This window comes from Pristis pectinata, chromosome 3, assembly GCF_009764475.1.
Source record: "Pristis pectinata isolate sPriPec2 chromosome 3, sPriPec2.1.pri, whole genome shotgun sequence".
Classification (NCBI taxonomy): domain Eukaryota; kingdom Metazoa; phylum Chordata; class Chondrichthyes; order Rhinopristiformes; family Pristidae; genus Pristis; species Pristis pectinata.
Window position 1 is genome coordinate 45,038,842 of NC_067407.1, and position 53,970 is coordinate 45,092,811.

At 40.1% G+C, this 53,970-nt stretch overlaps 1 protein-coding gene across 1 annotated transcript; it reads left to right on the top strand.

The window, feature by feature from the left end:
- Positions 1-929: 929 nt before the first annotated feature.
- Positions 930-53,655, top strand: LOC127567743 (testicular spindle-associated protein SHCBP1L-like). Its single transcript, XM_052010728.1, has 10 exons — positions 930-1,217; positions 15,408-15,557; positions 25,400-25,614; positions 25,700-25,786; positions 27,533-27,751; positions 31,627-31,732; positions 32,847-33,000; positions 38,663-38,913; positions 43,070-43,192; positions 53,410-53,655. Exons 1-10 carry the CDS (start codon positions 930-932, stop codon positions 53,653-53,655), a joined length of 1,839 nt encoding a protein of 612 aa, XP_051866688.1.
- The last annotated feature ends 315 nt before the right edge of the window (positions 53,656-53,970 follow it).

The window sequence follows — 53,970 nt, forward strand, 5'->3', positions numbered from 1 at the left end:
CAACCACTCCCCATCTTATGGTACTTTTCCAAGTAACCACAGGAGATGCAACATCTGCTATTTCAGCTCTTCCCTTCCCACCAACCAGGAACCCAAACAATCCTTGCAGGTGATACAGCGATTCACTTGCACTTCGTAAAACTGGATAGTGCAGTGAAAGTACAGTTTTACATTCGTCCTCTACCACAAAATAGGTTCCGAATCATTAAATGGCACTTAAGAAACGTTTTACTTATTTATAAAACAAAAGAATGGAACCGGACATGCAATCTGGTCGAGAAACTATACCAAAGGAGAACTCGTTTGTTTAAAATAGCCCTCGATAGGTATTGGTTTATTACTGTCACTTGTACCGAGGTACAATGAAAAACAGTGAGGACCTTACAACTTACGTTGTCATCCCTGCCATATGGGTAATCCTGGAGTTCGAGGCGTGAACCTGGTACTGCTCCGGATTCAAGAGATCATACCCCCTCCAGCAGCTCCTGACCACCCTTATATGTGAGGTGGTGGAGTGGAAGTAGGGGTCTCGTTATTGTATCTGCAGCAAAATGAGGAAGGAAAAAAACCTAAAAGTACAGCACTTAGCAGCTGACTGCACACAGATTCCCACCTGCAGCCATCGCCATTAGGGGGTCCGCAGGCGCACGGTCCACGAGACTCCACGCCCGTTTAAATCAGGGGCTGCCACGTGCGAGCCTCGCGCCTGCTCTTCACCAACCGCCGTGGTGCGGGTGCGCTGTCTCGAGCCGGCGTGCCGTTAGGCGTCAATTGTCTCGTGTTTGCTCCACCCGCGGGCACGGTTGAGCTCCCGCGCCGACTGTGACCCATTCTCGCCCTCGAGCCTCCCGCTCCCCTCCCGTCTCGAGCGCGCGCCTCGCGCTCCCGTGGGCGGTTGGACGGTCGCAGAGCAGCGGGTGAACTCGGTCATGGCGTCTTACTCTTCCGAGGGGGACATTGCCTGTGAGCCCCAAATAAGCCAGGCGACAGAAATTGAACTAGATGATAAAAGCGCAGGAGAAAGTAGCGTTGTCCGCCCGTTGACTTCGTCTCCTCGGCCACTGAAAGCAGCACAGCGGGAGACGAAGCGCGGGCCGATGGAGTCGGAGGAGGTTGAAGAAGCGCATGATCTGCCGCCTGTTTACGTGTCGGCTGTCAAATTCACCCCAGAGAGTAGGATGAACCTGTACTGCGATCAGATTTTAGCTTCTTGTAAGGTAGTAACACTTAAAGCAGCACGGAAGGGAAAGGGGGTTCATGTATCTGGGTGGCATTCAATTCCTTTCACCATTCTACGGCAAAGGAAGCGGCCCATGCCTGCTGAATGCAGTAAGACCTGGACGATATTCAGGCATAGGCTAATAAGTGGCGAGTAATTTTCACGGCCCAAAAATGCCAGGCAATGACTATCTCCAACAAGAGAGAATAGCTCACTGCCTGGCATCTCAAGATCTTCCTACCATATACAAGATATTATCAGCATCCACCTGCTCAATCCCCCTCAGAAGCTTAAATGTTTAAATAAGATCACCCATCATTCTGCATACCAATGAATAAAGCCCCACTTGTTTAACATACATTAACCCCTTCATCCTTGAAATCAACCTAACCTATATACACTGACCACCAAGGTTCAGGGGTAACAGTAATTTGGCTAAGATCTGAGTTATCCATAAATGAAGCCAATAAAAGGAGAAGCGGTGAAAGGGAGAAAATAAGCAAAAATAAACTTTTTCCTGCTTATTCATCAGATTCTGTTTTTTTTAAACAAATAAACCTTGGAGAAGGCAGGGTGGATACTGGGGCTTGGTTGGTGATCTGTGCTAGAAGGCCAGATAGAAGTTCTGAACTTCAATCACAGCTTGTGCTTCCAGTTTTTAAAGTTAAAATCTGCATTTTACTCTACATTTGGTCATGCAAGTGGCATGATACCTAGAAATATGTTTGCCTATCTCTGGTTACAGGCCATATCTCCATTTCAAGGATACCCTGAAAGAAGTATCACTCTTGGATTTTTTTTAATGGTATATAAATAAGGTTTGGAATATAAAAAAAACAAAGAAAACACTTTGGCGTGTTGTTTTAACAGCTCTTTAACTTCATTTACTTAGTATATTTTTATATTCCTTCCTTTCAAATACATATCAAATTTTCTTTTAAAAATCAGTAACCTCATTTCCTTTTTAATGGGCTTTTCTGTCTCAATAGGAACTCTTGTTATTATACATCATATGAAAAAAAACTGTTAATTTAACCCTTTCTTCCAGCTAATGCAGTTGAGACTTTTTCCTAGTCAACGTTTGCCATCTTGAACATCTTTTCAATAAATCTTCCCTGTTTTTCCTGTGAATTAATATCTTCTATACTGTATGTAAAAAGCCAACTGTTACAGAACCAGTGACATATATATTTAACTTTGCATTACATAGAATGACTTAAGATATATGATGTAGAAGTAGGCCACTCAGTCCAACCAGTCCATGCCAGCATATATGTTCCACATAAACCTAATCTCTTCTTTCCTTACTTAAATCTATTATTCCTTTTTCCCCTCATATGTTGGTCCAGCAACCCTTCTCCCCACTTTAATTGCACCTATTCACTACAAACACCCTCTGGTGGTGAGTTCCACATTCTCACCACTCTTTATGTAAAGAAGATTCTTCTGAATTCACTACTGGGTTTCTTAGGGATGTTCTCACATGAAGATCTCCAGTTCTGCTGTAACACATGAATAAAAACATTTTCTCTGCACGATATTAAACCATTTCATCATTTTAAAGGATCAGCCTTCTTAAGTGAAAATGGACCCTGTCTGTTTATCCTTTCCTAGCACTTCTGGTGTCATCCTTGTAAACATTTTGTGCACCCCCTCGAGTGCTTCAGTATTTATTTTATAATATGATGATCAAAACTTTACACACTGCTCTTAAATTTAACCAAGATTTGACACAGGTTTAGAATAATTTCAAATCTATCCCTCCAGAAATAAACCTTCGTTTGCTATTTTTATGGCTTAACAACTTTGATGCAAATATTAGTATTTGGTGTGTTTGTCATCTATGGTCCCTTTGATCTGCTTCCCCACACAGATTCACACTTTCCATGTGTATGTGATCTTTCTGTACTGCTTTATAATCAGTTATTTGTCAATTTTGCAAATTTGCTAATATCCCCATGTAAATTGTTGCAGTCCTCCTCAGAATTGACTATCCTCATTCCCATTTTGGTGTCATCCACCAATTTAGAATTTGATTTTGATTCCAAGGTCTAAACTATAAATGTAAGTTCCTATGGGAGAGGTGTCCAAAACTAAAGGGCATAGATTTAGGGTGAGGGGAAGGAGGTTTAAAGGGGATCTGAGTGTTGCTATCTGGAATGAGTTGCCAGAGGAGGTGCTGGGGGCAGGAACAGTAACAACATTTAAGAAGCATCTAGGCAGGTACTTAAGTGGGCAAGGCATAGAGTGATATGGGATTTATGCTGGTAAGTGGGATTAGTATAGATAGACATAATGGTCGCCATTGATGCGGTGGGCTGAAAGGCCTGTGTCTATGCTGTACAACTCTATGACTTTAAATTGTGAATAACAGTGGTCCAGTTCTGATCCTTGTGGAACATTACTAGTCACTTACTTCTGCTGCAAATAGCTATCCTTCACTCCCACTGTTTTCTGTCCTTGAAGTCAATTGGTTTTTGCTACCCTTGACACCACATTCTATGATCTCATTCATTGGTCTATACCTTGCATAGGCTTTTTGAAAATCTAGGTAAATTATTTCCACTAGATAACCATTGTTTATTCTTTCTATTACCACCTCAAAACATTAATAAGGTGGATCAAGCAATTTTTTTCTTTTGAAATCTGCACTTTTCGTTTCTCTTCTTCTATACAGGTTCTCCCCAGGTTACAGCAGGGTTCCATTCCTGTGAACCATTCGTAACGCGGACAGTTCACAAGTCGGAAATGCAGCTGTGAACTGAGTTCCCAGGCAGCAAAGATGTCTGCAACCCTGCAGCAGCCACCAAATCTATCCTTCAAGTTTTTCAAACACTTGTTCGTATGTACGGGCTCGACATAAGTCAGGTGTTTGTAACCTGGGGAGGACCTGTACTCTTAGTCAGGATTCCATTATTTTTCCTACCATCAATGTTAAACTGATTGGGTTGTTATTCAAATGATGTGTTCTCTCCCCTTTCCTAAATATATTAGCTGTTTGCTAGTCCTCTGACACCAAACCTTTCTCTGACAAATTAGTATGTTTAGCAATACCTTTGTGATCTCGTCCTTAGCTTATTTCAGAAACACATGGATGTAATGAATCTGGACCAGGGGTTTTATCTTCCTTTTTTGATTAGCATATTTAATATATCCTCTTTAAAGTGCACTCATTTCTTCTCTCTGAAATAAAATAATAATTCAATATTTATGTCAACTCACTATTATTATCTGTGGTATTGTCCTGTCCATTCCTTAATGGCCTTATTCCCATTCTAATCTTTTATTAATGTGCGTGTAAAATATATTACCATATGCTCTTTGATAATTTAATTACATAGTTCCTCTTTGTCTTCCTAATTGTTTTTTTACATTTTTTTCCGCATCCCTTTGTATTCTGTCTTACCTGTATACTTAATGTATGACTCCTTCTTTACCCTCAGTTGTTCCTTTATGTCTTTATTCATCAGAGTCTCACACGTTTGGTTTATTCTTTAAGAAGAATTATCTGCACTCTGTTGAACATTGTTTTAAATGTTTTGGATTGTTTAACAAAGTTATTTCTCAAAACCCTTGCAAAATCATCTTTTCTCCAACCTATTAATCTGGTTCTCAGCATAATTATGACCTATTTTGCATATTGCCCAGCAGCTTTTCTCACCTTTAATGTATCTATTCATTTCAACAAATATGTGGAAGTGAATTCCACATTCTCACCACTCTTGTGGTGAAGAAGATTCTTCTGAATTCCCTACTAGATTTTTTGGGGGGACTGTGTTGCAATGAGGACCTCCAGTTATGCTCTAACCCTCTCAATATTTATTATAATGGACACCATTGACAGGATATTACTCTGCTTTTCTGTTTTATCTGCTCTTATTCATTTCCCATTACTAATAGATCGGGTAGCAAATTCTCCTTTACTGGGATTTTAATATGTTAGTTTTAATGACATATAATGTAGGAGCTGCACTTCCTTCCCTTACCTCTTCAGTTCAATTAATATTTTGTAGTTGAAATCTCTCATGATTATTATTCTAATTTTATTTTCAATTCACTAATTTCCATACTCCTTTCTCCTAGTCATCCATTATGAAACAACACATATGTATGTGACTGTTCTTTTATTATATTTTATCTTGATCTATATGGATTCTGTTTCTGTCTTCATAACAGCTGTCTTTTTTTCTATTGCTTTGATTTTATTCCTAACAAGTACCATTATCCTGTCTTCCCTGTTACCCAGTGTAACTTTTCTAAATGTAATATTTGCAATACTTAATTTGCAATCCTGATTATTCTATAGCCATGTTTCAGTAATCTTTACTATATCTAATTTCTCCCTATGCCTGACTGTCTCCGCTCCCCTCTTATGAATTTTGTCGACAGATAGTTTAACTCATTCTTAACAGGATATCCTCTCATTTTATATTTGATTATCCTATTGGACAACTGCTCTTAATTCTATTTGTTCTCTTGCAGTCATTATCCTCCCTTGTATCCTTTCCTTTGCTCTCCTTTTCTGTTTTGTTTAAACTTAGGCTACTTATGTTTCTCACAGATCACCCTTGCCATGTTAGTAGTTTGAAGCCTTTTCATCCTCCTTATTTACCTTGATTACAGCAGTTTAGAAATCCTTCCACTAGTCATGTTTATTGGAATATCTTCCACTCACACTCTAGCTCATTGACTCTGAGTCAAAGGGATTCAAATTGAAGACTTTTCCTGACGACATGTTGATCAGGATAATCTCACCATCCACAAGCTCCCACAAATGCTGCAGTGCAAACAGACAGCCTGTTCTCCATTATCTTAGACTAGCCTTTTTCAATTAGTTGCAGTTTTATTCAATGACTGTTTATGGTTATAATTAAGTAGCCTAAGTAGTTAAGCTATAAATGTATTACATTATTTTATAGTTTCCCATTCCAGTGTAAACAACTGTCTTAGTTTAAAGAAGTGAGCTAAGGATGCCTCTCTCTCCCATGGTGCTTTTAAACTCATGGAACTACTCTCTCCAAGGCTGTTTTTGAATACTTGGAGTCTTCCTTTCCCTCTGTTTATATGCTCATACAGTCTCTGTCCCAGGCATTTTTTAAACCCAGAGCCTCTTTCGCCAGAATTTTTAAAAATATTTGCTTGAAACCTCTATTTCCCATGCAATTTTTGAACATGTGAGGCCTCTCTCTTTCCTCACTCAAATCGTCTCTCTTTCCTGTTCTTGAACCTATAAAGCTCCTCTCACCTTTGTTGTTTTTAAACATTTGGAGCCTCCCACGCTCATTCTGGTTTTGAACTCACTGGCATCTCTATTCTGTGGTGTTTTTAAATGCAGGGAGCCTCTCTCTCCTGCTCTGTTTTTGATTTTATAATCAATATCTCTGTGTATAGTACCCAGAATCTGATGTGCCTTTTTAAAATTTTTGCAAATTTATCTTCAGCTTCAGAACTTCTGCCTTCCACATTGTGAAGAAGTTTACTATTTAATAATGTTTATCATTGTTCTTTTCCCCAATATGCAAAACTTGTCCAATCTCTGCATTGAACTGCATCTTCCAGAATCCTGCATTATAAATTTCATCTATCAAGCTGCTTTGACCCCTCTGGCATAACTCTTCTTGCAGTCTGTGCTTTCGCACTCTATCATCCAGTCTAAAATCTCCTGCAATATTCCTCTAAGTTTGCAATATCTCATTCTTTCTCATCATTATCAGCATTCAATATAATTCTTCTTGTTCCTATGTCCTAATTAAATAAACAGGAAGCAAAGGAGGTCCTAACACTTCAGGGGACATTAAAAAAAATGTAAATGAACTTGCTCTTTGCTACCATTTCTCTTCATTGAAATTCATGATTTACTCTTCCTGCACCAAGTCTAGCCTGGTACAGATGTAACAAGGTAGATTTCCCAGCATAGTTGCTGGGGTATTGTTGCTAGCCTGGACTTGGCTGTTGGTCTCCATGAGGAGTATTGGTATTGGTTTATTATTGTCACTTGTACCGAGGTACAGTGAAAAACTTGTCTTGCATACCGATCGTACAGGTCAATTCATTACACAGTGCAGTTACATTGAGTTAGTACAGAGTACATTGATGTAGTACAGGTAAAAACAATAACAGTACAGAGTAAATTGTCACAGCTGCAGAGAAAGTGCAGTGCAATAAGGTGCAAAGTCACAACAAGGTAGGTCGTGAAGTCATAGTCCATCTCATTGTATAAGGGAACCGTTCAATAGTCTTATCACAGTGGGGTAGAAGCTGTCCTTAAGTCTGGTGGTACATGCCCTCAGGCTCCTGTATCTCCTACCCGATGGAAGAGGAGAGAAGAGAGAATGTCCCGGATGGGTGGGGTCTTTGATTATGCTGGCTGCTTCGCCAAGACAACGAGAGGTAAAGACAGAGTCCAAGGAGGGGAGGCTGGTTTCCGTGTTGTACTGGGCTGTGTCCACAACTCTCTGCAGTTTCTTGCAGTCCTGGCAGAGCAGTTGCCGTACCAAGCCGTGATGCATCCAGATAGGATGCTTTCTATGGTGCATCGGTAAAAGTTGGTGAGAGTCAAAGGGGACAAACCAAATTTCTTTAGCCTCCTGAGGAAGTAGAGGCTTTCTTGGCCATGGCATCTATGTGATTTGACCAGGACAGGCTGTTGGTGATGTTCACTCCCAGGAACGTGAAGCTCTCAACCCTCTCAACCTCAACCTCAGCACCATTGATGTAGACAGGTGCATGTACACCGCCCCCTTTCCTGAAGTCAATGACGAGCTCTTTGTTTTGTTGACACTGAGGGTAAGGTTGTTGTCATGACGCCATTCCACTAAGCTCTCTATCTCCTTCCTGTACTCCGCCTCATTGCTGTTTGAGATATGGCCTACAACGGTAGTATCATCTGCAAACTTGTAGATGGAGTTAGAGCAGAATCTGGCTACACAGTCATGAGTGTATAGGGAGTAGAGTAGAGGGCTGAGGATGCAGCCTTGTGGGGCACCAGTGTTGAGAATAATCGTGTCGGAGGTATTGCTGCCTATCCTCACTGATTGTGGTCTGTTTGTTAGAAAGTCAAGGATCCAGTTACAGAGGGATGTGTTGAGTCCTAGGTCTCGGAGTTTAGTGATAAGCTTGCTTGGGATTATTGTATTGAAGGCAGAGCTGTAGTGAATAAACAAAAGTCTGAAGTAAGTGTCTTTACTGTCCAGATGTTCCAGAGCTGACTGTAGGGCCAAGGAGATGGCATCTGCTGTAGACCTGTTTTGGCGGTAGGCGAATTGCAGTGGGTCCAGGTTGCCTGGGCAGCTGGAGTTGATGCGTGCCATGACCAACCTCTCAAAGCACTTCATGATGGTGGATGTCAGAGCCACTGGTCGGTAGTCATTGAGGCATGTTACCTTGCTTTTCTTCAGTACCAGGATGATTGTGGTCTTCTTAAAACACAAATGGGAAATTTCCAGTGAAGAGGACCAGCAAGTTTGTGACTGGGTTGTGACTTCCCCAATTATTTAACCCGCAAATGATAAGTTGATTGATATATAATAGAGTTCCCTTAGAGGAGAACACTGCAGTGCTTAAAAAAAATGTGACAGTTTTGATTGAATTGCAGGACTGGGACTGCCATAGTGCAAAGGGGTTAGATGGGCAGCAATTGCTAAGTGTGTCCAGGAAAGTTTTCTGAAGCAACAGGTAGATGGCCCTACCAGAGAACATTTGATCTCGTAAGAAATGAGGTTGGGCAAGTGGTGGATGTGTTAGTGGGGGAACACTTTGGGACCAGTAACCATAATTTTATTTGTTTTTAAATAGTTGTGAAAGAACTTAGAACTGGTCCAAAAGTTAAAGTCCTAAATTGGGGGAAGGCTAATTTTGATGGCATTTGACAGGAACTTGTAAAGATTGACTGGGAGAGGCTGTTAGCAAGAAAAGGGACATCTGGCATGTAGGAGGCTTTTAAAAGTGAGATAGGGAGAATTCAGGGCCAGCATGTTCCTGTTAGAGTGAAGGGCAAGGCTGGCAAGATTAGGGAACCCTGGCTGATGAGGGATTTTGTGTTCTGTTTAGTATAAAGGAGGCATATAGAGTCATACAGCACAGAAACAGGTCCTTTAGCCCAACTGATCCATACAGACCAAGATGCCCATTCTAACTAGTCCCATTTGCCTGCGTTTGGTCCATATACTTCTAAATCTTTCCTATCCATGTACCTGTCCAATTGTCTTTTAAAGGTTGTTATTGTACCTGCCTCAACCACTTCCTCTGGCAGCTCATCCTAAATATGTACCGCCCTCTATGTAAAAAAAAAGTTGTCCCTCAAGTTCCTTCTAAATCTTTTCCTTTTCATTTTAAAGCAATGCCCTCTAGTTCTTGATTCCCCAACCCTATCTATGCCCCTCATGATTTTATTCATCTCTATGAGATCACCTCTGAGTCTCCTACGCCCCAAGGAGAAAAGTCCTTTTTTTTATTTTTGCTTCCCTACCCAACCCCCCCCTCCCCTGACGCCACCCGCGCACGTACATGAAAAGTCCTAGCTTGCCCAACTGCTCCCTATAACTCAGTCCATTGAGTCCTGACAACATCCTCGTAAATCTTTTCGGCATTCCTTCCAGTTTAATAACATTTTCCTATAGCTGGGTGACCAAAACTGAACAAATACTCCTAGTGCGGCCTCACCAGTGTCTTGTCCATTTGTCAGGTATAGGCAGCTAGGATCAAGTGAATTCCTTGAGTTAAAGTGATATAGTGGTACACTTAAGAAGAAAATTAGGAGGGCAAAAAGAGGACATGAGGTATCCATGGCAGATAAGGTAAAGGAGAATCCTAAGTGATTCTATAAGTATTTTAAGAGCTAAATGTAACTAGGGGACAGTAGGTCCCCTTAAGGATTAATGTGGTTGTCTCTGGAGCCCTGGGAGATGGGCGAGGTCTAAAATGAATACTTCTCTTTCTGTATTTACAGTGCAGAAGGACATGGAAACTAGTGATTTCAGAGAAGAGAACTGTGATGTCCTGAAACATATAAATATTATGAAAGAGGAAGTGCATAAACGTGGATAAATCCCCAGGGCCTGACCAGGTGTATCCTACAACTTTGTAGAACGTAAGGGAAGAAATTGCTGTGGTCTTGACAGAGATTTTTGTATCTTTGTTAGCCACACATGGGGTACCAAAAGACAGGAGGGTGGCGAATGTTGTGACTTTATTTAAGAAGGGCTGCATGGACAAGCAAGAGAACCACAGGCCAGTGTGCCTAACATCAGTGGTAGGAAAGTTACTGGAGGGGATTCTGACAGACAGGATCTATCTGTATTTGGAATGGCAATACTGATTTGAAATAGCATGGCTTTGTGGATGAGAAATTATGTCTCTCAAATTTGATTGAGTTTTTTGAAGAGATGACCAAGAGGATTGGTGTATAGGAGTGGTGTATAAATGAAAGGCCGCCACTAGCAGAGCATTTTTGGAATGGCTGTTGTTAAGGTCCAAGTGCTGCGATTGAGGGTAAATGCTGAGGCTTTGGTTCAAGGGGCTTTGGCAAGGAGACTGAGCAGAAGGTGAAGGGAAGATAAGGTAAAGTATTTTTAACTTTCCTCTAGTCTTTGTGCAGTTGATATGGCAGTTAGGACTATGGTATGCTCCTCCTGCAGGATGTGGGAGATCAGGAAATCTCCTAGTGTCCCTGAGGATTACACCTGTGGGAAGTGTGTCCAGCTGCACTTATTGACCGACTGCACAGAGGGACCGGAGCTGAAGCTGGACGGACTGCCTACTCTACCTTTCCTTGAGGATCATGCAGGATGCTGAGAGCATCATAGATTGGAGTTTTAGTGAGGTGATCACACCTAAGGTGCAAACAGAAAGTAGCTGGGTGACCACCAGGAAAGGTAAAATGAGGAGGCAGAGAGTGCAGGAGTCCCCTGTGGCCATTCCTGGTACCACGGTCGAGGATGTCTCTGAGCAGTTTAGAATATTCTCAAGGAGGAGGGTGAGCAGCCAGAAGTCATTGTCCACATTGGTACAAATGACTTGGATAGAAAAAGGGACAAGATTCTACAGAGTGAATATAGGGAATAAGGCAAAAGATTAAAAAGCAGATCCTTGAGGGTAGTGAGGATGAGGAGGACCAATATCCTGGCAAGCAGATTTGCTAGTGTCACCAGGAAAGGTTTAAACTAGATAACAAGATCACAAGACAAGGGAGCAGAAGCAGGCCATTCGACCCATCGAGTCTGCTCCAAGGAAAGGGAAATAGAAATGAGAAATGGGGAATGGGGGAAGAAGAAAAAAAAACTATTCTAATCCCAGTTACCAGCCTTATCCCCATATCCCTTGATATCCTGACTATTTAGATATCTATCTATCTCCTCCTTGAACGCCCCCACAGGGGGTGGGATCCAAAAGCAGTAATGAGGCAGATGAAAGGTTCAAAGTTGATACAGAATTCAATGACACCAAGTTCAGTAGACAAGGCAGGCAGGAGCACGGCAGGGAGCGAGGAAAGACTGTTGGATTAAATTGCATTCATTTCAATGCAAGAGACCTGACAGGTAAGGCAGATGAATGCAGGGCATGATTAGATACGTGGGACTGGGATACTATAGCCATTACAAAAAATGTGGCTAAGAGACGGACGGGACTGACAGCTAAATGTTCCAGAGTACAAGAGCTACAGGAGGGATAGAGGTGGAGGAAAGAGGGGAGGGGGAGTTGCACTTTTGATTAAGGAGAACATCACTGCAGCAGTCCAAAATGAAATTACTGAGGGGTCATCCAGTGGAGCTTATGGATGGTGCTGAGAAATAAGAAGGGGATGATTACCTTTTTGGGATTGTACTATATACCCCCAAATAGTCAATGGGACTTAGAGGAACAAATATGTAGGGAGATTGCAGAGAGTTGCAAGAATGATAGGGTTGTTGTTGTAGGGGATTTTAATTTTCCTAATATAGACTGGAACTGCCATAGTGCTGAGGGCTTGGATGGGGTGAAATTTGTCAAGTGTGTTCAGGCAAGTTTCCTCAGTAGGTCAAGTTTTGCCCTATTAGGGAGAGGGCAAAGCTTGACCTACTCTTGGGAAATAGGGCAGGGCAAGTGACTGAGGTGTAGGTGGGGAGCACTTTGGATCAGTGACCATAGTTGTATTAGTGTATAAATGGTTATGGTTCTAAATTGGAGCAAGGCAAATTTTGATAGTATTATATAGGATCTTGCAAAAGTTGATTGGAGTAGGTTGTTTGTGGGCAAAGGGACGTCTGGCAAGTGGGAAGCTTTGAAAAGTTAGATATTGAGAGTTCAAGGTCTACATGTTCCTGTTGGAGTGAAGGGCAAGGCTGGCAGGTGTAGGGAACCCTGGATTACAAGAGATATTGAGGCTCTGGTCAGGAAAAAGGAGAAAAAGGACATGTGTCTGGTACAGGCAGCTGGGATCAAGGGAATCCCTGCAGGGGGTGCAGAAGTATACTTAAGAAGGAAATCAGGAGGGCAAAAAGAGGCCAGCGACAGCTTTGGCTGAGAAGATTTAAGGAAAATCCAAAGAGATTTTATATATATATGAGGGAAAAAAAGTAACTAGAGAAGAATAGGGCCACTCAAAGACCAAAGTGGACATCTATGTGTGGAGCCACGGGGAGATAGGCGAGGTCCTCAATGAATATTTCTCCTCTGTTTTTACCATGGAGAAAGATATGAAGACTAGGGAACTCAGGAAAGTTAATGGGGATGTCTTGAGGATGGCTAATTTGCAACTTCAGACACATTTGAGTACAAATCTTTAAAATGTTTTTTAGAATGTGGTAGTGACAGTCAAGAAGAGTTTTCAAAAATTAAACAGGAATTTAAATTTCAACCATCATGTTCGTCATCATTAGTGACAGGTGAAGTGCTGAAAGACTGGCTAATGTTATGCCTTTGTTTAAGAAGGGCCACAAAGAAAAACCTGGGAACTATAGACCAGTAAGCCTAACGTCTGTGGTAGGTAAGTTATGGAAGGGGATTTTGAGGGATAAAATATACAGTACATGTATTTGGAAAGACAGGGGCTGATTAGATAGTCAATACGGCTTTGTGCGTGGGAGGTCATGTCTCTTGAATTTGATTAAGTTCTTTGAAGAAGTAACCAAGTAGATCAATGAGGGCAGGGTGGTTGACACAGTCTTTAGGGACTTTAGCAAGGCCTTTGATAAGATTCCGCACAGCAGGCTGCTCTGGAAGTTTGGATCACTTGGGATCCAGGGAGAGCAAGCTAACTGGATACAGAATTGGCTGAATAGTAGGAAGCACAGGGTGATGCTGGAAAGTTGTTTTTAAGATTGGAGGCCTGTGACTGGTGGTATGCCTCAGGGGTTGTTGCTGGGCATATTGTTGTTTGTCATCTATAGGAACAATTTGGATGAGAATATACGAGGCACGATTAGTAAGTATGCAGATGAAACTAAAATAGGTGCCAGGGTAGACAGTGAAGAAGGCTATCAAGAATTACAGTGGGATCTAGTACAGCTGGGTAAGTGCGCTGAGGAATGGCAAATGGAGTTTAATTCAGATAAGTGTGATGTGTTGCGTTTTGGGAAGTCAAACTAGGGTACAACTTTCACAGTGAACAGTAGGGACCTGGAGAGTGTTGTTGAACAGAGGGACCTAGGAGTTCCCTGAAAGTGGCATCACAGGTAGACAGGATGATGAAGAAGGCTTTTGGCATGCTGGTCTTCATCATTTAGGATATAGACGTTGGAATGTTATATTGCAGTTGTACTAGATGTTGGTGAGGCAGCACTTGGAGTATTGTGTTCAGTTTTGGTCACCCTGCCAAGGAAAGATACCATTAAGCTGGAAAGAGTGCAGAAAAGAGTTGCAAGGATGTTGCCAGGACTCGAGGGACTGGATTATAGGGATAGGTTGGGCAGGCTAGGATTTTATTCCTTGGAGAGTAGGAGACTGAGGGATGATCTTATAAAGATGCATAAAATCATGAGAAGCAAAGATAGGATGAACACACGCAGTCTTCTTCCCAGGGCTGAGGAAATCAAAACTAGAGGGCATAGGTTTAAGGTGAGCAGGGAAAGATTTAATAGGAACCTGAGGTGCAACTTTTTCACATAGAGGGTGGTAAATGTATGGAACAAGCTGCCAGAGGAAGTGGTATAATAATCATATAAACCACATTTCGGCAGGTACATGGATAGGAAAGGTTTAGAGGGATAATGGGTCAACATATGGGTCAAACGCGGGCAAATGGAACAAGCTTAGATGGGCCTCTTGGATGTCATGGACGAGTTGGGCCGAAGGGCCTGTTTCCCTGCAACAATGGCTCTATGACTCCATTAGTAACTTTGCAAATGACACCAGAATTGGTGATATAGTGGACGTTAAAAAAGGTTGTTTCAGATTGCACTACGATCTAGATCAACCAGGAAAGTGGGCAAAGAAATGACAGATAAAATTTACCTCAGACAATTGCAAAGTGATGCATTTTGGAAAGTTAAACCAGGGCAGGACATACACAGTAAATGGCACAGCATGGTTCCCAGAAAGTCACAACACAGGTAGACATGGTGGTAAAGAAGGCGCACAGCATGTTTGCCTTAATTGGTCGGGACACTGATTATTGGAGTTGGAATGTCATGTTACAGCTGTACAAGACGTTGGTGAGACCGCACTTGAAGTAATATGTGCAGTTCTGGTTGCAACTCTACAGGAAGGATGTGTTTAAGCTGGAGAGGGTGCAGAAAAGATTAACAAGGATGTTGCCAGGACTGGAGCGTTTGAGTTATAAGGAGAGACTGGATAGGCTGGGACTGTTTTCACTGGAAAAAAGGAGGCTGAGGGGTGACCTTAAAGAGGTTTATAAAATCATGAGGGGCATAGATTGGGTAGATAGTCACAGTCTGAAAAGAGGGGATAGGTTTAAGAGGGGATCTGAGGGTTCACGTTTTTCACACACAGTCATGTGTGTGGGTATACGGAATGAGCTGCTAGAGGTAGTGGTAGAGGCAGGTACAATGACATTATTTCAAAGACATTGAGAGGGATATGGGCCAAATGCAGGCAAATGGGATGAGCTTTGGTAGGTACCTTGGTCAGCATGGACACGTTGGGCTGAAGGACCTATTTTGGAGCTGTTTAACTATGACTCTCTGTTAAAAAGATTGCATTTATGTGGAATAAAACATTTTTTAAAATATTACATTTGTCATTTCTACCAAAGGCAGAAGAAGCAGATGAAGCTATGAACAAGTACCTCGCTGAAAAGCTACATGCAAGAAGTACATGGTTAGGAGTATGGAAAACAAATCCTGAGTTTTTCTTTGTAAAGTATGATGAAGGATCTATACCATTTGTTGGTGTTTTGGTTGAGGTAGGTTACATTATTTAAAATTTTAATTTTTATTCTCTACAAGTTGCAGTAAATTCTAAAGCTAGCTCTTTACATTTTTATTATTCCTTTGATCTGTTTGCCTGAGAATAAAAGTGGGAAGAAATACAATCATCCACTTTCAGTGGTTGTGCTCCATTTATCACTGACAATTAATAATGATTAAATGTACCATCCTCAATGTATGTTGAAATTCTAATTAATCCCAATCACTTACCTCTTCCATTCTTTCTTATTTGTAGTTGGCACTCAGACTGATGTAATGGCTCTGCAGGTTAGGCAGCACATGTGACAAGAGAAATAGACTTAATGTGTCAGGTTGACGACCTTTCATGAGAAAGGTCACTGACAATGGACCTTTCTGGCATTTTCTGTTCATGTTTTGTATTTCCAGCATCTCTAGCTTTTTATTTTTTGACTTAATTGCTGCTGTTAGCCTTTCAGTAATTCATTCCTAATGTAAGAATTGTGTGACCTTGATTTTCTTAATTTCAGAAATATTACTTTATTTTTAAAATTCACACATATGTAATACAGTATCCTCATATGTCACTATTTTTGTACGCACACACACATATATAAAAATATATAATGTACTGTATATAATATAAATATAATTTTATATTTATATATCCTCATACAAGCCATGTCGTTCCACTTACATCACATCAGCATGGCATTAATTTTCCTTCAGATACGTTCTTGAGCAAATATTCATAGAGTCATGCAGCACCGAAACAGGCCCTTCAGCCCACTGAGTCTGTGCAGACTACAATATGCCATTCACACTAATCCCTCATTAATCCTACTTTTTATTCTCCTCACATTCTCATCAACTACCCTCCACATCCCACAACTCAGCTATGCACAAGGGGTAATTTACAGTTGCTAATTAACCTACCAATCCACACATCCTTGGGATATAGAAGGAAACTGAAGCACCTGATGGAAACCTATGTGGGCAGAGGCAGAATGTGCAAACTCCAGACAAATAGTATCTGAGGTCAGGATTAAACCCTAGTTATGAGGTACTATACCCCTCCATTAGCTATGCCACCCAAAGATTTATTTTTACATGGGTTGTAGCTCCTCAGTGTGCAATTGCAAAAGGGTTTATAAGTCTGGCTTTTACACATAGAGCTTTTATGGTGGTAGCACCAGGCTTTATAACTTACCTCAGCATGTAATCTTGGATCATGGAATATGCAGTATTCAGATATGGATAGCTTCATGTCCTGGAAAACCCACAAGCTTTGAGCAGGCCACGGGTCATCTTTCACCAAGTTAATTATCTTCCAGCACATTTTGATGTTTGTCACATTATGTGTGTCACTGGGAACAACCCGTGGATCATAGTCCTGTGAAAGACAGTTGTTGGAGATGAACCTTAACAAAGGCCAGTGAATCTTTTTCCAGATTTTCTTTGCAAATAGGCATTTCAAAAGTAAGTGGATAACATTCTCTTTCCTAACTCATTCGGCTTGAGTGAAGTGTGGTGGTGTTGAGACTCTGGTTGTGCTGGAAGGATCTGACAGGGAGGAAGGACCTTTCTTAACACCAACTAAAGAATATTGTGGTACTTGATTAAAAGTTCTGTTGCTAAGGCATTCTGCCAAATGACTAGAAAGTTTGCTTGGAGAACCAACCGACATGTTATTTTCCCACAGAGTCTTGATGTTCGATGCAGAATATTGCCTGGTTAACTTGGAGTCAAACGTGTTGGTCTTCACAAAATTCTCTTTGAGGGACGGGTGATATGGCACAAACCAATTGAAGGAACATTAAGTAGCAATGCCCAGATCCATCCTCTGCAATGTCAGAGACAAACAGAACCTTATCTTGTCTTACACTAGTTGTTTGAGTACCCATGGTCTTTGCACAGCTTGGGGGACCAATATCTTGGGTGGGAGATTTATTAGTGTGAAACTAAGGTTTAAACTGGAGTGGCAGGTGGGTGGGATCCCAAGCAGTAGAGTGGCTGATAAAAAATCAGGGGATAATACGGTAGCCAATGAGAGCATTTAGTCGTAAAGATAGACAGGAGCACAGCAAAGGGAGAGGGAAGACCATTTAAACTGCATTTATTTCAATGCAAGAGACTTAACAGGTAAGGCAGATGAACTCAGGGCATGGATTGGCTCTGGGGACTGGGATATCATAGCCATAACAGAAACATGGCTGAGGGAAGGGCAGGACTGGCAGCTCAATGTTCCAGGATACAGATGCTGCAGGCATGACCGAGGTGCAGGTATGAGAGGAGGGAGAGTTGCCTTCTTGATAAAGGAAGACATCAAAATGCTCCTTAGAGAGAATAATCCTTGGGAATTGACAAGTGAGACCATATGGGCAGAACTTAGAAACAAGAAGAGGATGGTCACTCTGATGGGATTGTATTATAAGCCCCCCAGTAGTCAGCAGGAATTGGAGGAGCAGATATGTAGAGAGATTGCAGCTAGTTGTAAACATAATAGGGTAGTATTAGTGAGAGATTTTAACTGACCTAATATTGACTGAGCCAATCACAAGGGCTTGGACGGAGTGGAATTTGTGAAATGTGTTCAAGAAAGCTGCCTTTATCCATATATAGAGGAACCTACTAGATAAGGTGCAACACTGGATCTTCTGGGAAATGAGATGGGACAAGTGGCAGAAGTTTCTGTTGGCGAGCACTTTGGGTCCAGTGACTATAGCTCTATTAGTTGTAAAATAGTTATGGCGAAGGATATAACTGGTTCACAGGTTAGGGTCCTGAACTAAAGTTAGAGCCATTAGGCAGGATCTTGCAGAGGTTGATTGAGCGAGATTGTTTGCAGGGAAAGGAGCATCTGCCTTTAAAATTGTAATGTCAAGAGTTCAGGGCTTGAATGTTCCTGTTAGGATAAAGGGCAAGGCTAGCAGGTTTCACCTGGTTGACAGGAAATATTGAGGCTCTGGTTATGAAAAAGAGGGAGGTATACATTGCGCATAAGCAATTGGGAACTAATGAATCTCTTGATGACTACAAGAAGTGTACAGTAGGAATGCACAAGAGAGAAGTGAAGAGGGCAAAAAGAAGATATGAGAGGAATCTGGCAGGCAAGGTGAGGCAAAATCCTAAGAGATTCTATAGGTATATTAAGAGTAAAAGGGTAGTGAGGGTCCTCTCAAATAGGTCCTCTCAAAGATCAACATGGCTGCCTGTGTGTAGAACCAAAGGAAATGGGAGAGAGTTTAATGAATATTTCTCTTCAGTTTTTACTGTTGAGAAAACGATGGAAGCTAAGGAAGTGGGGAAAATGAGTGGTGATGTCTCAGACCACATACGAATTAGCAGGAAGGGGGTAATAAAGGCCTTAAAGTGCATTAAGATGGATAAATCCCCAGAGCATTCTCAGACTTCGTGGGAAGCTAGAGACGAAATTGTGGAGGCTCTTGCAGAGATTTTTGCTTCATTTCTGGTCACAGGTGAAGTCCTGGAGGACTGGATAGTGGCTAATGTGGTACCATTATTTAAAAAGGGTAGCACAGATAAGGCAGGAAACTACAGGCCAGTGAGTCTGACATCGGTGGTGGGTAAATTGCTGGGGGGCATTCTGAGGGGCAGGATCTACCAACATTTGGAGAGATTGTGATTTGGGACAGTCAGCATGGCTTTGTGCATGGGAAGTCATGTCTGACAAATCTTTTGGAGTTCTTCAAGGAGGTAACTAAGAAGGTAGATGAGGGTAGGGCAGTGGATGTTGTCTGTATGTACTTTAGCAAGCCTTTGACAAGGCCCTTCATGGCAGGCTAGTCTAGAAGGTTAGGCATGGGATCCAGGGGGAGATGACCGATTGGATTCATGATTGGTTCAGTGGTAGGAAGGAGAGGGTGATGGTCAAGGGTTGTTTCTCAGACTGGAGTCTTGTGTCTAGTGGTGTGCCACAAGGTTGGTGCTGGGACATTTGTTGTTTGTAATTTATATAAATGATTTGGATGTGAATGTACAAGGCATGGCTAGTAAGTTTGTGGATGATACCAAAATAGGTGGTGTTGTAGACAATGTAGAAAGTTATGAAAAATTACAGGAGGATCTTGATCAGCTAGGTATTTTGCTGAGGATTAGCAAATGGCTTTCAATCCAGATAAAAGTGAGGTATTGCATTTTGGGAGATCAAATCAGGGTAGGACCTGTTCAGTGAATGGTAGGGCCCTGTGGAGTGTTATGGAACAGAGGGACCTAGGAACGCAAGTGCTGAAAGTGCTTCACAGGTAGATAGGGTGGTTAAGGTGGTGTTTGGCACTCTGGCCTATCGGTCAGGGCATAAAGTATAGGAGTTGGGAAGTTATGTTACAGTCACATAAGATGTTGGTGAGGCCGCACTTGGAGTATCATGTACAGTTTTGTTCACCTTATTATAGGAAAGATGTTATTAAACTAGAAAGAGTGCAGAAAAGATTTACCAGGATGTTGTTTGGACTTTGGGGCCTGAGTTACAAAGAAAGGTAGCACAGACTAGGACTTTACTCCCTGGAACGTAGGAGATTGAGGGGTGACCTGATAGAGGTATATAAGATCATGAGGGGCATAAACAGTGTGAAACAGTTTGTATATTGCTTTTTGCCTCCACGGTCCAATTTCACTCTCCAGATAAACTTGAAATTTGTACATCGATTCTTACCAACATGGTCCATTTTCAATCTTCAGATAAACCGGAAAATGGCTTGGGTAGCTGCTATAGCACTGAATGTGGCCTGCATAAAGCAACACCAAGAGAACCTCACAACTAGATCAGCAGGAGGGAGAAAGAGACAGAGGGGGAGCAAGTTACCTGAAATTGGAGAATTCAACGTTCATGCCATTGGGTTGTAGACTACCCAGGCAGAATATAAGGTGCTGTTCTTCCAGTTTGCGTTCGGCCTCACCCTGGCAGTGGAGGAGGCTGAGGATGGACAGGTCGGTGTGGGAATGGGGAGGAGAATTAAAATGGCTTGCAACTGGGAACTCCAGGTGGCCATGGTGGACAAACTACGGGTGATCTGCAAAGCGATTGCCCAGTCTGCATTTGGTCTCACCGGTAAGACCTATGATGGTCTTGGAATAACAAGAAGATTAAATCAGGGAACTATGTGACATGGTAAGAGGGCAGTCACATTAAGGATTGTTGTGGTCTCACTGGAGGCTATGTGGACAAAAATATTCTGGAAAATATCTTATTGATTTTGTTTCCCAACTTCTGAGGTACAAGAAGAAGGTGCAGAGAAATTTAGGCAGGGCAAGAAAGTTTATTTACTCAGGACAAAATATAAAAGTACTTAAAAATATAAAAGTCTCAAGTATGGTATTTATTTGACAGCATTGCTTGTCTTTATTTCTGGGGAATTCAGGGAAGGATATTTGTTTTCTTCAATGCACTTCAACAGGTGTTGCAGGAGAGACGTGTATATTGAATAATTGTATGTGAATTTCTGATTGAATGGGCCTGAAAGTCTGAATGGACTTTGTAATTCAGGATTCTCTTATGTCCTTATATTAAATGCAAGGGACTTTGAGATTTTTGTTCATAAAATAGAAAGTGAATTTCTTATTGAAATTGAATGATGGTCCAACATACCACCACAGCTTGCATTTATACGGAATCAGCTGTTCCAGAGAAAACCACTGGCTAACTGCACTGCATAGGTCAGCAAATACCTAATTTCTACAATTGCTGCATGGAAGTATGGAATGCACTGGAGATCAGATTCTGGCGCACCTGACCTCCTGCTCTGCCACTGGATTAACTACTGAGCCCAGAGTGTGGTGGGGGGAACTCAACTGTTATGAATTGAGGGGTTGGAGACGATTCGTATTTGGCCCCTCGGCTCAATGTCAGCCACGTTGTAAGACTCTATTACTATGGATCGAGATAATAAAAATGAGTGTTCTTTTTATTTAATTAATGTTAATATTCTTGATTAATTATATTCAATTAAATGTGTTTTAAATAAATGAATTATTTAAATAAATGAATTAGTTTTTAAAGACATTACTTATTTAATATTAGTGGTTAGTATGGTCACAGGGATTGTTGTAGGATTGTGGATGAGGCAACTGTGATTTGTAGGTTGGGACAAATATGATCTGACTCAAAGCGTTTCATTGGAATCTTATAAAATATTTCCACATTTGAAAAGATTAGGCTGAGAAATCAAAGAGGAATGTTTTAAGGGGCCTAAAGTTTCAGAGCTTCAATCCTTTGTAGTTGATGTTATTCCCACCCATAAAAATTCTGCTTCCTCCAGAATTGGAGGAGTGCAGATAATTCAGAGTGTTCCGAGGTTGGATGAGATTTCAAAAATAGTGATGAAGTCAGGGAAGGATTTATAATCAAGGATGAATATTCTAAAATCAAGTTTTTGCTCTTCTGGAGCCAACATAGGTCATCGTGCGTGGGATGTGCCAGTTAGATTATGAATAAGCCTTATTTGCAGAGGGTGGAAGAGGAGGGTCTGATCAGGAGTGCAAAGAATAGGCAAGCCTGGAGACAACAGAAGTGTGATTGAGGATTTCATCAGGAGGTGAGATGAAGTGGGAGTTAAGAAGGCAGAAATGCAATTGTCTTCTCTTGAAGGAAAGTTGAATGTTAAAACCCTGGCTTCAATGAGAGGATTGTGCCAAGAATTTTGAAAATCCTGTTGATGTTTAGCTTGGTTCATTGTCATTACTGTCTCCCTGAATCAGGAGTTTGCCTGAGCACCCTAATACATGGTGATTTGATATACAGTCTGCCAAATATATGGTCAAAACAATGATGTGGATGCTGTAATCTCAGATCTGAGTGCTTCTCCAGTCTTGTAATTGCTGGCCAGTGAACACTTCCAATAAATAAGGCTAGGTGCAAATTGTTAAATACTTCTGTTTTTGTCAGCAGGAGAATGTGGAGATTTGTGGTTATTGTAAATCTCACTGCATTTTGACTTACCTTCAGAAAAACCTTATTTGTAGAATTGGAGGCAAATTCCATACAGAATGTCAGCCACGTAGATAAAGAGAATCTGACTGGAATAACATACAGTATACTTACAGTCATTGGCCGGTTCTCTGAATTAGGCCACCACTATTTTAAGTAGGAGAATGTGCCCACTCATAGAGTCTTGGACACAAACAGGTCCTTTGCCTGACCAACTCCATGCCAACCATCAAGCTGTCTTTCATGCTAATCTTACAGTGGTCCCATTTTATCCTCCCCACATTTCCATCAAACCTTCCCTCAGATTCTACCATTTAGCAACTCATTATTTTTGGGATGTAGGAGAAAACCAGAGCACCTAGAAGAAACCCACACGATCTCAGGGAGAACACATAAAGTCTTTTTATTCTTACCAGATCTTACACAAAACACAATATATATCACATGCTATTTAATCACTAGTTAAAAGAAAACCCAGCCTTTCCAATGCAGACTCCATTTCTCTGTGGACCAATTAGTTCAACAATTAATTGTTGCCTTCAGACATTATCCGTGCAAGTTATTGGGCTGAACTTTAACTCACAAAAATACATGAGTTGGTATTGTGTGAGAGATTAAGGTTCAAAAAATCTGATGCAGAAAAAGAACCAATTGAGGACATAGCCATTTCTGATTTAAATGGAAATCAATCTACTTGCAAGTAGATGTTACAAATACAACAAGAAAACTGCCTGCCTTAATTTTAACACTTATGTTGTCATGTTTCCCAGTGCTTGGGAAATTTGGCAACAGAAATGAGTTGAGAAACCACCTTCACCACAGTTTTGTTTTTGCAGGAATCCTAGTTCAGAGAATATGTACAAAGTGCTTTCAACTTGAATAAAGTGACTACATTACAACAAGGTGTAGAACAAGTTTGTTTTAGTCTTGTCTATGCACAGAAAATGACACCAGTGCATGTATTGCCATCTTTTACCCAACGTCATAGTGTTCCAAACTAAGTTGCCAAAGTTACTATCTTTACAGAAGCTAGATAAATGAGACAATTTTTTTAAGGCTACTATGCAAATAATGAGGAGAGTATTTAGGATCTTTATAAAGATTTTAGTGCTATGTCCCAGCCATGGAAAACTTACAGTTGCACATTCAAATTTTGTTAAGACATTCATTAATACGTTCATAGAAATAACATTAACTTAAAGAGGCTTGATCTTAGTTGCAGAGTATGCACAAGTGGAACCCTGTGGAGCTCCAGAAAGACATAGCCATTTGATTCTAATGATTTAGAGCATAAGGTTACTTTGGAGAGCAGTAAATTACTTTTCCATTTTTCTCCGAGGAAGAGTGAAGGTTTAGGAATATTTAAAGGAAAGTTTTCCTTAGGAATTACATCAGCTGTTAGCTGCTGCATACAATGGTTATTTGCCACATAGAAGAATTAATTATTGTACAATACATCCAGGACAAACAAGGATGCATCCATTGATTACGTAATGATTAATAAAGATTGAAATACATTAGCATGTCTTTATCCTGAAAGGACATTAGATTTTTACTTGGTCATGACAAGAGCTAATGTTTTTCCATTGTATGGATTGACCCTCAAGTAAAATCATTACTGAGCACATATCGGCATGTATTTCTTTGTGTTCTTTCATGCCAAATTGGTTTATAAGCAGATGTGAAGATGATTACTTGAGATCGTCTTCAATGTAGCAACATTGATCATTTTGATGAAAAGGGATTGATCAAAACATTAACCCTGTTTCTGTTTTCACAAATACTGCTGACCAGCTAAGTTTTTCTAGCATTTTCTATTTATTTTTCAAAGTTCCAGTATCTGCAGTATTTTGTGTTTGGAAGCTTTTCACAACAAAGCTCAGAATAATAAGTGCTTACGCTCTTCCTGCAGGAAGGTTACCCAGAGCATCTCACAGGAATACAATAAGCCAAAAAGTGATACCAAGACAAAACAGGGATTAGAGCAGGTGATGCCGGAGCAAAGAGCTAAATTTTAGGTAGAGTTTTAAATGAAGAGAAACAGTTAGAAGACAGAGAGGCGTACAGAAGCTCCAGAGCCTTAAAAATAGCTGAAGATACAGCTAGTGGTGATGGGATGAAGGAAGCGACAAATGAACAAGAATCCAGAGCTGGAGGAATGTAGGGCACCTTGAGGGTTGGATGAGGTTACAGAAGAGGGAGAATCAAAACCATGGAGAAATTTCAATATGGAGATAGGAATTTTAAAATTGAGATATAAGCAGACCAGGACCCATGTAAACAGGAATAATGATTCAGCAGGACTCAATGAATTATAATATGGCAAGAGAGACTTGGATAAGTTCAGGTTTACAAAGGGTGGGAAGTCATCCAGTAAACAATTAGGATAATCTGAAAGTAATAAAAACGTGGATGAAGAATTCAGCTGCAGGGGTAAACATAAGTTCATAAACTCCCAGCTGCTTTAATACAACTTCAGTGTACTTTTTATCATGGAATTAATAAATGAACGAGGAAGAATGTTGGACTGCCTGACTTTGATATGTTCATACTTGTGCTTTGAAAGAAGTTCATTCTTCGCATGGCAGTGTCCTTACAGTCTGCTTTTTGTTCCACTTTCTTACCTTGCATAGCTTGGTCCTTAGTGTCTTACCTTTTCAAGTTCTTAAAATTACTTGCGTACTGTGGTTATAAAGTCAAAGTATGCAGTAAATGAAGGCTTTATGTACAGGCAGGGAGATTATCTGTTCGTACAGAATTAAATAACATTGAACATATAGTGCCTTAAATATTTTTCCCATGTAGTATGATGGTAATCTCTTTATATATAGAGCATGCACTTCTTAATGAATATTGAATGTCATATTAATTCGTGGCAATCTAATATGTTATGTTGCATATAATGCTTTGTAGGTTACATGCAAGCCACAACAGAGCCAATCTTCTCATCTGCGAGCTACAGTATCAGTTACAGAACCATATTCTTCTAATATTGCTAATTTACCAAGAGAACTTGTTGAGGAAGTTTTGGATGAGTTAGACCACTGTGTCCCATTGTTGGAAGTTTATCCAATAGATGATCAGGATTCTGCTGTTTGCAGCATTGCTCAAGCTCTGGAAAATGTTAGGTAAATAAAAATGTTCCACATTAGTAATTACTTCAGTTTCTTTAGGTCCTTATTCCAATTATATATTTGTCAATGATTTTTTCAGATTCTTTTATGACTTTCTGTGGAGAGATTGGGATGATGAAGAGGGCTGTGAAAATTACACCGCACTGATAGAGGAACGTATACGTTTGTAAGTCACTTCCATAAAATTGTTTCCAACAGTAACAACTAAAGGCCAATAGAAAATAAATAGATCAGTGAAATTCAACATTGTACTTACTGTCTGTGCATAAATGTGAACTAAGAAATAGAGTTGATTTTAAAATAATCTATAAGTCCCAATCTAGGACACAGGATACCTTTAGGCATGGAGAGCCCAAATACTGATGCCATTTTATCTGCTAACATTAATTCTGCCTCTGAAAATATTAATCTGTACTTCTGCAGAGGCTTGGAGGTACCTTTGAAGCACCTTCATAATTAGCTTTGATGCAAAAAACTGCTAATGCTGGAAATCTGAAACTAACAGAATGTACAGAAACAGATCAGAGCAGCTGAGTTGTTTCCAGCCTATTCTTTCGTAATAGGCATCAATTTTGAGTGATAATGAGAACCTGAACCCACAAGGAATTAGAAAATTTGTAAAGATAGGAGAGCAAGACATTGATTTCAGCCCTCAGAATAAGCTAATAAATCATTCACCTCTCCAAGCTATGAACTTCAAAGAGCTACAGAAGATGCATGAAGATGCAGTCAGTGCCAGCTATTGACCTTCATGACAAAAACACCAGGATTGTAAACATGGATTATATTCAAACTGTTGACATTAAGCCATTGGAGTAACAGAAATCCATGGAACAATTCTTTTAGCTGATTTCAACTGGTTAACCAGTAAGACTGGTTGTGCATCAATTAAGGACACTTCTTGCTCTTTTTCCTTCACTGTCAATCTGCAGGTCATCTTTCCTGCCAGTATTCTTCTACTGTACTGATAAAATTGAGCAGAGTACAGCTGATCCAAATAATTTTTTCAAGGCTCTCGAGTAGGAGCCCAATCTCCAACCGCCCTGATATTTAATAAAGGTTCCACATTTACTGTTTTCCAGATACTTTCACCTCTTATGTTGTCGAAGAAAATGAAAATTTCTATCGGAGAACCAGAATCTCTTCCCTTTTCTTCCATTTATAGCCTAATGGGCCCTACTTATCCCAAACCATTTTATAAGTATTGATCTTGCCCCCAATGCTATTTTGTGCCACTCTTTTGCTCTCCTCATTATTTTATGTGTTCTGAACTTCTTGTACTCCTGCACTTATATTTTGCGCCTCACCTGTAGGGCCTTTCCTTTTTTTATCGTTCTCATTATCTGCTGTGTTACTTTTTTATCCTTTGTCCAACCTTCGATATCCCATAACATCCAGGATTCCTTGTACTTGTTGGCCTTAATTTCACCCTTGCAGGAACACATTGGCCCTGAACTCCTCCTGCTTCATTTCTGAATTACTCCCACTGATCACGAGTAGACTTGCCTGCAAGTAGCGGCTCTCAGCTGCAATTCACCAATATGTAACTCTGAAAAGTCCTAGTTTGAAAATAGTAACCAACAATATAAAAACTCGGTGTGGTTCTTACAGGATTACAGTATATTCTGGTGCAGATTTATTTCTTTAATATATTTGCAGTTATGCTGATTTAAAAAAATCTTAACGATATCAGTTATTTCAGAAGGTCACAGCTGGTACTGGTATAAAATCTCTATTGGAACTGCATTTGACATGATTTTTTCCATAAAAATTCTGCTAGATGGGGAATAACTCTAATTGTAGGTAACCATAAGTGGATGGCAGATTTTACCAAACTACTGTTAAATTGTTGTGGTATATTAATTATTTTTGGTGCTTATCTTCACTCATTGATCTTTTTAACCATTTTTAGATTTTATGATATTCAAGATGGTACAATACCAGGCCCTGTAGGCCAACGTTTTAAAAGAACACTGGAAAAATATAGAAACAAACGTGTAGAGCTGATTGAGTACCAGAGCAATATAAGAGAAGATCCATCAGCAGCTGAAGCAGTGGAATGTTGGAAAAAATACTATGAAATCCGAATGATTTGTGGATTATTAAAAATCTGGGAAGATTTGCGTCTTAGGTAATGACATCAAAATCAAACTTCAATACTTAACAATTAATGCTAAATTATATAATGTTTGAAACTTTCTGTGTACTTTATCACTCCCATTATATACATAATTGTTCCCCTTTGAAGAGCTGTCTGCACAGTTGTTGAGGATATATAAATTACTTTAAGAAATTTGGTAACTAATTGAAAAAGAGGAGTGTCACAGGGTTTGTTAAGTGAGTGATTGAATTAGGAGACCAATGTCGAGAAGTGTACTCGCACAGACTTGAACAATTGAATGCTTGTTTCTGAGGTGTCATTTTGAACTAATTTTTCACATTTTTATGCAAGGTTATTTTTGGCCTTCTGTTCTTCCTTTCTTATCATTTCAGACCTATGCATGGTGTTGTGAAATTTGGGATCCTAAGCCCATGGTCTTGTCAACGGAGGAGCCATTTTTAGATTACATAATGGCAACTTGAAATTTTTGCTTTGATTTTTTCTGACTAACCTAGAAATCACTATTATCATCACTGATTTTTGTTACTAACTTGAGTTCCAATAACTTGATGCTCAATTTTGAAGTTTGTTTTACTTTTGTTTCTGCAAATAACTTTTCAGATTCAGATAAAGGGACAACTTTGTTCTCTTTGTTGTCCTATTAACTCTCAAAATCGAGATGTAAGCAAGCAGTAAATAAAATCCATGTATCTGCCAAACACTTACTAGCACTCTTGTAGTTGTCCTCAATTTCCAGGGATCATAGTCCCAAATACATAAAGATTCCCTTTGAAATTCATGAACCATGTAAACATATTCAAGTCAGAATCAGGTAATGAAGGAACAAACTGATGACATTTTATGACTATCATCACTTTATCACTTATTACTTAATTAATTCTTATTAATTTCTCATTTTCTGCTTAAAAACCTTGAGGTGACCATCTTGAAGATTATTTATAAGGGTGCTCAGCTGTTTTAAGGTGTTACATTTTGGTGGTTTTGGAATCATTTTCTTGCAGTTTTTGTGCTTACTGATCTGAAGTAATGTTTAAGTACTTTTGTTCTATGTTCTGATCTGCCATGGGATTTCTGATATTGCAGTTGCTTCTTGATAAGGGTTATTCTGAGAATCCCTTCTAAGGAACAAGGAAGGAACATAAAGAACTTTTCCAAGCGTGCCTCCAGTCAATATGCTCTGGAGGTATTGACCAGAGGTATGCTTGGTAAAGTCTTTAATTTTTTTAAGAGTACAGAGATCCAGGGCAACATGCATCTCTGTGTGTAGGAAGGCTTTAATTTTGTAGGAGAGCAGTGCCGTCAAGGTCATTGGAGTCTTGAACCTCTGATTCTGGATCAATTTTGTCTACCTTAGGATGAAGTCCACCTCAGTCATTCCAAAGTTCATACTTGTAATAAATGGGTGGTCAATGTTTCACTTCCAAGTATTTCCAGAAAAAGCAGGTTGCAGAATTCCCCCAATCCAAGGTATTGCTGACTGCACATAAATTACCATGCAAGCTCCTTGAAACAATTGAAAATTGAAAATCACACATTAAAAATTCACTTCATGAATTGCAAGGATTTTAAGTTGTATAGTATGCAACTGTTGTCTGATGTAAATATGCTTGCTTTTTCAGAAGCTTCCATTATGTTTCATATTGTATTAATTGTGCATATTCTCACTATTTGCAATTGAAGAGTAAGTTAAAGTGTGGCTGCTTGAATATGCAACTATATCTGGCACTCAGTTTGTAATACCTCCTTGGAATCCACGCTGGACATCAGGACTCCTGTTTGTTTCACTGGAGTCATCTGGTGCCATCAGTATGCAAAACATGTAGATGATGAGTCGTAGTTTTCCCTGACTGTAGGTTCTAGAAACTGTTGTAAACTCAAAATCAGGGAGAATTTTCTTTCTTCATTTGTGAATCTTTTCATCTCAGAGGCCCATGAATGCTTGGTTGCTGAGTATATTCAAGACTGAGAGCTCTAGATTTTTGAACCTTAAGATTATGGAAGAAACAACACTGCCTAGCATGTTAATCTAAGTAGGAAAATATTAATGGTACCAGTGTAAAAGTTAATCATGCAGAGCTCTGCAGTAAGCAAGAATAATATGAAGGAAAATGATAAATTAGCATGCTGGTGAATTTATTTTTACATTTATTTTTATACTGCAGCTTGATCCTGGCCATAGATATGCTGATTATGATCATGTGGTCACCTTTTGCTAAATACATTTTCCAACTTAGTTTGCTTATTGTGTGAAAAAAAACCACCTTTCTGTTATAAACATACCTTAACAGTATTTTTACAGTTGTATCTGTAAATCCTGAGGATTTATTGAGTCTCTTCTTCCTGAACCTTGAATACATTGCTTCACTGTTATTGGCAAAGAAAATTACACTCCCATTTAAGCTTCTACAGGCATTTAAGAACTTGCAACAATGCTCAAATTGATACCTCTTAATTAGCAAGCCACCAGTTTTGTGATGACAGCTTGCTTCAACCGTGCAAAACAACTGGACATTTCAGAAATTGAGACAGGTCGTCTTCCAACTCTTTTGAAAGTTTGGTTAATTCTCTCCATCTCTCATCAGTTTTTGTTGCAGACTAACATTGACCCCAATATCTTAGGGCTATTCTATCATCTAATTTTATTTCCTTTCTTCAGTATTATTGACCTCATTGCTGAAAACCATGCACCAGGTAAGATATCTACAGATCCACATATTATTTAAAGGATTTTTTATATAAGAATTTCTGATCAACTGATGTGTGAATAGTTCTACTGTACTGCTAATTAGAATTATCAAGGCTATAAATAAATACATGAAACAGATTTTGGAATCTGCAGTATTGTAAAGAGAACTGTGATTAAACAACCAACATCATGACTTTTAAAAAGACTTGATCCTGATTATCAAATTTCATACTAAGGTAGATTTCTTCAACAGGAGATATGCAGCATCCAATAGAAGGGAATATTGGACTGAAATCTCAATCATGCAGTGCATTGTTCATGTGCATGATAGAATACAGTCTCTATGATCGCATCAACAGCACTAATCCTCAAAGATGCCCATGGGCATTCGTGCACCCTACTGATTTTTGTCCATACATGCTTGGTCCATAGATAATTTGGATAACTCATTCAAAAGAAGACTTTCACAGAATACATAAGACCTGCTTTGTCTTTTGTTAAAATGGATCTGTTTTGAGACATCCTAGGACAAGGAACCCAATGCTGAGCACTTGTCTTAGATAAGAATTTTTAAGTTAAATATTTACCCCTTACAAAGGTTCTCCCTCGGGCATCTTAACCAACTCCTTATCACAACACCCTCCTTTATCACATCTGCTGCGCACCATTCCTCACCATTCCTTTCAATCCAATTGCAAAACTGACCCTCATAACCTCACTCTCAACCTCAACTGTGACCACTCCAAGGAGCTTATCATGAACCTCCCACTTACCTTCTCCATGTACCAACCCACTAAGAGATCCCAGTCCCCTACCAGACTCAACTTCACCTCCAAGGAAACCCATTCCCCCCCCCTCTCCTCCCTCCCCCCACACCCTGCCTGAACTTCTGTCCCCCTACCCGGAATCCACAAGCTGATCTCTTGATCTACCGTTTTTTATTCACACAAAGAAATGTTTTTCACTTGTGCAATCGCACATAAGCTCTTTAATTCATCCTTTAAGAAATTTTGCAATGGTAGGCCCTCATAAATAAACAAATCATTTGTTGACCAATTGCACACGACCAATGTAATTAGGCTTTCGTGGTGCCAAACATTTTTAAGGCCACTGTGTCTCCATTATGTAAAAATCTAAGGACATCGCTATTTAATGTTATAATGTTAAAGCAGTTGATTTTGTGTATTATCCTTTTCAGAGCACATGGACCTTTTTTCCCACGAATACTGCGACGTAGGAAAGGGCAAAGACCATCTGGAAAAATTGTGACTCATATTGTGGCAAACATGATGACAGCTGACATGGTGAGTTATTTCACTTTGTTGCAATTAGTTTGGCTGCTTAAATCTGCTAGTCCATCACCTTTGCAGATGTTGAGTATTAGCCCTGATATTGTACATCATTAATAATTTGCCATTGTTAACTTCTGGAACAAAATGTAATATCATTTATTAGAAGTTTTTTTCCAAGATCATGATCAAATGCAGGCATTTGCCATTGATTCTTCTAACCACACACTTAATGCATTTTCTATTCTCTCCATCGTAACATCTTTGTCCTCCGTAACACATGACAAATTTCCAGGTTAACATTTTGGGCACTAACTTCTAGTCCTTCCACATTGAGGGTTATTTGCACCATCGACACTGCAAGATTTAACAAATGACTGATGTCCACCATTTGCACTTTTATTAATTATATCCAGCTTATAATTTATCTTGATTTCTTAGAGGAGGTGCAATCATCAGAACTGCTGATTTTTAAGCCAGTTTAGAGGTTGCACAGAATAAATTGTGATAAATTCTGATCACACGTGGAGCACTGCAACTTCAATGAAGACAAAATGGCATGGGAGGAGGTATGAAATGCACAATATACAGAGATACTTTCTTTTGCATAAGTAAACTATAAGGAAAATGTAGAACAAGGCTAAGACATTTAGCAGAGTGCAAAAAAGGAGCTCATTGATTGTGTAGAAATTATTCAGAGATAGTCCAGACAAATTTCCCTGCAGATGTCACAATATGTGAGGCTGAACCTCAATTAAACCACAAGGAAGCCTGAAAAAAAACAGAAAATCCAATGGTAATGGAAAACAATTAAAACTGCATGTACTAGAATCTGAAACAAATACAGAAAAAGCTGAAACTCAGCCAGTCAAGCAGCCTCTGTGGAAAAAGAAACCAGTTAAATGATTCAGAAAATCCAATATTCTTTCCCTCTTTCATTTTCATTGCACGTAGGTAGCTTTAGTTTTCTCATTTGCTTTATTCATCTGTAAAATATTTGGTATATTTTTCTATGTGTTAATTTCCTCATATGATAAATAGGAATGAAGATGACAAGACACAACACATTTCACCTTTCATATTGAATACAAATATTTATTTGCGTTACTGTTCTTTATGTTTTCTGTAGGTTAAAGATTTCTCTGCTAATACGCTAATCCAACAACATGATAACTTAGACGCATCCTTGGATAATTGTTTCAGTGGTGACACAGTAGTTATTTTTCCAGGGGAGTATTATGCTTCAGGATTTGGAATGCTAACAGACGATATCATTATAAGAGGTATATGATGAAGTAATTAATGTACTCTTATTATAAAACCATTTTGATTATATCTTAATTACACCTGGAGGTTGATGAATGTTAAGTATAGTGTATTTGAGATTGTTCAACCTCTGCATGGAAGGTTCCCTTCCAACATGATCCCTAATTGTTTTCTTTCCCTGGTGTAGTTTCAGTTGATATTTGTAGATTTGATTCTTGCTACCTTCTCTAATCAAGAGGAAAACTTTGTTATGTGATAACAAGTTGTGGGAAAATCTCCACTTCTGTGGTGCATAATTTTTAATATCAAGGTGATCTCATAATTTGGATTGAGCAAACCTAAGTGTTGTAGATTTTCAATTATTTAAGTGGACAGTACCAAAATATTACTGGATTTTAGAGATGAAAATACATTCACACACATTCCTATTTTAACATAAATTCTGTTTTAGCATAGATATGCCTTCATTTATTTTAAGCTGGCTAACGTCTCTGCAAATTGATGTGCAAGTATGTGTAACTGGTGGAAAGGTTTCATAAATCAGGTGGTGAAATCAACAACTACAGATAACAATTTTCAATTTCCAGCCAGTGGTGAGTTTACTTCCTGATTCTCATTAACTTCAGTTTTATTAGAGCACTTTATATACACAGGAGTCTTCTAATGTAGAGGAGACCACGTTCTGAGCAACAAATGCAGTATTAAGTTCTGCCCGCTGCTGCTCAACGACTGAAGTCTGGGTGATCCTAGTTCTGGAGAGTAGCACCATAGGTTGAACAATTTCTCATTAGTTTGAAGGTTAGCCCAACTCCTGTAGTAATTTTTTTGGAAGTGAAGTGCTGCATTGGGATAAGAAAGATTGAAGAAAACATCAGGACAATGACTGGGCTATGTTTGATGCCACTCTTTTGAGTTTACGTGTGTTTGGAAGCTGAGCTCCAAGCCACCATCAACTCATTTACTGAAGCATACAAGAGAATGGGCCTGTTTCAGTTTCTTAAAAACAAAGGCCCTCACCAACTGCACCTACTGTGCAATCATTGCCCTCTAACAATATAGGTTCACAGCGAGACACTGGAAAATGTGAAGCATTTTACATGTCTTCAGAGCCACTTTTCAACGAAGGCAGTCATTGATGATGTGATGATGAAATTCAGTGTCTCGTTCAATGCACCAGCAATTCCTTTGGTCAACTGCAGAAGAGGGTGTTTGAAGATCAAGACCTCAGACGTGGCACAAAACCCATGGCTACCAGGCAGTAGTGATCCCTGCTCTGCTTTATGCTTCTGAAAGCAGGACTAACAACAGTAGACACCTCAGGGCACTGGAAAAATAATGCCAATGCATCTCTAAAATCTTCAAAATTCACTGGCAGGATATGCAAACCAACCTCAGTGACCTCTCCCAGACCAACACACCCAGCACTGAAGCTCTAGTTACATCCAGTTGTCTTCGATGAGCAGGCCATATTGGTTGCATGCCAAGCACCAGATTCCCGAAACACTCTGCTCAGGGTTCCATCATAGGACATTACCAGTCAGACAAAGGAAAAGATTCAAGGATGTGCTCAAAGCCTCCTTGAAAACTGCAGCATTCCGCTGACTCTGGGGAGTCTCCGGTCAAAGTGGAGAAGCAGCATTTGGGATGATATTGAGAATCTTGAGTCAATATATCAGGAGCTCACTGACCTGCTTAAAGGGTGGAAAGACTACTTCTTAAACTACCTTTCTGTCTGCTCCATCAAGCTCCACCTCTCCCATCTCTGGAGACTGTGGTTACCACATTAGCCACATCAGTTTCTTCCAAACACACATCTTCCTTGATCCCAAAGAAGTGCCTAGGAAGATGATACTAAGTTGTAAGTAATACAATTTAATTGCTGCTTCACCTGGAAAGATAGTTTAGGATCCTTGAAAGGAGAAGTTGTAAGGGCTGGTGTTCCATCTCCTGCAGTTAACCAAGAATATGTTATGAGAAGGAGAGTTCAATTTTTGATACCTTCAGTGTGATACTCTACCAAATATATTTTCACTTCTCCTCCTCTTTCCACCACCCAAAGAGTCTGTTAACCACAGAAGGCCTTTGTTCAATCTGGACATCAGTTGAAAAATCCTAAGGTCTTGAACCAAGAACTCACTGCTCTGCTCTATGGAAGTTAAAGTTACTTGTAACCCAAGGCACAGATCAAGTTCTGTTAGACACACTACTACTTAATGTTCTTTCTGTGATGTGGAAGAAGGAGCATTGACCCAAACAAAAACAGAAAATGCTGGAAACACTTCTCAGGTCAGGCAGCATCTGTACAAAGAGAAATAGAATTAATGTTTCATGTTGAAGACCCTCTGTCAGAAGTGAGAGGAAAAAAAATGATGCTAGTTAAGAGTTTGAGGGGGTGGAGGAGGAATGGATAGCACAGAGAGAATATCAGGTCAGTGAATTCTAATGAAGAAAGAAAAACAGCCAGTATCACAGATGATTGACCTACAGCAGAACTAGCCAATCGTGATACAAAGTGGGACATTGGCACCAGTATTGGGGAAGGAGGGACTGTAAATAAGGTAAATGAGCTTATAGTGCAGTTAGAGATTGGTAGATATGACGTTGTGGGCATCATAGAGTCCTGGTTGAAAGAAGATCACTGCCGGGAGCTAAGCATCCAAGGAATCACGTCCTATCGAAAAGACAGGCAGATGGGCAGAGGGGGTGGGGTGGCTCTGTTGGTAAAAAATGAAATCAAATCCTCAGCGAGAAGTGACATAAGATCAGAAGGGGTAGAATCCTTGTGGGTAGAGTTAAGAAACTGCAAGGGTAAAAAGACCCTGGTGGGAGTTATATACAGGCCTCCGAGTAGTAGCCAAGATGTGGGGTACAAATTAAAACAGTAGACAGAAAAGGCATGTAAAAAGGCCAATGTTACAGTAGTCAAGGGGAATTTCAATATGCAGGTAGATTGGGAAAATCAGCTTGTTACTAGATTCCAAGAGAAGGAATTTGTAGAATGCCTACAAGATGGCTTTTAAGAGCAGCTTATGGTCAAGCCCGGTAGGGAAAAGGCAATTCTGGATTTGGTGTTGTGCAATGAACCAGATTTGATTAGGGATCTTAACGTAAAGGAACCCTGAGGAGGCAATGATCATATGATAAAATTTACCCTGCAGTTTGAGAGAGAGAAGCTAAAATCAGATGTATCGGTATTACAGTTGAGTACAGGTAACTGCAGAGGCATGAGAAAGGAGCTGGCCAAAGTTGATCGGAAGGGGACCCTAGGAGGGATGATGGTAGAACAGCAATGGCAGGATTTTCTGGGAGTGATTCAGAAGATGCAGGATCAGTTCATCCCAAAGAAGCAGCAGCATTCTAAAGGGAGGATGAGGCAACCGTGTCTGACAAGGGAAGTCAAAGACAGCATAAAAGCAAAAGGGAGGGCATACAATATTGCAAAGATTAGTGGGAAGCTAGAGGATTGGGAAGCTTTTGAAAACCAACAGAAAAAATGAGGGTAAGCTAGCCAGTAATATAAGAGGATACCAAAAACTTTTTCAGATATATAAAGAGTAAAAGAGGCAAGAGTGGACATCGAACCACTGGGATATGATGCTGGAGAGATAGTAATGGAGAACAAAGAAATGGCAAACGAATTGAATAAGTATTTTGTGTCAGTCTTCACTGTGGAAGACACCAGCAACATGCCAGAAATTCAAGAGAGTCAGGGGGCAGAAGTGAGTGTAGTATTAGTGTAGTGTAGTGAGGCATTAGTAGTGATCTTTCAAGAATCACTAGTGTCAGGAATGATTCTGAAGGACTGGAAAATCACAAATGTCACTCCACTCTTTTTAAGAAGGGAGGGAGACAAAAGACAGGAAATCATAGGCCAGTTAGCCTGAATTCAGTGGTTGTTCATTTGTTAAGTGTCCATTGTTAAGGATGAGGTTTCGGGGTACTTGGAAGCTCATGATAAAATAGGCTAAAGTCAGCATGATTTCCTTAAGGGAGATCTTGCTTGACAGACCTGTTGGAGTTCTTTGAGTAAGTAACAGGCAGGATAGACAAAGGAGAGTCGGTGGATGTTGGTTACTTGGATTTTCACAAGGCCTTTGACAAGGTGCAGCACATGAGGCTACCAATCAAGATAGGAGCCCATGGTGTTACAGGAAAGGTATTAGCATGGATAGAAGATTGGCTGACTGGCAGAAGGCAAAGAGTGGAAATAAAGGGGGCCTTTTCTGGTTGGCTGCCAGTGACTAGTGGTGTTCTGCAGGGTTCGGTGTTGGGTCTGCTGCTTTTCACGTTATTTGTTAATGATGTGGGTGACGGAATTGATGGCTTTGTGGCCAAGTTTGCAGATGATACAAAGATAGGTGGAGGGGCAAGTACTGTGGAGGAAGCAGGGAGCCTGCAGAAGGACTTGGGACAGGTTGGGAGAATGGGCAAAGAACTGGAGGATGGAATATAGCGTAGGGAAGTGTATGATCATGCACTTTGGTAGAAGGAATAAAGGCATAGACTATTTTCTAAACGGGGAGCAAATTCAGAAATCAGAGGTGCAAAGTGACTTGGGAGTCCTGGTGCAGGATTCCCTCAAGGTTAACTTGCAGGTTGACTCAGTAGTTAGGGAAGGCAAATGCAATGCTGTATTCATTTCAAGAGGACTAGAATATAAAAGCAAGGATGTAATGCTGAGGCTTTATAAGGCATTGGTCAGACCACATTTGGAGTATTGTGAGCAGTTTTGGGCCCTATATCTAAGGAAGGATGTGCTGACATTGGAGAGGGTCCAGAGGAGGTTTACAAGAATGATCCTGGGAATGAAAGGGTTAATACACAAGCAGCGTTTGCTGCTTCTGGGCCTGTACTCGCTGGAGTTTAGAAAGATGAGGGGGGAATCTCAATGAAACCTATTGGATATTGAAAGGCCTGGATAGAGTGGATGTGGAGAGGATGTTTCCAGTTGTGGGAGAGTCCAGGACCAGAGGGCACGGCCTTAGAATAGAAGGACATTACTTTAGAACAGAGATGAGTAAGAATTTCTTCAGCCACAGGGTGGTGAATCTGTGGAATTCATTGCCACAGATGGCTGTGGAGACCAAATCATTGGGTATATTTAAAGCGGAGGTTGATAGGTTCTTGATTAGTAAGGGCGATAAAGGTTACGGGGAGAAGGCAGGAGAATGGGGTTGAGTGTGAAAAATAAATCAGCCATGATTGAATGGTGGAGCAGACTTGAAGGGCCGAATGGCCTAGTTCTGCTTATGTCTTATGGTCTGTGGTCTAAACAGAGAAAGTGAGTTACCTGAAGTTGTAGAATTAGATTTTCATGTATTGACCTAAATGTTTGCTTTACTCAAATGTTCCTATTAAACTTTGAAGTCGATTTTTCACTCATGTAGAAACAAAATAGTATTGTTTCCAAATATAACAACTGTTTTTTTGATCTCGTTGTATAATTTGAATGGCTGTACATCTGGTTTTCAAAGTATTCATTCCTGGCTCCATGATATGGTGAGCATTAAATAAGTCTTTTTCAAGTTAAATGAATTAGTCTTTTTTAGAATTTTGTATTAGTAGCAGAGTAAAATTGCTGGAAAAAAGGAATTTGAAATTTGTTCTAACCAAAGCTGATCAAAAAAATTGCATTGTTAAAACTTAAATTCAGGACAAAAATATGTTTTTCACTGACAGGAGCTGGAAGCCGTGAAGAAATCATAATCTTTTCAGACCCTACACAAGACAATTTTGTGGCATCTAAATCCCAAAACATTAGCTTAATTCACCTTACTTTAGTACAGAGGGGAACTACTGACGGCATTGTGGTAGTAGAATCAGGTCACATGACACTTGAAGATTGTCTTTTGAAATGCGAAGGCACTGGTGTTTGTGTTCTCACAGGAGCAGCATTAACCATGAAAAACTGTGAATTGACAGGAGCTCAGGTTGGTATATTCAAGTGACAATATAGAAACCTAAATACTGTACTGCCATGAAGAAATATTTGACTTGATTTAGGATTTTGCATTGCTAAAGTCAGGACAAATATGTTTGTTGCCCAAGGTTTGGTAAGTGTTCCAGATACAAATATGCATATCAGTCAGATGCCTTTTGAAGAGAAGAAATAAGGACTAGAAGCCAGATAATAGATTAAAATAAAACTTTTTGTTGATCTGGAAGCTAAAATATTGTAGCCTAGAATGGATCCATTACCACCCATTTCGCATTCACACATTATACATGAGAGCCATTTTACCTTGGGTGAATTGTTTATGTGATCATTTCCAGGTGAAATTACGCTCACTGGGAAATTGACCTAATGCTTTTCTGTGCACATTTTCTCATCACTGATCACATACCATATGTTCTCTTCCTTGCTGGCATGTTAAGCTTTTGAGGGCAACTTGTGGCCTTGGTTGAACACAAGAAAACAGGAAGCATATTGTGCTGAGATAGGCAATTAGACATCAGTTTAAGGATCTACACATGTAACATTGTTGTCACACACATTATCTGCCACTTTCAGTTTTCAGTGCACAGGATGGTGGGAACCTCATCTCTGTTTGCTCCATTAATGATTGCTGCCTTCTTATACAATTTAAAATTTTAGCTGCATGCTGCCCTCTTGGTCATACCACACTTCAGTGGCATGACGTCACTCACAGTACAGGACTCAATCAGGGCAGGTGATTGCATGGGGATTGCCCACAGCCACTGAAGATTACCATTTCGTCACCGATGAAAAACATTATGATGCTGGAGGTCCTGAAGAAAGGTCCTGACCCGAAACATTGACCACCTGCTTTTCTCCACGGATGCTGCCTGGCCTGATGAGGTCCTCCAGCGTCATAGTGATTTTCATCTAGATCCCAACATCTGCAGTCCTTTGTTTCTCTACCATTTTGTCACTCTACTCTATGGGCAGCCTTTAATGCAGTTTGTTCTGTGATTTCCTTGGGAAAAGCTCTCCTAAGGCTTATCACTCTTCCCAGTGATCAGCACCACAGTGCACAGCAGCTTTTCATGCGTCTTTCACATCAGGAGCCACCCAGGTCCCACCTCAGCACATAATTCTGTGTGCAAACTGCATTAGCATTGTTTTTAATGTATTTCTGGACAATCTCACAAAAATTTGCAATAGGTCACATTTGGTGTAAGTGCTATATGGAGCAAATGTTTGGCAGACCAAAAAAAAGTGACATCTTATTTCTCAGTAAAATATATTTTATGCTTTCTCCATACTCTACAGTTTAGATTATCTGACTACATCTTTTGAAAAAAAACATTTTAATTCCTCATCTTGGCAGAGCCTTCGGAGAATAAGGTTGTTCTCCTCCAGAGTACTTATAGAGAACTTGGGTAGTTTGTGGGCCATACAATGGCTTATGAGCCTAATCTTCTTTCGCACTCAATGATAAAATATACAGATTTCTCCAAAATGGGGTTGTAAATATCAACATATGCCATTTGAAGAAAGGCTTTCATAGCTCTGTCCATGTCTTGGGGAATAATCTAGGTCTCCTCATGACACCATATGGTCTTTATTGGGATTTTAAATTTTCAGGGATGGAGTTCACAGCAGTATTCATAGGTTGATAGAATTTAATTATGGATGCCTTTGAGCTCATGGTCTTCAGAATGTTCCTGTGATCTCAAGTCCAAAGAATCAAGGATGCTGCCATCGGACCACACCCCTAATGTTACTAGAAATGGGTAGGTGCAAAGATGTGTTAGCCAGTGAGAAAAACTTCATAAACGGATAGGTATGTTGCTCCATATGGAGATAAAAATGTGAAAGTGAAAAATAACTGTGATAAAGGCCACCATCGTCAATCATAATAGGTAATTTTCTATGAATAGATTCTGACAGCTTTCCCAACACATCTATCATATCATCACTTTATTGAAAGTGAGTTGCTAAGTTGACTAACCCAGTATTTCTTTGATTTAGTAAGTTTTCACAAAAGGAATGTCCCAAAAGGTCATGACCAATTGCAGTTGCTCCATATTGACAGGAAAAAAATAAAGTTTGTGTTTGATTAAACCTAGAAAGAAAAAATAATACAATATATTTGAAAATATACTGCACCAGCTTGATTGGCACTAAATCCCACTAAACATTCATTCCTTCCTTCCACCACTGGTCCACAATGTTTGTAGAGTATCCCATCTACAAAATCCATTGCAGTTACTTACCTAGGCTGCTAAGCCAGCACCTCTAAACCCTCAGCCTCTCCCACTAAGAAGGACAAGGGCCGCAAGTGCACAGGAATACCACCTGCAGGCTCCCCTCCAAGTCGCTTTCCATCCTGACTCGAAAATATATTGTTGGACCTTCATTGTTGCTGGGTTCAAATCCTGAAACTACCAACCTAACAGCATTTTGGCAGCACCTGCATTGGATTTAGCCTGGTCCCATAGGGAACCATACATATTTGCTTTGTGGCATTGTTGTTGGTGTAGAAAACAAACTAACATTTTTGCACATTTGTATTTAATAAATTTCACTATGTTTTGAAGGGGACACATGAATTGGTGCTGGTGTTACCTGCAACAATGTTTTAGCAAAGTGAAGAAAGGTGAAACCCACTTTCTGGCATCTATACCTTAGCCATTGTACAGGAACATTTCCGTGTCTTGGTGACCAAGCAGTACAGTGTGTCCTGATTTGGTTCATCTAAAACTATTGTTTTATCTAGTGATTTGTATTAAGCATATAACACAACAGTAGGAATTCTGTTTACAAAAAAGTAGTAAAGTATAAATCAGTTGCAATGTGTCTTTGAAAAACAGCAATTATTCTTGGTGTGATCTGACCAGGATATAACCTTCATTTAACCAACCTTCTGCTCATTCTAATTTCGACATTCTTTGAAGAATAAAAATGATGAGGTAGGTTTTCACAATGTTGGAATTTGGGCTATTTATGTAATGGGCATCTGACTCATCAAGCCAATATTTCACCCAAACTAAGTTGAAAATGTACTTTGATGTGTCTATTACTCTCATGTTTCTTTTGAAGTCTCTTTGTTAACTCGCATTAAATACATATTGAACCACATTTTTCAACTAACGCTGCGTGATTCATTAGGAAGAACCGGTTAAATGGGTACATAAGTGCACCAAACAATCTGCTGGAGGAACTCAGCAGGTTGAGCAGCATCTGTTGTGAGGAAGGAATTGTTGATGTTTCAGGTCAAGACCCTACATCAGGACTAAAGGTGAAGAGGGAAGATAGCTGGTATAAAGAGGAGAGGGGGAGGGGTTGAAACAAAGGCAAGTAGGTGAATGGTGGACCAAGGAGGGATAAAGCATGACGGGCAGATGAAGCCAGGTGGGGGATTGGGAGGGGTGGAGTTAGGAGACAGGCAAGTGGAAGTACACAAAAAAAAGGCAGAGAGAGCCAGATGGGGGTGAAGGTGGAGACAGCTAGGAGGGTGATAAGCAGGAATATAAAGGCTACCAGTGCTGAAATCTGTTAAGTAAGGTGATAATGGGAACCATTACGGGAGAGGTGAAGAGCAGATGGAACCAGATGGAGTAGTGGATCCAGTTGGTGAAATGTATTTGTAGTAGGTAGATGGAACAAGGAGGGGAAGGGGTTAAAAGTGGGGGATGGGAGTGCTGGAGGGGAGAGGTGTGAGAAAGGGACAAAAATTGAAGGACCAGAGGATGATCGGGTGGTGGGGGTGGGTGTTGAAAAACACAGGAGGTGAGGGTTACCTGAATTTGGAAAATTCAGTGTTCATACCATTAGGTTGTAGACTATCCAGGGGGAATATGAGGTGTCCCTCTAATTTGTGTTGGGCCTCACCCTAGCAGTGGACAAAGCCGAAGGTGGACAGGTCAGTATGCGAATGGGAAAGGGGGTTGAAATGATGTGCAAGTTAAGTGGGTAACTTTTTATTGATTGACTTTTCCCCTAATTTTTGAAATTTGAGTGTTTTGCTTGATAACTTAAATAACGTTTCATCTTAGTTACTCAGTTTTCCATAGAAATTGATAATTTAATAATCCAGAGGTTTAAGTAACCTAAAAAATATTACATCCAGAACTGAATACAATATATTGAAGTTGAACTTGAAAACTTTATTTTAACAGGGGCCAGGAGTTGAGCTATATCCGGGAAGTGTTGCTTTTTTGGAAGGAAATGATATACACAAATGCAGTAATATTAAAAGTTCTGATGTCCTCAAGAACATGTTAGGTGGAATTAAACTGAAGGTAAGACCAGTATAATTTTCATTCATCCCTTCTAACGCAGAAATATTTTTAAAGAGTAATTTAATTCTGGAGAAGTGATGAAATTGGAAACAATTTAGTAATGGAAACCTTAATATCATTTAATTACATTTTAACAGCAAATGTTTCATGTGCTATAAAGGGCTGTTGTTTTTGTTAAATAGTTTACTAAAAGATGACCATTATAAAATAGAGCCTTCTGCTTTAAACAGTTAAAATAGATTTTGGACCTTACTTGGTAATACAAGTAAAATACAAGGTGGAATTTTGATTTCTCACACAGTGTTCTCTTATTTACCCCACTTTCTTGAAGGTGTTGGCTGTTGCTTAATAGTCAGCATGAGCCTTTGGAAAGTATACCAATCAACTCAATCCTGGTCTCAGTTCATGACATCATAAAACATTTTAAATGCAGGTCATTAAACTGTAACAAGGACTTGGAGCCTTGCTATTTTGTTTCTAACCCTCTCAAGTTCAAAATGCCCTATTACTGGTTAAAATTATCTAACTCACTAGAAACTGGGAGTGAAACCTGGGACTATGAAGGTACTAAGGCAACCATAATCATGTGCTTGGTCATCTTTGGAGCTGAAATTTGTATATAAAATAATAACTTACTGAGTTTGTGCATCCAGTAGTAAAGTATATCAGTTTGGGTGTGTATATGGAAGAATTGTTTAAATCACACATCATAGTTTCCAGTATATCTCACTAAAGCATTAATTCATGACCAACTGGCATATACCGGTAATTGTGCCCTGAATAAACCTTGTCTAACCTTATCAGCATATTGTTTGATTCTATTCTCCCTTGTGTAGTTATTCAGAATTTCCATAAAAGCATCCATGCTATTAGCCTCAACTGCTTCTTGTGATTTGTGTTCCACATTTAACCACTTTCTGGATAAAGATATTTTTCAAATTTCCCATTGGATTTATCAGTGACTTATCTTTGATTTATGGCTCCTAGTCATGACTTAAGGTGGAAATTTCTGTTTACTTGATCAAATCCTTTAATAATGACAAAACCCTGTAGATATTTCATTCTTTTTTGAGCGAGAAGTGCCTTGAACTGATCAGTCCTTTATAAAGTTATAAACTCTCATATCATCCTCATAAACCCTTGTTTCATCTTCTCCGATGTCTCTGTATCCTCTTTCTATTATGGTGACCAGAATGATGTATCATATTCAAAGTGCAGTTTAACCAGGATTCTCTACAAGCTTAACATAACGTTTCTGCTTTTCAATTCTTTCGCACTGGAAATAAACCTCAAGTGTTTTTCTTTCCAAAGATCTTGGACGTGTTGCCTCCTCCCAAGTTGTTTCCTGCAACTTCAACATTGAATTGTTCTAAGTTTTCTCCCCCACTTCCACAGTACTGAAATTTTCCTATTCAATCTAACAAATAACATCCTATATGATGTGACAAATGATAAACTATCCCACCTCACCTTTCTTAACCTGTCTAAATTAACAACAGGGGTTGACCACATCATACAAATGTGATAGTACCAATTCAGACCAACTTGTGCTGCTTTAGACAACCTGCATCTTTTAGAGAACAGATACATTGCAACTGCAGCAGGTAGTGCAAGTCATTTTGAAGATGATTGCAGCTTCATGGAAGCAAATAAGATTCCACACTTTATGTAAATCCTGGTGGAGGTTTTCGTAGAGGGAGTGGAGAGGAGGACAGTTGTTCTGTATCTGCAGGAGCCAAGGAGGCCCCCTAGCCCAATAAAAAGGTAGCAGAAAGAGCCAGTTGTAGGGGTGAATGTGAGGAGTTGATGTTCGGGATGCAGAGCTGCAAAATGTTTAGAGATCTCAGACACATGGCCAAGCTGTTTGAATGCATCTCCATTGGGCATACTGTATGTCATCAACTCCACTATAATCATCACATATTGCTCAATACACCAGAATTCTGTTAGTCACATACCTAGGAGACACAAGAGCCTGCAGATCCTAGAATCTGGAGCGACGAGCTGGAATCTTGCCAGCCCTGATTCCATACCTTCCCTTTACCTGGCCATCTCCCCTCCATCTCTCACCCCAGATGAAGGGTCTCAACATAGAATGCGAACTGACCATTTCCTTCCACAGATAGCTGCCTGACCTGCTGAGTTCCTCCAGCATTTTTTTTTTGTGTCATATACCTGAACTGTTCCATTCAGGATTTTGACTAATATTTAGAAAGTCCACCATGCCCTCACACCCCATTCCACCACACTTCACAGCTTACACTGCCAGCTATTGAACTATAACAACACATTATCCAAAAACACTTCTGTGGAGTAACCCACTTCCACCTGGACAAGATTATGCATAATAGCACTAACACCATCAGCATCAAACAATAAGCTTAGCGCCATAACTTTACGAACATGAAGAGAGAGTATTGGTCATAATTGGAGTGGCATGTCCACGGTCAGGAATAGACCAGAGACCATTGGAAGTTATGGTATCTTTAAATTTAATTCACCTACTTGTATCACAATTTTCTTTCCCATACTCTTTTAATCTACACGCTGCAGATGGCATAAGCATATTGTTTTCCCATATACATTTACCAACTCAACTCAAATTAACTTTACATAAGGTATACCTTTGTCTTTTCAAATAGCAAAGTATTAATTACCTGGCCTAACTAATGTGGAAAACAAAAGATCCACATCTTCAAATTTTACATCTGTATCACAAACTCAGATGAAGGCACTTTGAGTAATGTAGAATTTAGCTTATCATGTTATTAGACGTACATTGTAGCTAGACCAGGTGGATGAGATAGCCACCATGCCAGCTCTACAAAGGACTCAGCTAAGGATTTCAGTGGGGCAGCCGACTGATGCATCTAATGGGTATGTACTGTGAAATTCCTGGTGCTTTGGCTGGGAAGTCTGTGTTTAATGTCAAGGAACATGGAAAAAATTCATCATTAACCTTTGTACAAAGGTTACAATTTATTCTTCCCAACATGAAAGTTATTGGCAACTTCATTAGCATGCTTGCAGGCACAAACATTCTGCAATGTCTTCTGGCCAATATTTCAAATTCCAAAGTAGAAACCCACCAATGCATTGAAGTTTAGATTTAGAAAGCACAGTTTTTTTTGGCATTTTCACAGTAGTGGTTAAAATGTATTGTTGGATTGAGAACCTACTGCCAGAAGCCATTGTTGGCACAGAATTTCTGAAGGTCATCCTTGGTCACTTGCCATCTGCACTGGTGTACTCAAAGGCATGTGGATAACAGGAAATGCACAACAGAAGTTTAAATGTTTTTTGGAATAATTTATAGCTTTGATTTGGAATATTGGCTTTTATTTTGGCAATGTGATCAATTAGATTATGTGATGGTCAATACCAGTTTGTATACTCAGTTGTGAATTGAGCATGCAAGTTGGGGAATAAATGCTTTATGATACTGCAGTTGGATCAGTTGGTCTTAACAGCCCAGCCATAAGCCCGACTCTGTAGTCTTCTGTTCCTCCTGCTCAAGTTGTTTCCTTGGAGCTGATGATGAGAACCATGTCTTTATGATTGCAACATGTGTACTATCATACCACATTAAGTCTTGAGACCCATTCTGCTAAATGGTGCAAGGCTCCTCTAGAGTGGTACAGGCAGCAGAATCATTCCTGTGTTCCAGAGAACCACATGCAGGCAGTGTCTCTGGCTACAACAGCTTGAACTCCATGTTTAGGAGCTGGAGTAGCTGCTTGAGCCATACATGAATAGCGTGTTTAGAGAAGTGGTCACACCACAGCTTAAACAGGCGCAGGCAGAGAGAGAAGGTGTGAAACACCAGATAGGCAAGGAAGAGCAGGCAAGTAGTATAGGAGTCCTCAAGTCAATGTCGCTCTGTAACCAATTATCCCCCTCATATAACGTTGGGGGTGATGGTTCCTCAGAGGATTACATTCAGATCTGGTTGCATGGCACTGTGATTGGTTCAACTGCATAGGAGGGGAAGAAGTGTGAAAGAGCAATAATGATAGAGAATTCAACAGTGGGACATAATGGTGTTTGTGGGGCCCTAAACATGATGCCTGCATCTCTGGCACCTGGGTTAAGGAAATTACTGAAGAGCATCCTCATAGGGGAGGGCGAACAGATGAAAGTTGTATTCCACATCAGTACCAATGATATAAGTTCTGCAGGCAGAGATAAGGGAGTTAGGAAAGAGATTAAAAAGCAGAACGTCAAAGATAATCTCACAATTACTCCCTGTGCTGCATGCTAATAAATACAAAAATAGGTAGATGGAGTATATGAATGCATCAATGAAAAGTGAGAGAAGCTCTAGACCTCTTAGGCAATGGAAGTATTTCTGGGACAGGTTGCACCTCTGCAGAGCTGGACCAACATCCTTGCAGGGTAGTTTAAACTAGTTTGTTATGGGGATGGGAATCTGAAAGGGAATTCAGAGTGCAGCAAAGCAAGGAAATTTAGAAAAACCGTATGCAAAATGAATAGCAATAATAAAGCAACAGAGGGGGTCATAAAATGTTAAGATGAGAAAATGAAAGATGCTGTACCTGAATGGGTGCAGCATTCGCAGAGGTAAATGAAGTACAAGTGGGAGTCAACAGGTACAGTCTAATTGCCTATTTGGAAATGTGACTACAGGATGTTCAAAGTTGGGTATTAAATACTCCAGAGTATTCAACATTTGGGAAAGATGGGTAAAAGGAGGTGGAATAGCATTATTAATAAGGGAGAAAATCAATGCAGTGGTGAGAAATGATCTTGGATGATAGATCATGATGTAGAACTGGAATCAATTTGGGTCGAGCTAAGAAAAAGCAAAGAGCTGGATACATTGGAGAAACAAGAGACTGCAGATGCTGACATCTGGAGCAACAAACAATCTGCTGCAGGAAGAGAAGGGGAGCAGTGAGACAGGAGCCCAAGGTGATTGGTGGACTGAAGAAGGGTATAATATTCTAGTGGATTGGAGGAAGCAAATGTGACTCCACTAATTAAGAAAGGAGGAATAGGGAAAGCAGGGAAGGCAGGCGTAGTGAAAATGCTAGAAACTATAATGAAGGATGTGATAACACCTTGAAAAGAATGGAGATACAAGAAACTGCAGGTGCTGGAAATCCAGAGCAATTCACAAAGGAGCTGGAGGAACTCAGCGGGTCAGGCAGCATCAATGGAGGGAAATGAGCAGTCAACATTTTGGGTCAACACCCTTCATCAGGACTGGAAAGAGGGGAGATAGCCAGTATAAAAGGGTGGGGGGGGGGTGAAAGGGGTGGAGCAAGAGCTGGCGGGTGATAGATCAAGTTGATGGAGGGGATAATAGGCAGCTGAGGGAGGGAGGCGAATGGGAGTGATGTAAGAAGCTGGGAGGTGATAGAAGAGAAAGGGCTGAAGATGGAATCTGATAGGACAGTGGATCCTGGAATGAAGGAGGTGGGGAGGGGAGCCAGTGGGAGGAATATGTGGGTGATGGGCAGATGGAGAGGGTGGGGGAGAGGAAAAAGAGGGTGATGGAGGGGCTAGTGGCACCAGGATAGAAAAAGTGGGAGGGGGGGGGGGGGTGGAGGTCGTTACCAGAAGTTAGAGAACTCTATGTTCATGCCATCAGGTTGGAGAAACCAAGGCAGAATATGAGGTGCTGTTCCTCTAATCTGCATGTAGCTTCTACTCAGCAGTGAAAGAGGCCATGGACAGACACGTCAGTGTGGGAGTGGGAAGTAGAATTGAAATGGCGAGCCACTGGGAGATCCGAGCTGGTACGGCAATTGGAGCAAAGGTGCTCAATGAAGCAGTCCCCCAGTCTGCGTCAGGTCTCACCAATGTAGAGGAGGCTGCACCGGATGTAATAACACCAATGGATTCACATGTGAAGGACTGCCTCAAATGGAAGGTTTGTCTAGGGCTCTGGATGGTGGTGAGGGAGGTGTAGGGGCAGGTGTAACACTTAGCACAGTTGCAGGGTTAAGTGCCTGGAGGGGGATTGGTGGGGAGGGTTGAGCAGACAAGGGAGTCACAGAGAGTGATCCTTGTGGAAAGCAGAGGGGAGGGGAAAAGAATAATGGGATTGAAAAGAACCAACATGGATTTATGAAATGAAAATCATGTGTGACTTATCTGCTGAAGTTCTTTTAAGGATGTGACTAATAGAAAAGTCAAGAAAGAACCAGTGGATCTTGTTTTCTCTTATATGTAGCAGGGATAATAAAGTAATTTTGGGAGATTTTAACTTATTTCTGGACTGGATGAATCTAATTTGCTGCAATAAAGTGAAGAATGAATTCATGGAATGTATGCAAGACACTTTTCTAAATTAGTACATTAAGGAACCAACTAGGGAAAAGGATGTGGTTTAGTTGGACTTTCAGAAGGCATTTGATGAGGTCAAACACAGAAGGTTGATCAACAAAGTTTGAACACATGGGATTGGGGATAATATACTAATGTGATTTGAGAATTGGTTATTAGACAGAAAGCAGAGTGAGAATAAATGGATCCTTCCCAGCTTGACAGACTGTCTAATGGGGAACTGCAAGGACTTGAGCCCCAGCCTCTAACATGAAATATCAACAATTTGGCTAAAGGGACCAAATGTTATATTTCTAGGTTTGCTGGCAATATTAAACTGGGTGGGATTCTGAGTGCAGAGGAGGATGTAAAGAGGCTTCAAGGAGACATGGACAAGCTGAATGAGTGGATGAGAACAGAGAAAATAATGTGGAAAAATGTGAGACCATTCACTTTGGTGCAGATTAACAGAAAAGTAGAGTAATTATTACACTGGTGAAGAATTAGGCAGTAGTGATACTCAAAGGTATTCTGGGTCACTGAAGACCAACAAGGAGGTGCAGTAAGTGATTTAGAAGGCAAATAGTATGTAAGCTGTTATAAAGAGAGGATTTGAATTCAGGTATGGCAAGTTTGCCATATGAGGAAAGCCGGAGTAGACTGGGACTGTATGTTCTAGAATTCAGAAAACAGAGGAGATCTCAAAACAAACAACATTCTTTAAGCATTTCACAGGCTAGAGATGCAGGAAAGATATTTTCCTTGGTCAAGGAACCTTGGACCAGGGGATAGAGTTTCAGAATAAGGGATAGGCTGTTTATAACAGATGAAGGTGGTGAACCTTCAAGTATACAGGTCACCCTGGTCATGTTGCATCTCCACTTTTTCCAATCTGTCACAAATCAGACAATATTTCTACTTTTGGAACCAAAGTTATCCAACCCACATTTATCCATGTGGTTCTATGTCTGCCGTGCATTTATCAACTCACTCAACTTTGGTAAATCACACTGGGGCCTCTTTACATCCTCCTTGCAATTTACATTTCTCCCAACACCACCCCAGTGCGCTCTGAGTGAAGTTTGCATGTTCTCCCTCTAGGTTTCCTCCCACAGACATGCTGGTTATTAAACTAATTGGCTCATGTAAATTACCCCTAGCATCGGTGGCTGTGGGAGAATCGGGAGAATAGATTACAGAGAAATAAGTGGAAAAATGGCATTGATGGGATTGCTCCAAGAGCCGACGTCGACTTGGTGCATTATTTCTATTTCATAAATTTATGCTGACTTTGTCCCATCCTATTAAAACTCTCCAAGTGTTCTGTTATAATAGATCCTAGCGTTTACCTGCTGCTGATTACTAGTTTGTAATTTCCTCCCTTTTTTAAATTGTGGCGTTTGTCACCCTCCAATTTTGCTCCAGATTCTAAAGATGGCCATCATCAATATTGCCACCATTTCCAGAGCCACTTCCTTTGGTACTCTGGGATGTAGGTCATCAGGCCCTAGAGCTTTGTCAGCCTTTAGCTCCATTAATTTTCCTCACTTCCCTCCAAAGTGAAGACAGAACAATAATATATCTGCTATTTCTTTGTACCCAATTATAATTTCCCCCCTTTGTTACTATAAAGGATCTAAATTGGTCTTCACTAACCTTTTCTCTTCACATATTTATACAAATTATGGTCAGTTTTTGTGCTCCCTGCAAATTTACTCTCCATTCTGCAGCCCCCCCCCACACACACACACACCTTTTAATCATTCTTTTGGTCTTCCTTTGCTGAATTCTAAACTGCTCCTAATCCTCAAACCTGCTGCTTTTTCTGGCAATTTTATACGTCTCCTCTGTGAATCTAATAATATCCTTAATTTCCTTCATAACCCACAATTGAACCCTCTTTCTTGACTTAATTTTGTGCATTCAGGAATGAATAACTGTTCTACTTCATATAAAACATTCTTGAAATATTACAAATTGCCTATCCACATTGATCCATTTAGTAAAGTTCTCTACCGTGTGCCTCATATCTTCGTAATTTCCTTTGTTCACATTCAGGATCCTAATTTCTGATTCCATTATTTCATACTCCATCTTAATGAAGGATTCTTGCATGCTATAATCTTTCTTCACTGAGGTACCACATACAGCAAGATTGTTAATTAGTCATTTCCTCACTGCACAATAGCCAGCCTTCACTAACATTTTTTCTTGTTTTCTATTTGGCTCCTTAATGTATTGGCCTAATCAACATGTAGATAGTCCAGAAATTCCTATTCCACAGTATCATTGCTAATTTGGTTTGACCAATATGTATGTAGATTAAAGTCACCCAAAATTGCATTGAACCCTTGCTACATACATTTCTAATTGCTTATTTCATCCCCTACATAAACATGATGAGGCTTTTAGACAACTCCCGCCCACAGTGATTCCATATCTTTCCCAGGCAACATCTTTTTCCACCATTACACTTATTTCCTCCTTCACTGAAATGCCACCCCACCTCCTATCCTCTTCTGCCCATCCTTCCTTCCTAAATAATAACAACCCTGGATATTCCATTCTTGGCACCCTGCAGCCACGTCTCCATAATAGCAACAATATCAATGCCATTTAAATATGCACTGTTAATTCCTCTATCTTGTGACTGTTTCACACATTTAGGGACAAAGCCTTTAGACTAGTCTTTTTAACAATAATAATTAACTTAGATTTGTTTTGTAAAGTGGCTCTATTTGCCTCCAGCTCTTGTATTTTCTACCTTATGTTTTTCTTTCTTTCTTTTTTCCTGTCTTTCATTTCTTTGTTTTCCCCTTCACTATCTCTCTGCTCAAATTCCTTTCCCCTAGCCGTTCAAGTTTAAACCCTCTTGGACAGCACTAGCAAACACTACTGTCCCTAACAGTACTCCCAAGGCATTGGGCCTAGTCTGGCTTGGGACCAGTTTATATCGACCCTGCCTTCCCCCCCAGATCCAGTCCTGAAATGAGGAATCAGAATCAGAATCACTCCCCCTTCCACCACATCTCAAACCACATGTCCTTGGGATTTATTTTCGTACTTCTATTCTCACGCACGTGGCACTGGGAGTAATCTTGAGATTATTACCCTTGGATAAAGCAGTAGTGAATCTACTGTCTAGCTGTAGTTACAACCATTGCATGGGGCATGTACGAGGGAGAATCTCATTACTAAATGGGAAGCAACTAATTTCCTTGTTAGACCTAGATGTAGAATTGCACCTGAAGGACCTTTTGATGGATATGGCATCTTGCTGAGTACCAAAACTACTTTCCTCCTCCAGCAGGCTGCCCAAGTCTGCATGCTCTTTTCATTCTCCTTGTTACACTGCACTCCCAAGAAGAAGGAACACCCAAAACCTGCAGACAAGTGGGTACTGCAGAAAACTTAAAATAAACAAAAATCATTGAACGTGACACATCATTTCCTGTCGGGTTGTAAACTGAAAATATTCAAAGTTTATAAATCTACAGGAATTTATTTGATTTCTATACACCAGTTATTGAATCAGCAACTAACTTTAAATCAATTGATCCTTTTAAATAGTGCAAAGATTAGGGAGTTGGTCTCTTGCTGCTGAAAGCTTGAAGCTCTCTGCTGGTTAATTATGTGGCATTGGTGACATTGTCAAGGTCCAACTTAGTGGCATCTGTGTTAAGGCAGCCTGACATCTCTGCAGATACTAAGCAACCAAATTTTGTGACCTATTTCTCACTCTTTGTTTGATGATGCATCTGTGAAGTGTCTTGAGATGTTTTACTCTGGTGGCAGATTGATATAAATGCATACTATTCATTTGTCTTGCAGGAGGGGAAAGTCACCACAAAGGTTATGAACGTGGTTGAGGGGAATCCTGAGACATGACCTGATATTTCATTGTATGAAAACTGCTTTTTTTCCAGGTTCTGCCACCACCGAAACTGAAGCTCCATAATAATTATGTTCATTCCAATAATGGCTATGGTGTTACCATAATACAGCCAGATGATAGACATTGCCATGATGCAGATGAGGATGTACTGGAATGTGCTGCAGGAGGTGATAAAAGAGACGATCTTGTGAAAGCAATGCAGAATATGAGTCTTGAAATGAACAATAATAAATTTGAAAACAACTCAATGGGAGAAATAGGTGTAATTGTTTGTTAATTATTCTGATGTGAAATACTGCAGAGTTAGAAACTCTTCAATTTGCCTTGAGTCAAAAACAGATCTATAATTATCTGTTGGCAATTTGTTTCATACTTTTATTTGTAATAAGTACATTGTTAAGAAAGCTATATAGCTCAGATATAAATTCAAAACATAAGTCAAAAATAATTTAAGTTCTGTATATGAAACTATTTAAGCTAGCTTCCCTATCAATACATTGGGGAGTTAGAGTGGCCTTCATTAATCTGTGCTTTATCTGGGCTTTAAACTTGCTTAAGTTTCCAGCTTTCTGCTACCGGCTTTTGAAAAAAT

Bases quoted from the DNA above. Each gene is read 5' to 3' on its own strand.
- LOC127567743 (XM_052010728.1), top strand. From the start codon at position 930: ATGGCGTCTTACTCTTCCGAGGGGGACATTGCCTGTGAGCCCCAAATA. The intron at 27,752-31,626 runs GTAATGACATCA...TATCCTTTTCAG, and splicing joins TGGGAAGATTTGCGTCTTAG to AGCACATGGACCTTTTTTCC. The intron at 33,001-38,662 runs GTATATGATGAA...TTTCACTGACAG, and splicing joins AGACGATATCATTATAAGAG to GAGCTGGAAGCCGTGAAGAA.